Source organism: Silene latifolia, chromosome Y, assembly GCF_048544455.1.
Source record: "Silene latifolia isolate original U9 population chromosome Y, ASM4854445v1, whole genome shotgun sequence".
In the NCBI taxonomy this organism is placed as follows: Eukaryota; Viridiplantae; Streptophyta; class Magnoliopsida; order Caryophyllales; family Caryophyllaceae; genus Silene; species Silene latifolia.
This window is the reverse complement of record NC_133538.1, coordinates 65,303,054-65,364,982: the sequence shown is the minus strand read 5'-3', so window position 1 is coordinate 65,364,982 and position 61,929 is coordinate 65,303,054. Positions and strand designations below refer to the sequence as shown.

The 61,929-nt window shown below is 38.9% G+C and overlaps 1 long non-coding RNA gene and 2 other non-coding genes across 3 annotated transcripts; 2 read left to right on the top strand and 1 right to left on the bottom strand.

Moving 5' to 3' along the window:
• The first annotated feature begins 12,275 nt into the window (after positions 1 to 12,275).
• Positions 12,276 to 12,381, top strand: LOC141635231 (small nucleolar RNA R71). The gene has a single exon (XR_012539931.1). It is a non-coding gene; the product is annotated as a small nucleolar RNA R71 (small nucleolar RNA).
• Positions 12,382 to 31,978: 19,597 nt separating this feature from the next.
• Positions 31,979 to 32,085, top strand: LOC141635257 (small nucleolar RNA R71). The gene has a single exon (XR_012539956.1). It is a non-coding gene; the product is annotated as a small nucleolar RNA R71 (small nucleolar RNA).
• Positions 32,086 to 37,464: 5,379 nt separating this feature from the next.
• On the bottom strand, positions 37,465 to 40,444 carry LOC141627048 (uncharacterized). Its single transcript, XR_012536613.1, has 3 exons — positions 40,356 to 40,444; positions 40,190 to 40,262; positions 37,465 to 37,535 (listed from the first exon to the last, which is right to left on the bottom strand). It is a non-coding gene; the product is annotated as an uncharacterized LOC141627048 (long non-coding RNA).
• Between the last annotated feature and the right edge of the window lie 21,485 nt (positions 40,445 to 61,929).

Sequence of the window (61,929 nt, the reverse complement as noted above, 5' to 3'; positions counted from 1 at the left end):
ACGAAGGCTTGAACTTCTCATGCAATTGTCACAATCTTCTTTGTTGCTCGTAATAGGTTAGTTCTAAAATACTCAACAAACGATTACACGCAACAAGTATATAGAATGTAAAACACCTTGACATCATCAAAACATAAACATATAAATTATATGGTTCAACACAAACAAGATTTTCACCACGCTCACTAACGAGTTCTCAAAAGCACCAAGAATCGTTACTTATGAGCATACCTGTCGCTTCTTTGATGCGAAACTCCAGAAGGGCCAACCGGTTAGCCCACACATTCTTAACATGATTGAGAATGTCGAGAAATTGGAGGCACTTGATTGAAAATCAGTGAGAGCATAGTCATTGACCGTATGCTTCATTCACTTCATGATGGTTTTGCCCTTTTCAGGGCAAATTACTACATGAATGACATGAAGAAAAGTCCTCATGAGCTACACTCACTTCTCGTACAGACCGAGAAGGATATGAAATTGAGTGGGAGCATGAAGCAAGATGTTGGCAAGTCTCCTAAAATTCCCCCTTTTTGATGATGGCAAGTCTCCTAAAATTGTGACTAAGTAAAAAGTTCCCCCTCAATATAATACCATTATCTTGATAATAAAGATTAACGCAAGATCATTAAAATTTTTCAAAAACCGAAACTTTAAGGACTTTAAGAGACAATTGGTCTTGACAAGGAGCAAGCTTAGGTAGATGCTTACTTTAGACGTTCTTTCCCCCTATTGACATCATCGAAAAGCTAAGAACAAATCAAAAATGACTAGAATAATATAAGACGAGACAAGAGATAAAACGTCATAGGAAATAGTAATAACACGCAAAAACTATAAGCATCCAAAAGATAATTAGCATACAAACTAAGAATTAAACATGTTTAAAGCCAAAATGGGCCGAATGAACACATGTCTAATGAAACACTTGGGCCATAACCACAAGCGCATTGCCAAAATGGGCCGAATAAGAAGTTTGTTTAACACACCATTAAAAGAAATAAAAAGAAAGTTAATTAAGGTAAGGGCTAATGATGGTAAGGCAGGGAGATCAAATATTTCGGGTACGGTACGGGTTCACGTAGTCGGGCCTAGTACGATGCTCTAAGGCATCAAGACGGTCAAATGAGCTCCGAACCAGCTGCGAAAGAGTGCCAATGCTCCTCTCAAAGTTAAGCACTTTCAAGGAAAGAGCTTTCGTGGCCTCCAACGTGAGAGCTTGATCACCCGCCATGGCTTTCCCGTGCATCACCAGAGCTCCACCCTGACTCGTAAGGAAGGTGAGACGATCACCGTGTGGGATCACTTCCCCACGAATTGCCTTCAACTCCCTCTCAAAACCCGCTAACCTTTTGTCCACTTCCTCCATCCAAGAATACACCCGAGTAGTATCCAAGCCCGAGTCTAAGGACTAAGAGGGTCCAACCCGTGACAACACCGTAGCCAAATTAGTCGAATGCTCCTCGAATTTCTCCATTAAACCACTCATAAACCCCTCCAACTTTGACTCCATAGCTCCCAAACCCGAATCCACCGGGGTTTTCTCAACATCTTTAGCAAGAAGCAACTCGGGTACATCAACACCAAGACCCATTAGCTTGATCAACTTGTCACACATATAGTCCCGCGCACTAACACCGTAACTATCAGGCCCCACCACTCGTTTTATTTCCAACAATCGAGATATCCACATACCATATGGCAAATCGATTGTGGTGCTCAACTTCTCCTTAGTCACCGTAAGACTCGTCTGAATTATACGGTGCAAGACAACACTACCCAAATTTACCTTATGACCTTCCAACCAAGAATAAACTATTATAGCTTCATAACTCGACACCTTATCACGGTCGCCTCTCCTCGGCACCACAGTGTTCCACAAAAAGTTCAAGAGGAACTTGATTTTTGCCGAGAGAGGACGAACCACGATATTACCTCCCTCCGTCATCTCCTCAAAATACTTCTTCACTAACAACTCCTTTTCACTCACAACATTAGACCATTCAAGACTCGGATTTAATTCAATTCCTTCATCGGGAACCGAAAAAGCAGAGCAAAAATCCGAAACAGAGACCGTCACATCCACGCCATTAACAACCGCATGCAAGACTCCTTTCTTAATTGAGACACTTGCAAAGAATTGAACCACCTCAACTGGGTAAACAGGACCCGAAAACTGACTAAGGTGACTCCACCCTTGAAAATCAAGAAAATTAACAAAGAAAGCAAGAGCGGGAACACTAACCAACCAAGATTTCGGATAGTACCTACCACCATGAATGGAATACCTCAAAACTCGATTAACTAGGATGCTTTCATCATGAGTAAGCCGAACACGATTTAACCCTTCCTTGGTCGTGGCTTTTAAAGCATCCCTAAGCAAGGTACGAGCAACACCATTCCGAACTATTACCTCGGGTTCCTCCACAGCTGCACTATTATCTACAACCACCTTATTTTTTCCTTTGAAAAGACGGCGTCTTTTGCCTTCGGACACCGACTCGTCCCGACTACGAAACAGGGGTGAATTTTGGTTTGGTTGTGGTGAAAGACAATTAATGGAATGAGGATCATGTGGTGGTAGAGGTGAGGTTTGGTTATGAAAGGGGCGGTTTTGGTGGTTGATACCGTCGTTTTGTATCAAAATTAAATTTATAATTTCAAACTAAAACTATAGCTAGTGATAGTAAGGGTCGAACCACAGAGAGACAAGGTTGATTTTGTTTGCTATTTGTCAGTCTATAAAAGTAACAAGTAATTGGGGGGTTTTGAGATTGGTTGACTAAATTGACTAGATGCTAAAATGAAATTTCTCAACAACATAAAAAGGGGATCGGGAAATTCGGTTCACCATGGCAATGGTCAGGACAATAAGGTAACAGAAATCCTATAATACGGTCTCAGGGGTATAAGCAAGCCTTTCGATCTATGCTCAAATTAACCTTGCGGTCTTCTAATTCCCCAAAATTTCTCAAAGCTTTCACTCAAGAGAAATTCCAATCTAATGATAGTTCTAATTACTAATCTTTCAATCTAGCAAAAAGGCATATCAACAGACGACAAAATCTAAATAGTAGAATTCATGCTAACAAACAATCCTAATTTATGCCATGGTTCACCTCACTCCCAATCAAAACAATTAGCTACGCATGACTAAAACTAAAACAATTTCTAAATTGATAACAAAGAACAAGATTGACATGATTGAATTTAAATAAAAGACAAAGGACAAGAGATGAATTTCTGGAATTAAATTGATAAAACAAGAATTGAAATAACAAGAATTAAAAGAAGAGAGGAATTGCATAAAAACTTACTAATTGAATTCAAGAACAAAGTATCGAAATCGAGGGTTTCCGTCCCCAAAGCTAGATCTAAAACTGAGTTCTTCAATAATGAAAAGCATAACCTAAAAGTTGCTGCGTTCTCGATAAAAAGATGCCAAAAATTAATTACAAGTTGGGCTTTTAAAAGTCTAACATGAAGAAAATAATTTTCAGCTCGAAGACTGGTCGATCGACTCGTCAACATGGTCGATCGACGGTAAATGCAAAACGATGAGCGTCGATGAGCTTCAGTGGTCGATCGACTTTACAGCATAGTCGATCGATTGATGGTGCTGTGCAGAAACACTTCTTTTCTTCAAAAATAGCTCCTCACTCCAATGCACGCATCCCGAGGTGAGTGAGTACGAATCTCCTTCTTCTGGGCTTCCTTGAAGTTGCCTCCGGAGGACGAATTAGGCTTGATTTAGCTTACTTCCATTCATTCCTACAATAAATCATAGAAATTGCAAAGTAAACCATTTCGGGAGAAATAGTAGCCTTAAGCTAACAATTATGCATGGAAGTACGTGCCAAAACCACAGATAAAGTGTATAGAATATGCACGTATCAAATCTCCCCAAACCAAACCTTGCTTGTCCCCAAGCAAGCACTATGACCCGTATAAAAACTAAATGGAGAGGAGTATATCTCAGAGCTAACTATAAGTCAATGCCAAATCGTTTAATGCACATTATCAACCACTGCAAAGCTCAAATCAGGTGAACAAACTTATGCATATCATGGAATCAAATCGGGCATTCGACCTTGCAAGACTTATACGTTCGGACTCTCCCGGGTCACTCTTCTCTTAGCAAAGCAAATGGTAAGATTATATGTAAAATAGAGGAAAGAAAAATACAATCTCTCACCTAGACTGCGACCGACAAAACATGTATGCCTGACTAGCATGAATAATGATTCTAGCTACCGTACATACGCATAACCACCGTCAAAGACTATTACATGCCGAACTATTGCAAGATTTGGATATGTGAGACTAAGTGGGAAAAAAGAAGGGCAAAACAATTATGGAAAAAGTGAAGGTAAGAGCCAAGCTAGTACCTATACAACCATCAGAAACCGTATCCCTTCCTCCAACTCAACATATAAACCATGCCTTTAAGAGACTAGGCATCACAAAATCCCAAGACAAATGCCTCCAATTCATGAAATAAGCATATAAGGCGCGTTCTTATTCAACCAAAACCTTATTATTTTCAAAACTCCTCTTTTTTTTTCTTTCTGTCTGTTTCTTTTTCTTTTCTTTCATTTTCATTTTTTTTTGTTTTTCATCTTCTGAACTGGTGGTTGATCGACCAGTGATGGCAGTCGATCGACCACCCTATCACAACCAGAGCTCTCTGCCCAGGTAAGTCCTTTTTTTTTTCTTTTTTTTCTGAATTTTTTTTCTTTCTTTCCAGCTGAAACATTAACATCCCCTTCACGTCTCATCAATACTCACTCCATCAGTACAAAACGAACCAAAACCGCTTCTAATCCGACAAAAATTCCTCTACTACTTCCTAGCTTGGCACAATGGTAGGCTATGTATGGGATGTAGTTGAGGGCAACTGGCAGTTATAGCTTATAGTGGAGTTAATAGGGTAAAATGAGAAAGGGGAGGATGCAAACGTTCTCAAAACATGCAATACCGACCACAAACCAATGCGTATAGGCAATAAGCAATCAAAACTCATACACGTGCAAAACATGAAATGAAGGGAGTACTACTCTCAATCCTAAATTATAGGCTCTATATCTCAGAAAGTATAAGTAGTTTGCAAAAAGTAATGAGTCAAGTCTAATTACCCGAAATGAATTCCATAACAAAATTTGAGAAATCACTTATAATTCTCGCTAAACAGCTGTGAAAAGGGCATGGAATGGCATATTTGACTAATAGTGCAAAATCATCATTAATAACCCCAATCCGACTCAACTATATGCAAAAGTAAACGTGATATTTTTTGATTTTTTTGAATTTTCAAATTTTTCTTTGTTTACTATCTTTTTTTTTTGAATGAATGAAAAAAACAAAAAAAAAAAAAACAAATGCAAACAGAAATGCACTAAACATGTGACTGAAATGCAATAAAAACAAATGCAGATGCAAAACAAAAGGCATATGCAAATACCCTCCCCAAACCAAAACGCACAATGCCCTCATTGTGCTCAGCAGCAAATCACCAGCAGAAAAATGGGAGAATAAAAGCATAATAAAATAAAAGGAAGCTAATAAAGAAAGGAAGGAACTCACAAAATACGACCTCCCCAAACCAGCCAAAAACGGGGAGATCACCAGCATCTAATCTACACCATCGTAATCAGAATCTCTGTCCTCGTCGGACCCCGAGCTGCCCCTTGAACAGTGGTAAGGGGCAGGACAGGAGGGTAGCCAGTGACAGGGATGCGGTCACAGATGAAAGAATCTATCTTCCACCGCATCTGTCTATCGACCCAATAAACAGCCCTCACGTAAGGAAGGTCCATGAAACGTAGGTCAGGGTCGATGGGGTCCTCCTGTCGAGGGAAAAGTAAAACAAGACGGTTGGCGAGACGCGTCACCAACCCACCACAAGCAATAGTGGTCAAAGTGCCCTCACTTACAGTCTGAAAGTGAGCGGCGGTCAAGTAGGCAATGTTATAAATACGGGCTATCCGACTTTCAACGTTCAGATAGCCCGCCAAGATAGAAAGCTCAATATTATTCACATTATTAGACTCTTTACGGCCAAAAATGGTATTACCCATTAGCCGTAGAAAATAACGAAGAGGGGCAAATGGACGGAAGTGCCCGTCCTTTTAGGCCCGTGAAAGTCACTGATGCAAGACCCAGAAAACCGGCAAAATCAGCTAATGTCAGAGAGTAGTTGAAATTGAAAAGCCGAAAGGAAATGCAAGGGTTAGTCTTATTTTCCTTAAAAGCAGCGGAATTAAAAGCATAAGACGAAAAGAATTCAAGGGTCAGAATGTATTATGTGAACTCAGCCATGTCCACAAGACCCATCATACCTGTCCCATTTAGCAGGGACACAACCGACTCATAACAGCCTAATTTCTCCAAAGTATCTTTATGGAGAAACCGGGTAGCTGTGACTTTCATTCTAGAAACAAAAAGAGAAAATTTAGCGCGCTGAGTAGAATTAGCAAAGATAACCTGCGGATAGTCAGGTAGACTATCCGTGGTAGCCTCTATCATCAGTCGCGGTCCTCGTGGCCGCTTGGGAGCTCCTTGGCTCGATTGTCCCTCGTACATGTGCTCCTTTCCTTTCGTCATCTTTGTTACCTGCAAACAACGCATTAGCAACGAGAATCCCCTAACAAAGTCAATTTACGGAAACCCGAACAAAATCAGAATTTGAAAATCGATTTAGGGTTTCAAAATTTGGGGAAAGACAGCATTATCACCTCCTAGGTGCTAGATCATCTCGAAAATCAAGAGGGAAAGGGTAATACAAGCAATTAAAGCGTAAAAACAACAAGAAATGAACCCCTAAATCAATCATCCCAAATCGATTTTTCCGTCTCAAGGGGACAATGCTCGAAAATTGGGCAAGATACTTCAGTAGAAGTCGATAATAGAGGATGGAAATGAGATTAGAGCATACCTTTTGACGAGAATTTGCAGGATTAAGCAAGAGAAATCAAGATTGAGAGGGGATTGCAGATGAAATCGCGGAAAAGGGGAAAGGCTAGGGTTTACTTAGGATTTTTGAAGTTATGAATATGAAAGAATGAATGAGAAAAGAAAGAAAACTCCCTTATTAAAATGCAATCCGGACTCGCGCTGTGGTCGATCGACCACCTGACCCGGTCGATCGACCAGTCTTCACTTGCAGCAGCTTCTGGACTTTTCTCATCAGTCGATCGACTATGTTGCCCAGTCGATCGACTAAGCTCCGTATACAGTAGCCTCTGCCCTGTTCCTTTTCAGTCGATCGACCACATTGCCCAGTCGATCGACTGAAAACACTGGCAATTTAGCTTAAATTCGTCAAAAATTGTTTGCCAACTTAAATCGCCTTTTCCTCTGAGTTTACGCACTTTGCATAAAATATATTCCTGCAAAAATTATCAAAGGCGTACATTTTTTTTTGTTTTCAACCCAAGAAAGTGCTAAATAAAATAAAATAAAATAAATAAAGCTCAAAATACAAATTAAATGAAATAACAAAATAAAATTCCTAAATTACAAATAATTACAACCTGGGTTGCCTCCCAGTTAGCGCTGGTTTAAGAGGTCCCGCACGACCTTTTTACCTCACTCTGCATCATCCGATAACGGGTCGAAGTACAATACCTCGACTTTCCCAACATATGCATCTGATCCATGATAATGCTTCACATATTGGCCATTAACCTTGAACCTTTATCCAGCAGAGGTCTCCAATTCAACTGATCCGAACTTTGTGATCATGTGACCGTGACTAAGGGCTACCCACCTCGGATTTCACTTACCAGAAATAAACGGATACGAGCGTTAAAAAGAAGTACCTTATCGCCAATATGGAACTCGCGCTTGATGATTCTCTTGTCGTGCCGCCGCTTTGTTTTCTCCTTGTAGATCCTTGCATTGTCATAGGCCGCCACCTAAATTCCTTTAGCTCATTCAGCTGTGTCATGCGTTTCTCACGAGAGAGGTTAGGATCCAAATTCAAATCACAAATAGCCCACCAAGACTTACGCTCTAACTCAACAGGTAAATGACATGTCTTACCATAAATCAGTCGGTATGGTGACATCCCGATTGGCGTCTTAAACGCAGTTCTATAAGCCTACAAGACATCATCTAACTTTAGACTCCAATCTTTCCGTGATTTAGAAACAACTTTAGCTAAGACTTCTTTTAATTCTCTGTTAGAAACCTCAACCTGACCACTAGTTTGGGGATGATACCCCAAACCTCTTCGATGTTGGACACCGAATTTAGTCAATAAAGCACTAAGTTGTTTCTCTTTAAAATGCATTCCCCCATCGCTAATGACAACCCGAGGGACACCAAAACGAGGGAAAATAATCTTTTTAAACAGTTTAATCACGGCCTATGCATCGCAATGGGGAGTAGCAATAGCTTCCACCCATTTGGATACATAATCTCCAGCTACGAGGATATATTTATTACCTTGATCGCTTTAAAAGGTCCTTGATAATCAATGCCCCAGACATCGAAAATCTCAACCTCAAGAATGCCTACCTGTGGCATCTCATGTCTCTTGGAAATATTCCCCGATCTTTGACAAGCATCGTACTCAGCAACAAAATTGCGACAATCTGCATGCAAAGTTGGCCAATAGAAACCAGATTGGAATATCTTAGCTACAGTCCTGGATGGACCGTGATGACCACCATAAGCAGAAGACTGGCAAGCCTCTAGGATATCCTTCACCTCCCATTGAGGTACGCATCTCCGGATGAGACCGTCTGCGTATTCCTTGAAAACATAAGGATCATCCCAAAAATATTGTCTAGCATCATAAGCAAACCGCTTCTTCTACTGCCATGAAAGCTCGGGTGGTATCTTACCTGTCACAGCAAAGTTAGCAAAATCAACAAACTACGGAGGTGGATAAGACCCTGTAGTAGTAATAGCTAACAGACTCTCATCAGGAAAAGAATCATTAATAGGTAACGAATCCTCCCTTTCTGTCAGCTGCAGATGAGATAGGTGGTCAGCCACCACATTCTCAGCTCCTTTCTTGTCTTTGATCTCCAAATCAAACTCCTGCAAAAGGAGTATCCACCTCAAAAGCCTCGGCTTCGCATCTTTCTTAATAAAGAGAGTCTTCAACGCTGCATGGTCAGTATAAACAATAACCTTAGAACCTAACAAATAAGACCGAAATTTGTCTATGGCAAAAACTACAGCTAGAAACTCCTTCTCAGTGGTAAAATAATTAATTTGAGCCTCATCTAGAGTTCGGCTCGTATGATATATGGCATTCAGAGCTTTATTCTTCTGCTGTCCCAAAACTGCACCGACCGCATAATCGCTGGCATCACACATGATCTTAAATGGGAGGTCCCAATCGAGGTCAATGATTGGCGCGAAACTAGGGCCTCCTTTAACCTCGTTAAAAGCGGTAAGGCACTCATCAAGAAATTCAAAGACAAAGATCCTTAAGGAGCAAATGTGTAAGTGGTTTAGCAATTTTTGAAAAATCCTTAATGAAACGCCGGTAAAAACCAGCGTGACCAAGGAAACTCCTCACTCCTTTAACATTCACGGGAGGGGGTAATTGCTCAATCACCTGCACCTTTGCCTTATCAACATGTATACCTTTATCAGAAATCAAATTCCCTAACACAACTCCCTCATTGACCATAAACTGACACTTTTCCCAGTTTACAACAAGATTAACATCTATACAACGCTGCATGACTTTATCAAGGTTAGCTAAACAACGATCAAAGTCACTACCATAAACTGAGAAATCATCCATGAATACTTCCATAATATTCTCTATATAATCAGAAAAAATCCCCATCATGCACCTCTGAAAGGTAGCAGGGGCGTTACACAATCCGAAAGGCATTCTACGATATGCAAAAACACCCCAGTGGACAGTAAAAGTGGTCTTACACGATCGTCCGATGAATAGGGATCCAAAGAACCCCGAATATCCGTCTAGAAAACAGAAAAATTTGTTAGAAGCAAGTCTTTCAGTCATTTGGTCAACAAAAGTGAGGGGAAAGTGATCTTTCTTGGTGGCGGCATTCAACTGTCTATAATCAATGCACATCCGCCACCCTGTCACTACTCGAGTTGGTATTAATTCGTTTTTATCATTTTTAACCACGGTAGTCCCTCCTTTCTTCGGGACTACCTGAACTGGGCTAACCCACTTGGAGTTGCCAACTGTATAAATAATACCTGCATCGAGTAGTTTCATCACCTCAGCCATAACAACTTCCTGCATCTTTGGGTTCAACTTGCGTTGACCCTGTCTGTAAGGCTTGTGGCCTTCCTCCAGCTCTATCCTGTGCATAAAAACATCAGAGCTGGTGCCCTTAATGTCATCCAAAGAGTAACCCAAAGCCTTCCTGTTTTTCTTAAGCACACACATCAAAGCAGACAGCTGGTCATCTTTAAGCTTAGAGCTAACAATAGCTGGGTACTGCTCCGTATCATCTAGAAAAACATACTTAAGATTAGGAGGAAGTGGCTTACGCTCCGGCACCTTTACCTCTACAGTATAGACAGAATTAGCTTCAATGGTGTAGCAAGTGTTGACCAAGTTCTCGTTGGCCAAGCTCAAAGGCACCTCATCTTCTTCCTCATTGAGCTCGTAGGTCTCCATTGAGGCTACCAAAGCATCTGGCTCCTCAGAATTCTCCACTGTATTACCTTCACACTCACCTAAACGGGTTAGATCAGCTAAGGGATCCTTGGATAAGGATTCCCTCCAATTACAAGTAACAGCCCTGTCAATAATATCACTGGAATAACACGTATCCTCATCAGCAGGTTCAGTCGCCTTGTGAGCAAGACTGAACTCAATGGTGTCATCCCCTACCTCTAAGGTGATGGTTCCGCGTTTGACATCTATTACAGCCCCAGCTGTATGTAAAAACGGTCTGCCTAAAATAATAGGTATCTGACTGTCCTCTGCAATGTCCAAAACAACGAAATCGACAGGAATAAAAAACTTACCAACTCGAACGGGTACATCCTCTAGAACCCCTATAGGTCTATGAATCGATCTATTTGCCATTTGAACGGTAATATCGGTCACCTTAAGTCTACCAATATTTAACCTTTCGCAAACAGAATAGGGCATGACACTGACACTGGCCCCTAAGTCACAAAGGGCCTTTCCAATTACGTGGTTACCTATAGTGCAAGGAATTGAAAAACTACCCGGGTCCTTTAATTTAGGTGGCATATTAATTTGCGAAACAGCATTACACTCTTCCACAAAAGCAACATTAACATCATCACGAAAATTTCTCTTACGATTTAAAATATCTTTCATGAATTTAGCGTAAGAGGGTACCTGGGTAATTAGATCAGTGAAAGGAATCGTTACCTCGAGATTCTGGACCATCTCCAGAAACTTACCAAACTTACGCTCCAGCTTAGTAGCCTTCAAACGCTCCGGATACGGGACTGCAACACTGGCCGTAGGATCAGTAACCTTCGGCTTCCGTAAGTTTAAAACCCCCGTCAAATCATCAATGAGTAAAGAATCATGCAAACTAATTGACGGATTTGTATCCTGCTCTGGAGTTCCAGTCGATCGATTGATATGAGTGGTCGATCGACGAACTTGGCTGGGCGTGAACAGTTCCTGTTCAGAATTGATTTCGTCAGGTGATCCAGTCGATCGACTGACAATGTTGGTCGATCGACCAGAAGTACTGGCAATTGTGCTCGTTTTTGCACCAGAATTTAAACGAGCTTCTTCATCATTTCCCGAGTCTTCCGTTGGCTTGTCGGGACTTTCATAAGAGAGGCCACTTCTGAGATTAATGGCATTAATGGTTTCAATCGGCCCTTCAAATTTGCTTGAAGAATTAGCAACTTGCTTAGCCTCTATATTCTCCAATTGCTTCACAAAATTCCTTGAGGACTCAATCCCGGCTACTTCCATATTCGCCACTTGAACCAAAAGGAGTTGGACCATTTCTCTCAACTTCTCGGTCTCATCTGAGTTTTGAACAGTTACTTCAACTTTCTCCTTGGAAGCTTCAGAGATCTCGAGCTTCTCGAGACGGGCAGTAATAGAAGTTATAAGTGTCACAACGACACTCATTTCATCACTTTGCTTTTGTGACTTTCCACGTGAACTTCCAAACTCAGCTCTATGAACTGCCATCTCCTCAATAGTGTTCCAACCTTTACTTTGACCGGTATTGTTTTGGAACCTACCATTAGCAGCTGCATCCAGGATGACCTTGTAGTCATCATATAGAGCATTATAAAATAGGTTGCAAAGATACCATTGCCGGAAACCATGGTGAGGGACAAATGGACCAAACTTTTGAAACGTCCCCATGCTTCACAAAAACCTTCATCAGCTCCTTGCTGGAAACTTGTGATTTTACTTCTCAAGGCGTCGGTCTTTGAAAGTGGGAAGTACTTCTTGTAGAAGGCTAATTCTAGAGATGTCCAGTCCGTGACTCCAGTTGCTACTCTATCAAGGTAGCGGTACCAATCTCGCGCCGAATCCTTCAAGGAGTATAAGAACATCAACCCCTTTACTTCATCCCGAGTCACCCCAGCTGGTATAGGTATGGAACAAGAGTAGTCCTCTGTGAAAATCTCCATATGCTTCAAGGGGTCCTCATCTCGGTAGACTAAAAAATGATTTCGCTCCACTAAATCGATATAAGAGGAACGAAATTCGAAGTTACCCGTAGTAGGGGTAGGTAATTGATGCCCCTTTGGAAGATGGTGTTCCTTTGGCTGTAGATTATCATATATTGTAGCCATAATTGCCAAAATGAGAGTACTCAAGTCTTCCTCTCAAAAACCTGTCTTCTAACTGTGCAAAAGCAAAACTAGAAGCAAAGGTAAGCAACGGTCTCAAGGAACAAAAGTTCCTTGAGGCAAGAAAAATAAACTAAAATAAAGCAAACAGAATTACACCGTCTCCCCGGCAACGGCGCAAAAATTTGATACCGTCGTTTTGTATCAAAATTAAATTTATAATTCCAAACTAAAACTATAGCTAGTGATAGTAAGGGTCGAACCACAGAGAGACAAGGTTGATTTTGTTTGCTATTTTTCAGTCTATAAAAGTAACAATTAATTGGGGGGTTTTGAGATTGGTTGACTAAATTGACTAAATGCTAAAATGAAATTTCTCAACAAGATAAAAAGGGGATCGGGAAATTCGGTTCACCATGGCAATGGTCAGGACAATAAGGTAACAAAAATCCTATAATACGGTCTCAGGGGTATAAGCAAGCCTTTCGATCTATGCTCAAATTAAACTTGCGGTCTTCTAATTCCCCGAAATTTCTCAAAGCTTTCACTCAAGAGAAATTCCAATCTAATGATAGTTCTAATTACTAATCTTTCAATCTAGCAAAAAGGCATATCAAAAGACGACAAAATCTAAATAGTAGAATTCATGCTAACAAACAATCCTAATTTATGCCATGGTTCACCTCATTCCCAATCAAAACAATTAGCTACGCATGACTAAAACTAAAACAATTTCTAAATTGATAACAAAGAACAAGATTGACATGATTGACTTTAAATAAAAGACAAAGGACAAGAGATGAATTTCTGGAATTAAATTGATAAAACAAGAATTGAAATAACAAGAATTAAAAGAAGAGAGGAATTGCATAAAAACTTACTAATTGAATTCAAGAACAAAGTATCGAAATCGAGGGTTTCCGTCTGCAAAGCTAGATCTAAAAACTGAGTTCTTCAATAATGAAAAGCATAACCTAAAAGTTGCTGCGTTCTACTGATAAAAAGATGCCAAAAATTAATTACAAGTTGGGCTTTTAAAAGTCTAACATGAAGAAAATAATTCTCAGCTCGAAGACTGGTCGATCGACCGGTCAGCATGGTCGATCGACTGGTAAATGCAGAACAGTAGCGTCTGATGAGCTTCAGTGGTCGATCGACTTTACAGCATAGTCGATCGACTGATGGTGCTGTGCAGAAACACTTCTTTTCTTCAAAAACAGCTCCTCACTCCAATGCACGCATCCCGAGGTGAGTGAGTACGAATCTCCTTCTTCTGGGCTTCCTTGAAGTTGCCTCCGGAGGACGAATTAGGCTTGATTTAGCTTACTTCCATTCATTCCTACAATAAATCATAGAAATTGCAAAGTAAACCGTTTCGGGAGAAATAGTAGCCTTAAGCTATTAATTATGCATGGAAATACGTGCCAAAACCACAGATAAAGTGTATAGATAATGCACGTATCAAATCTCCCCAAACCAAACCTTGCTTGTCCCCAAGCAAGCACTATGACCCGTATAAAAACTAAATGGAGAGGAGTATATCTCAGAGCTAACTATAAGTCAATGCCAAATCGTTTAATGCACATTATCAACCACTGCGAAGCTCAAATCAGGTGAACAAACTTATGCATATCATGGAATCAAATCGGGCGTTCGACCTTGCAAGACTTATACGTTCGGACTCTCCCGGGTCACTCTTCTCTCAGCAAAGCAAATGGTAAGATTATATGTAAAAGAGAGGAAAGAAAAATACAGTCTCTCACCTAGATCACACCGACAAAACATGTATGCCTGACTAGCATGAATAATGATTCTAGCTACCGTACATACGCATAACCACCGTCAAAGACTATTACATGCCGAACTATTGCAAGATTTGGATATGTGAGACTAAGTGGGAAAAAAGAAGGGCAAAACAATTATGGAAAAAGTGAAGGTAAGAGCTAAGCTAGTTCCTATACAACCATCAGAAACCGTATCCCTTCCTCCAACTCAACATATAAACCATGCCTTTAAGAGACTAGGCATCACAAAATCCCAAGACAAATGCCTCCAATTCATGAAATAAGCATATAAGGCGCGTTCTTATTCAACCAAAACCTTATTATTTTCAAAACTCCTCTTTTTTTTTTCTTTCTGTCTGTTTCTTTTTCTTTTCTTTCATTTTCATTTTTTTTTTGTTTTTCATCTTCTGAACTGGTGGTCGATCGACCAGTGATGGCAGGCGATCGACCACCCTATCACAACCAGAGCTCTCTGCCCAGGTAAGTCCTTTTTTTTTCTTTTTTTTTCTGAATTTGTTTTCTTTCTTTCCAGCTGAAACATTAACATCCCCTTCACTTCTCATCAATACTCACTCCATCAGTACAAAACGAACCAAAACCGCTTCTAATCCGACAAAAATTCCTCTACTACTTCCTAGCTTGGCACAATGGTAGGCTAAGTATGGGATGTAGTTGAGGGCAACTGGCAGTTATAGCTTATAGTGGAGTTAATGGGGTAAAACGAGAAAGGGGAGGATGCAAACGTTCTCAAAACATGCAATACCGACCACAAACCAATGCGTATAGGCAATAAGCAATCAAAACTCATACACGTGCAAAACATGAAATTAAGGGAGTACTACTCTCAATCCTAAATTAACCGGTCATGAATGTCACCAGTTATAGGCTCTATATCTCAGAAAGTATAAGTAGTTTGCCAAAAGTAATGAGTCAAGTCTAATTACACGAAATGAATTCCATAACAAAATTTGAGAAATCACTTATAATTCTAGCTAAACAGCTGTGAAAAGGGCATGGAATGGCATATTTGACTAATAGTGCAAAATCATCATTAATAACTCCAATCCGACTCAACTATATGCAAAAGTAAACGTGATATTTTTTGATTTTTTTGAATTTTCAAATTTTTCTTTGTTTATTATCTTTTTTTTTTAATGAATGAAAAAAACAAAAAAAAAAAACAAATGCAAACAGAAATGCACTAAACATGTGACTGAAATGCAATAAAAACAAATGCAGATGCAAAACAAAAGGCATATGCAAATACCCTCCCCAAACCAAAACGCACAATGACCTCATTGTGCTTAGCAGCAAATCACCAGCAGAAAAATGGGAGAATAAAAGCATAATAAAATAAAAGGAAGCTAATAAAGAAAGGAAGGAACTCACAAAATACGACCTCCCAAACCAAACCAAAAACGGGAGGTCACCAAAGATCTAATCTCCACCATCGTAATCGAATCTCTATCCTCGTCGGACCCCGAGTCGCTCTCCTCCTCCTCCGCCTCAGCAGCAGCGGCAGTGACTCTCCTGGAAGTGGAGGCACCAGCAGTAGTAGTGGGAGGGGGTCTCCTGGTAGGCTGAGGGTTGCCGCCCACAGGGGGAACAAAGTAGGAAGGGTGAGTCCAAGCACCCTGTGGGAGCATCCCTCCTCGGGCTAACTCCTCGTAAACTGGGTAGAGGGCTAGAGCCGTGTCTAGCCTGTGCTGGTCAAAGCTCCTGCACAAGTCACCCAACACACGTGACATTGCCCTCTGGTCCATGACCGGAGGGACAACCAAAGGAGTAGGAGGTCGAAAAGTGTCCGGGTAGCCAGTGGGAGCAGGAGTGGAGGAAGAGAGTTCCTGTGAAGTAGAGGAAGGAGCTCTCCTCGAAGTGCTAGCAGTAGCAGTGGCCGCCACCAGAGGAAGCCTGTAACTAGGCAAGGGCGGCCGAGCTGCCCCCTGAACAGTGGTAAGGGGCAGGACAGGAGGGTAGCCAGTGACAGGGATGCGGTCACAGATGAAAGAATCTATCTTCCACCGCATCTGTCTATCTACCCAATAAACAGCCCTCTCGTAAGGAAGGTCCATGAAACGTAGGTCAGGGTTGATGGGGTCCTCCTGTCGAGGGAAAAGTAAAACAAGACGGTTGGCGAGACGCGTCACCAACCCACCACAAGCAATAGTGGTCAAAGTGCCCTCACTTACAGTCTGAAAGTGAGCGGCGGTCAAGTAGGCAATGTTGTAAATACGGGCTATCCGACTTTCAACGTTCAGATAGCCCGCCAAGATAGAAAGCTCAATATTATTCACATTATTAGACTCTTTACGGCCAAAAATGGTATTAACCATTAGCCGTAGAAAATAACGAAGAGGGGACAAATGGACGGAAGTGCCCGTCCTTTTAGGCCCGTGAAAGTCACTGATGCAAGACCCAGAAAACCGGCAAAATCAGCTAATGTCAGAGAGTAGTTGACATTGAAAAGCCGAAAGGAAATGCAAGGGTTAGTCTTATTTTCCTTAAAAGCAGCGGAATTAAAAGCATAAGACGAAAAAATTCAAGAGTCAGAATGTATTATGTGAACTCAGCCATGTCCACAAGACCCATCATACCTGTCCCATTTAGCAGGGACACAACCGACTCATAACAGCCTAATTTCTCCAAAGTATCTTTATGGAGAAACCGGGTAGCAGTGACTTTCATTCTAGAAACAAAAAGAGAAAATTTAGCGCGCTGAGTAGAATTAGCAAAGATAACCTGCGGATAGTCAGGTAGACTATCCGTGGTAGCCTCTATCATCAGTCGCGGTCCTCGTGGCCGCTTGGGAGCTCCTTGGCTCGATTGTCCCTTCGTACATGTTCTCCTTTCCTTTCGTCATCTTTGTTACCTGCAAACAACTCATTAGCAACGAGAATCCCCTAACAAAGTCAATTTACGGAAACCCGAACAAAATCAGAATTTGAAAATCTCTTTAGGGTTTCAAAATTTAGGGAAAGACGACATTATCACCTCCTAGGTGCTAGATCATCTCGAAAATCAAGGGGGAAAGGGTAATACAAGCAATTAAAGCGTAAAAACAACAAGAAATCAACCCCTAAATCAATCATCCCAAATCGATTTTTCCGTCTCAAGGGGACAATGCTCGAAAATTGGGCAAGATACTTCAGTAGAAGTTGAAAATAGAGGATGGAAATGAGATTAGAGCATACCTTTTGACGAGAAATTGCAGGATTAAGCAAGAGAAATCAAGATTGAGAGGGGATTGCAGATGAAATCGCGGAAAAGGGGAAAGGCTAGGGTTTACTTAGGATTTTCGAAGTTATGAATATGAAAGAATGAATGAGAAAAGAAAGAAAACTCCCTTATTAAAATGCAATCTGGACTCGCGCTGTGGTCGATCGACCACCTGACCCGGTCGATCGACCAGTCTTCACTTGCAGCAGCTTCTGGACTTTTCTCATCAGTCGATTGACTATGTTGCCCAGTCGATCGACTAAGCTCCATATACAGTAGCCTCTGACCTGTTCCTTTTCAGTCGATCGACCACATTGCCCAGTCGATCGACTGAAAACACTGGCAATTTAGCTTAAATTCGTCAAAAATTGTTTGCCAACTTAAATCGCCTTTTCCTCTGAGTTTACGCACTTTCCATAAAATATATTCCTGCAAAAATTATCAAAGGCGTACATTTTTTTTGTTTTCAACCCAAGAAAGTGCTAAATAAAATAAAATAAAATAAATAAAGCTCAAAATACAAATTAAATGAAATAACAAAATAAAATTCCTAAATTACAAATAATTACAACCTGGGTTGCCTCCCAGTTAGCGCTAGTTTAAGAGGTCCCGTACGACCTTTTTACCTCACTCTGCATCATCCGATAACGGGTCGAAGTACAATACCTCGACTTTCCCAACATATGCATCTGATCCATGATAATGCTTCACATATTGGCCATTAACCTTGAACCTTTCTCCAGCAGAGGTTTCCAATTCAACTGATCCGAACTTTGTGACTGTTGTGACCGTGTAAGGGCCAGTCCACCTGGATTTCAGCTTACCAGGAAATAAACGGATACGAGCGTTAAAAAGAAGTACCTTATCGCCAATATGGAACTCGCGCTTGATGATTCTCTTGTCGTGCCAGCGCTTTGTTTTCTCCTTGTAGATCCTTGCATTGTCATAGGCCAAAGAACCTAAATTCCTCTAGCTCATTCAATTTGTGTCATGCGTTTCTCACGAGAGAGGTTAGGATCCAAATTCAAATCACAAATAGCCCACCAAGACTTACGCTCTAACTCAACAGGTAAATGACATGTCTTACCATAAATCAATCGGTATGGTGACATCCCGATTGGCGTCTTAAACGCAGTTCTATAAGCCCACAAGAAATCATCTAACTTTAGACTCCAATCTTTCGGTGATTTAGAAACAACTTTAGCTAAGACTTCTTTTAATTCTCTGTTAGAAACCTCAACCTGACCACTAGTTTGGGGATGATACCCCAAACCTCTTCGATGTTGGACACCGAATTTAGTCAATAAAGCACTAAGTTGTTTCTCTTTAAAATGCATTCCCCCATCGCTAATGACAACCCGAGGGACACCAAAACGAGGGAAAATAATCTTTTTAAACAGTTTAATCACGGCATTTGCATCGCAATGGGGAGTAGCAATAGCTTCCACCCATTTGGATACATAATCTCCAGCTACGAGGATATATTTATTACCTTGACTGCTCGGAAAAGGTCCTTGATAATCAATGCCCCAGACATCGAAAATCTCAACCTCAAGAATGCCTACCTGTGGCATCTCATGTCTCTTGGAAATATTCCCCGATCTTTGACAAGCATCGCACTCAGCAACAAAATTGCGACAATCTGCATGCAAAGTTGGCCAATAGAAACCAGATTGGAATACCTTAGCTACAGTCCTGGATGGACCGTGATGACCACCATAAGCAGAAGACTGGCAAGCCTCTAGGATATCCTTCACCTCCCATTTAGGTACGCATCTCCGGATGAGACCGTCTGCGCATTCCTTGAAAACATAAGGATCATCCTAAAAATATTGTCTAACATCATATGCAAACCGCTTCTTCTACTGCCATGAAAGCTCGGGTGGTATCGTACCTGTCACAGCAAAGTTAGCAAAATCAGCAAACCACGGAGGTGGATAAGACCCTGTAGTAGTAATAGCTAATAGACTCTCATCAGGAAAAGAATCATTAATAGGTAACGAATCCTCCCTTTCGTCACCGCAGACGAGATAGGTGGTCACCACCACATTCTCAAATCCTTTCTTGTCTTTGATCTCCAAATCAAACTCCCGCAAAAGGAGTATCCACCTCAAAAGCCTCGCTTCGCATCTTTCTTAATAAAGAGAGTCTTCAACGCTGCATGGTCAGTATAAACAATAACCTTAGAACCTAACAAATAAGACCGAAATTTGTCTAAGGCAAAAGCTACAGCTAGAAACTCCTTCTCAGTGGTAAAATAATTAATTTGAACCTCATCCAGAGTTCGGCTCGTATAATATATGGCATTCAGAGCTTTATTCTTCCGCTGTCCTAAAACTGCACCGACCGCATAATCGCTGGCATCACACATGATCTTAAATGGGAGGTCCCAATCAGGCGGCTGAATGATTGGCGCAGAAACTAGGGCCTCCTTTAACCTGTTAAAAGCGGTAAGGCACTCATCGAGAAATTCAAAGACAAAGATCCTTAAGGAGCAAATGTGTAAGTGGTTTAGCAATTTTTGAAAAATCCTTAATGAAACGCCGGTAAAAACCAGCGTGACCAAGGAAACTCCTCACTCCTTTAACATTCACGGGAGGGGGTAATTGCTCAATCACCTGCACCTTTGCCTTATCAACATGTATACCTTTATCAGAAATCAAATTCCCTAACACAACTCCCTCATTGACCATAAACTGACACTTTTCCCAGTTTAGAACAAGATTAACATCTATACAACGTTGCATGACTTTATCAAGGTTAGCTAAACAACGATCAAAGTCACTACCATAAACTGAGAAATCATCCATGAATACTTCCATAATATTCTCTATATAATCAGAAAAAATCCCCATCATGCACCTCTGAAAGGTAGCAGGGGCGTTATGAAGGAAATGTAGATTCATATACATGTTAACATACTCAAATATGTCAAAACTAATTTGTCATAAAATTAAAACGGATCTTATGCATGCAAACAATAATATAAATAGAGGAGAAATCATGTCCTTACATTGTAAATTTCGGCTATTAGGGCACAAGAGAGATCACCTTTCTCTTCTTGTTCTTGAGCTTTTCCAATGGAAGAATAAAGATCTAAGTGTAAGATCTCTCCCTATGTATTATACCCAAGGCTCCTCTTAATATAATTAATATTACAAATACTAGTTATAATATTAATCAAAGGTAGAAAATTGAACCAAAACTTTTATAAAACACTTATTTGTTTCGGTTTTTAAGAGAGAAGAAGAGAGGATTTTATCTCACTAGAAATCTCTATATTTGATGATGGAATAGAATGAATAATGATATACAACATTTTGTATATTATTAGGTAAAAATAAAACAAAAGCCATGATGGCTTTTGCCTTCTCAAAACCGGGTAAGAGGAGGGGTTTTTTGGGAGCCAATGCATGAACACCTTTGTCTTCACAAGAATATTAGGGTTGCATGGCTAGGAATGTAGGTAATCATTGTGTTCTTATAATAATTAAACAAACACAATATTAGCTTCCACTAACCTTTTATTTCGTCACAATGGATAATATAGAGTCCATATTATTTTTGTCAATTGTCTATATGTTACATGTCACATGTCACATATATTTGTTATGTAATTTTTATCATATCAAAAATCAACGTATTAATAAAAATACGTCACATACAAAAATTGACTTAGTAATTTCATAATTACTTATGCCAAAAATTTTACCAATTTATAAATCACAACTGATTGTATTTATAATAATTCATTCAATTTAATTGTTACATTAAACAATTATTTCATCCGAGTAATGATACAATTCAATTACTCAGACCGTATCTTATTTAATCACATTTCAATATGATACGTAAATTTTACTTCCAAAATCGTCCGTCAATTTTCAAGTAATTTAATTAACTCGTAACATTATACGATTAATTAAATAATCAATTAAGAGTGTTGCCCTTTAGGTATGACCTAGGGGGTCAACTGATCACCACCGTCACACGACAAGAATGTCAAACTCTAGTCGACCAATCATTACCGATATATGTTGACCAGCTTGATTGTGAGAACAAAATTACTTCCCAATTGTATTCATTTTAATGAGACTTAAACATGTGATCATCATGATCAACAGTCGTGATCGCATTATTGTCGGAGGACACATATTCCAACAATCTCCCACTTGTCCTCGACAAGTGTGCGTCACCAATTCTCTTGTCCTATTACTATCTCCCACTCAATGCAAGGTGTCTTTCGGTCGTACTTGCAAGTGATCATATCAAGAGTGGTTTCCTCGATCCGGAGAATAACCGATTGACCGGATTTATCCACTCGGATGCCATCCGAGCGTGGCCACGCATTTCGATTCATTACTCCTCGAGTGGCCCTGAGATATTGTTATAACCCTGACTAGGGGTGGACAATTCCTATCGCACTCATTCCCTTCGGCTAGCCACAGCCATCATAACCCAAAATATGCCCATTTGACCCCATTTACGAAGGTCGTAGTAACACAAATCAAAGTTAATCAAATCTGTGCCATCTTAGGAGAATAGTCTTTAGTCAAAAGAATCGACTCATTTGAATACTATAGTAGCTCTCGCCACGACCAGGCTATATAAATTTGCCAGAACTCTATAAGCGGTCATTAGGCCCGACAAAATGTTCCTAACAATCTGCCTATGTGATCGACTAGTCATCTCACATGACGGTATGGCACTTGAACTTGCCATCAATCGCCTCACACTCTAGTCACTTCGAGACGTCACCTCATATAAGTAACTATGGGCAAAAACAATGTTAATCCATGTTCACTTTAACGGGGTTCAATTGTCTCTACAACCCGTTTGGATATAACAATGTTCAAAGTGAGTTAATAATAACTCAAACGACAAGTGTCGACATCACACTCGGGTAGTCAATATCATATTACAACCTTGTGATGTTTATCATAAGTATAAACACTTATTGATTGCAATAGAAGTTTAACATCCCATGTGTCCATGTGTTCAAACTTCTTACACTTGCATTTTCCTTTACATTCATGTTTTCTCTCATAGCATGAATCTTACCAAGTACACATCAAGGTTCTCGACCTTGGTTTTGGTTCTTTAACTTGAAAGAACTTTCTTATCGCTCATCTCATAACGAACGAATTTGCGATGAATAATACAACTTGTACTGATCAAGTGTTCCATCCACACACAATGCACTAGGTATATGTTTTGTAGAATCTTGTAACAATTTACAAGATTATTCAAACAGCACTTCTCACAAGTCCTAGCTTTACTAGGAAAGATTGTTTTTGAATAACTTCTTATTCAACCAAGCATCTTTCCAAAGCTTCTCATTTCTCTTTCTAGCTCGAAAGTTTTAGGATTCTCATAAATCCTTACCTGTGTTCGGATTTCATATATATGTGCAACCTATTGTCACATAATCGAGTATTCCGTCAAACACCGAAATCGCTCATCGGATTCTACTCGAGAATTCATGACGTTTCTTTATGGCTCACCAACCAATCATCATGCTCTTATGCATATGATTCAAAATTGGACACGTACATGATCATTCTAATGGCGGAAACATTAGTTACTAATAATCATGAGATCAACCGTTCTCGGGTTCAATGAACTACCATGATTGCTAATGGTAATCCCATTTTCATTCATATGAATAACCTATGTATATGTTGATATGATGTGTATCTCTTAATACTAATCCAACATTCCCGATGCAATTGGATTCATCATTGTCCATTTTCATCCGTAATTGAAAACTCAAACGCTTCTTTATGAAAGAAGGCATTAGCTCGTCATTCTTTAATGAGTAATGAGTTTTATACATTCAAGGATGATAGCTCCCACTAAATTCCATGTCTTCACATGAGAATTTCCTAACTCCCACTCAATTCAACATATTTCAAAATTGACTTCTCAATCGAAATTTGTCAAAGATATAAATATAAATTGCTTTGCCAAGTTACTAGGATAAAACCATATATGTTCCCATCATATCCTTTCAAAAGCCTATTTTGAAGTGGTCTCATCTCAACCTTACGGAAAGAGATTTTTAAATCTCTAACACACTCATGTCATAATGATGTGTAGTAATGTCATTATTCAAATATAAACAATATCTAGAATACGTCCCTCGCAAATACCCTTTTGGAAGGAGATTTAACCATTTCATAGCGAGGTTAAGCAATGACATTTGCGTGGTTAAAACGTTGGCTATTGAAGATATCGGAATATCAATCTTTGCAACTTAATCTTGATCATAACTAGTATGTTACTTTGATTCATTTAGGCTCTTAAGTAAAACTCATGATTGAAACTATTTGGTCAAAATTTATCATATAGAACTTAGTCAAAACTTGTTAAGACTTTACATTAGTCATTTTTATCCAAAACTTCTTTTGGTCTCCTCGTGTAGTTATTTTGAGAATTTACTCTTATGATTACTACACTTGGTCTCATTAGTTATATAGAACTAACTTGAGACCATAGATCTCATCTATTTGGTATACTATGTAAATAGATATACCTTTATTCAAATCATTTTCTCTTGTGTAGATCTACATTTACACAAGTACACAATTTTATCTTGCCTTGTGTGTTGTGTCCTCATTTTTCTCCCACTCTATCTTTAGAATAAATACACTATATATTCAAAGATAGCATATGAGACCCTAATCAATGATGTTGAAGTATAAGGAGAACTATCTCATAGACAGACTAATAGTAATTGATTTCATGTGTGTACTTGGTGATTGACATACCTTTAAGAGAGTTCATAGACTCAAAATCACTTCATAAATGATCATACACAAGCCTTAAGCATGTGGACATATAATGAAACCCGTCATTATAATTGTCTATTAGATCACCTTTAAGTGAATGATCTTATGTTTCAAAACGCAAGCATTTAAAGATGAATTTTAGAACATTAAAAGGATAAATGATAAAACGGGTGACTTGGGTTGCAAACCAAGTCACTATCATCCAAAATACAACTCATTATCCAAAATACTTTTCCATGTCGAACACGGAAACTCAAAGTTCTAGAATCCAAAACATAACTTAAAATAAGACAATGAAAAACAAAGCTCCATAAAAGCTATTCTTAGCTTCTCCATGGTTTCTCATGCTTGTTTTTCTTTTCCTTGTCTTTGCTTGGTGGAGGCCCTATTTACAATAAAAAGGGAGATACATTATCAGAACTTTGCATCATAATACCATAGTTGAATTTAGAAACATAAAAGAAGGTTAGTCATTTACCTACTGGAGTGATCTTTCCAGCTTTGATATCACCAAGGTATTTGGAACAATTCCTTTTCCAATGACCCATGCCGTTACAATAATGGCATTTGTCAAGAGGACCCTTCTTGACTTTGGATGTGCTAGCTTCACAAGACTTAGCTTTGGTGAATGTGGGAGCTTGCTTCTTGCCCTTTCTCCCATTCTTCTTGAACTTCCCCTTACTCTTTGTGCTTATGTTAAGCACATCCTTGGGAGGGTTCACATTTAACCCCATGTCCCTCTCGGCTTGCACAAGTAACTTGTGCAACTCCTCAAGAGACACATCCTTGTCTTGCATGTTGAAATTCACCCGGAATTGCACATATGCCTTGACTTTAGACAAGGAGTGTAGAATCCTATCTACGATGAGTTCTTTGGGGATTTCAACCTTTTGAATTTTCAAGGTCTCGACAAGCTCCATGAGTTTGAGCACATGAGGGCTAACCTTTTGGCCCTATTTGAAGTCGAGATCAAAGAATGCCGCGGCCGCCTCATATTGGACAATCCGCGGAGTTTGTGAAAACATGGTCACAAGTTTGGAGTAAATCTCATTAGCATTGCCCATTTTGAAGGCTCTCCTTTGGAGTTCCGCCTCCATTGCAAATATCAATACATTTTTCATTGCGGCGGACTCCTTTTGGTAAGCCTCATAGGCTTCCCTAGTGGCCGCGGTGGACCTAGCAGAGGGTTCGGGTGGAGAGGCCTCGGTAAGGTAACGAAGCTTGTCGTCACCCTCGGCTAATTTGAGTTGGGCATCCCACTCGGAGAAATTTGACCCATTCTTTTCAAGTTTACATCGATCCATAAAGGATCGGAGCCAAGATGAAGTAGCGAGTGGTGTAGCATTAGGGGTTGGTGTTGCCATTTGTTATGAATAAGAAGTGGTCTACAAAACAAAATATAAGGAGTAAAACATATGTCGTTTTAATTATACTCGTAAAAATGAATGATTTAAACAAGTTTTATGCATTTTTCTAGTGACCTCTACCCAACTAGAATAAATGATTCCAAGACCCAAATTCATATCGACTTAGGCACGGGGTAGCCGATGAAACCCTCATCAATATAACTCGGTGGATTAACCTTTTAATCGATTCTACTTTTAGAACTCTTGGTCGATAAAATTACTCTAATATTTATCTATAGCCCAAAACACATCAATAAGGGCATGGGGTAGCCGATGAAACCCTTATCAATTACTTTTGTTGAGTTCAATCCAAATTTCGAATAAATGTGTCCATTATCCAAACCCACATTAACTTAGGCACGGGGTAGCCGATGAAACCCTCATCAACATGAATTCGGTGGATTAGACATTTATCACCCACTTCCCCTACGTAACAAGGTTTGTACCCCGGGGTAGCCGAGTTCACTCCCTCACGAAATAGGTTTTCATGGTTTCTACTATTTGGTAAGGCTATGTCTCAATTGATAGTTTTAGCGAGAGGTCATGTCAATTTATTATCTATCACGTTTTAAGTGAACTTAAGCGGTGAACTACGATAATTCTAATTGACACGGTCGATAAACTCGATAAAAAGACAATGCATGTTTAGTTATGGCGATTTAGCGATGCATGTGACATAAAATAAAATGCAAGCATAAAATAAATAAATCCTAGTATGGCCTTCCTAAAAAGAAAAACTATTAATCTATTACACATTCGGAAACCAACTCCATTGGTCCCTTGAACTTCGGTTGTGGCACGCATCTCGAGGTAACACCGTCTTTATGTATCGCCATTCTTGAAGTAATCCGTCTTTTGGAACCCCGGAATGAATAAAATTACATAATGAATTACATAATTTCCTATTATACATTTGTAACTAAAATAAAATAAATCTATTAAATTACAAAACGGTGATACGAGATCACAATAAAAATTACAACCGAATCGATATTCCCATACATTTCGGAAAATACCAATTAAAATCTAAGGCCATACTAAGTAAAATTACATAATTCAAAATTACATAAATTAAAATTATGACAATCATAAAGAAAAATGCAGCATTATAATATGTATAAACATGCGCAATTTTTATGCTAAATCGCCTTTTAATTAGCCAATATCGTATATTACTCGGTTTTTACGGATTTGCGTGATTTCAACATTTTATAATCACAAAAATGCATAAACTCATATTTATGCATAAGTTAATTACCCTAACCTCTTAGGACTCAAAATATAGTCTTCACTAATAATTTGACCATAATTAACCTTTATTTACAAAATTGTTCATAAATGGACCAAAAAATTTCAAAAATAAGCCATTAAACTTCAAATAAATCGAAAAATTTCAAATAAATTTGAAATTTGAAATTTAAATTCATGAACGTTCTGGAAAAATTCCATGACACTCATAATGTTCATAATCTTAGGTTAAAAATTTCGAAAATTTTCCGGAAAAACAATGTTGCGGTTTATCGATATTTAATAAAATAATCATAAAAACATGGAAAAATTATTTTCATTAACCTTTCAATTTTAGATCTGAAAAAAATATAATAAAATGCAACATTAGACGTTTTTCCTAAGTCATAGATTATATTTTATTAATTTTCACTAATAATGTCACTATTTATGCCATTTTTCTTCAGAAATTCATAAATCATGCTAAAAGACTTCTTTATAGCCAATTATTTTACACACATCTTGTAAAATTTCATGTGACAACATATAAATTTTCTATGACCAGATTCGAAATTTAACTCATATTAACCTATTTTTCGCTTAAATCCGAATTTAATGATGAAAAATTCATTTTTCGAGCATAACAAGTCCAAAAATTATGAAAATTTACAGGTTATCTCAAAATAATATATGTAACAACATATCCAAAAACCAAGTGAAAATTCGAAGTATAGCTATTTTTAGACCAAAAATGACATTTTTACTCATAAAATCACATTTAAATGCCATTATTGTAAATTATGAACAATAAAAATCCGAAAAATTAACCAAAATATCCTAAAACACTTTAGGACCAGAAATATTAACATGCATGTAATAATTTCGTGATATATCATAATAACACAAATTTTACAAGTTTTATTTTGTTATTCATATAACTCGGAAAAACTTTTAACCAATTTGCATGCAAACAACCGTGGCTCATGATACCGATTGAAGGAAATGTAGATTCATATACATGTTAACATACTCAAATATGTCAAAACTAATTTGTCATAAAATTAAAACGGATCTTATGCATGCAAACAATAATATAAATAGAGGAGAAATCATGTCCTTACATTGTAAATTTCGGCTATTAGGGCACAAGAGAGATCACCTTTCTCTTCTTGTTCTTGAGCTTTTCCAATGGAAGAATAAAGATCTAAGTGTAAGATATCTCCCTATGTATTATACCCAAGGCTCCTCTTAATATAATTAATATTACAAATACTAGTTATAATATTAATCAAAGGTAGAAAATTGAACCAAAACTTTTATAAAACACTTATTTGTTTCGGTTTTTAAGAGAGAAGAAGAGAGGATTTTATCTCACTAGAAATCTCTATATTTGATGATGGAATAGAATGAATAATGATATACAACATTTTGTATATTATTAGGTAAAAATAAAACAAAAGCCATGATGGCTTTTGCCTTCTCAAAACCGGGTAAGAGTAGGGGTTTTTGGGGAGCCAATGCATGAACACCTTTGTCTTCACAAGAATATTAGGGTTGCATGGCTAGGAATGTAGGTAATCATTGTGTTCTTATAATAATTAAACAAACACAATATTAGCTTCCACTAACCTTTTATTTCGGCACAATGGATAATATAGAGTCCATATTATTTTTGTCAATTGTCTATATGTTACATGTCACATGTCACATATATTTGTTATGTAATTTTTATCATATCAAAAATCAACGTATTAATAAAAATACGTCACATACAAAAATTGACTTAGTAATTTCATAATTACTTATGCCAAAAATTTTACCAATTTATAAATCACAACTGATTGTATTTATAATAATTCATTCAATTTAATTGTTACATTAAACAATTATTTCATCCGAGTAATGATACAATTCAATTACTCAGACCGTATCTTATTTAATCACATTTCAATATGATACGTAAATTTTACTTCCAAAATCGTCCGTCAATTTTCAAGTAATTTAATTAACTCGTAACATTATACGATTAATTAAATAATCAATTAAGAGTGTTGCCCTTTAGGTATGACCTAGGGGGTCAACTGATCACCACCGTCACACGACAGTAATGTCAAACTCTAGTCAGCCAATCATTACCGATATATGTTGACCAGTTGACAGTAACAAAATTACTTCCCAATTGTATTCATTTTAATGAGACTTAAACATGTGATCATCATGATCAACAGTCGTGATCGCATTATTGTCGGAGGACACATATTCCAACACGTTACACAATCCGAAAGGCATTCTACGATATGCAAAAACACCCTGTGGACAGGTAAAAGTGGTCTTACTCTGATCGTCGGGATGAATAGGGATCTGAAAGAACCCTGAATATCCGTCTAGAAAATAGAAAAATTTGTTAGAAGTAAGTCTTTCAGTCATTTGGTCAACAAAAGGGAGGGGAAAGTGATTTTTCTTGGTGGCGGCATTCAACTGTCTATAATCAATGCACATCCGCCACCCTGTCACTACTCGAGTTGGTATTAATTCGTTTTTATCATTTTTAACCACGGTAGTCCCTTCTTTCTTCGGGACTACCTTAACTGGGCTAACCCACTTGGAGTTGCCAACTGTATAAATAATACCTGCATCGAGTAGTTTCATCACCTCAGCCATAACAACTTCCTGCATCTTCGGGTTCAACTTGCGTTGACCCTGTCTGTAAGGCTTGTGGCCTTCCTCCAGCTCTATCTTGTGCATACAAACATCAGAGCTGATGCCCTTAATGTCATCCAAAGAGTAACCCAAAGCCTTCCTGTTTTTCTTAAGCACACACATCAAAGCAGACAGCTGGTCATCATTAAGCTTAGAGCTAACAATAGCTGGGTACTGCTCCGTATCATCTAGAAAAACATACTTAAGATTAGGAGGAAGTGGCTTACGCTCCGGCACCTTTACCTCTACAGCATAGACAGAATTAACTTCAATGGTGTAGCAAGTGTTGACCAAGTTCTCGTTGGCCAAGCTCGAGAGCACCTCATCTTCTTCCTCATTGAGCTCGTAGGTCTCCATTGAGGCTACCAAAGCATCTGGCTCCTCAAAGATTCTCCACCAGTATTACACGCACACTCACCTAAACGGGTTAGATCATCTAAGGGATCCTTTGATAAGGATTCCCTCCAATTACAAGTAACAGCCCGGTCAATAATATCAATGAAATAACACGTATCCTCATCAAAGAGTTCAGATCGCCTTGTGAGCAAGATCAACTCAATGGTGTCATCCCCTACCTCTAAGGTGATGGTTCCGCGTTTGACATCTATTACGACCCAAATTTGTATGTAAAAACGGTCTGCCTAAAATAATAGGTATCTGACTGTCCTCTGCAATGTCCAAAACAACGAAATCGACAGGAATAAAAAACTTACCCACTCGAACCGGTACATCCTCTAGAACACCTATAGGTCTATGAGTCGATCTATTTGCCATTTGAACGGTAATATCGGTCACCTTAAGTCTACCAATATTTAACCTTTCGCAAACAGAATAGGGCATGATACTGACACTGGCCCCTAAGTCACAAAAGGCCTTTCCAATTACGTGGTTACCTATAGTGCAAGGAATTGAAAAACTACCCGGGTCCTTTAATTTAGGTGGCACATTAATTTGCGAAAGAGCATTACACTCTTCCACAAAAGCAACATTACCATCATCACGAAAATTTCTCTTACGATTTAAAATATCTTTCATGAATTTAGCGTGAGAGGGTACCTGGGTAATTAGATCAGTGAAAGGAACCGTTACCTCGAGATTCTGGACCATCTCCAGAAACTTACCAAACTTACGCTCCAGCTTAGTAGCCTTCAAACGCTCCGGATACGGGACTGCAACACTGGCCGTAGGATCAGTAACCTTCGGCTTCCGTAAGTTTTAAACCCCCGTCAAATCATCAATGAGTAAAGAATCATGCAAACTAGTTGACGGATTTGCATCCTGCTCTGGAGTTCCAGTCGATCGACTGAAATGAGTGGTCGATCGACCAACTTGGCTGGGCGTGAACAGTTCCTGTTGAGATTTGATTTCGTCAGGTGATCCAGTCGATCGACTGACAATGTTGGTCGATCGACTGACTGTGCTGGGTGTGAATAGTTTCTGATCAGAAACTATTTTATCTGACGCTTCAGTCGATCGACTGACAATGTTGGTCGATCGACCAGAAGTACTGGCAATTGTGCTCGTTTTTGCACCAGAATTTAAACGAGCTTCTTCATCATTTCCCGAGTCTTCTGTTGGCTTGTCGGGACTTTCATAAGAGAGGCCACTTCTGAGATTAATGGCATTAATGGTTTCAATCGGCCCTTCACATTTGCTTGAAGAATTAGCAACTTGCTTAGCCTCTATATTCTCCAATTACTTCACAAAATTCCTTGAGGACTCAATCCCGGCTGCTTCCATATTCGCCACTTGAACCAAAAGGAGTTGAACCATTTCTCTCAACTTCTCCGTCTCATCTGAGTTTTGAACAGTTATTTCAACTTTCTCCTTGGAAGCTTCAGAGATCTCGAGCTTCTCGAGACGGGCAGTAATAGAAGTTATAAGTGTCACAACGACACTCATTTCATCAATTTGCTTTTGTGACTTTCCACGTGAACTTCCAAACTCAGCTCTATGGACTGCCATCTCCTCAATAGTGTTCCAACCTTTACTTTGACCGGTATTGTTTTGGAACCTACCATTAGCAGCTGTATCCAGGATGACCTTGTAATCATCATATAGAGCATTATAAAATAGGTTGCAAAGATACCATTGCTGGAAACCATGGTGAGGGACAGCTCGGACCAAACTTTTGAAACGTCCCCATGCTTCACAAAAACCTTCATCAGCTCCTTGCTGGAAACTTGTGATTTTACTTCTCAAGGCGTCAGTCTTTGAAAGTGGGAAGTAATTCTTGTAGAAGGCTAATGCTAGAGATGTCCAGTCCGTGACTCCAGTTGCTACTCTATCAAGGTAGCGGTACCAATCTCGCGCCGAATCCTTTAAGGAGTATAAGAACATCAACCCCTTTACTTCATCCTGAGTCACCCCAGCTGGTATAGGTATGGAACAGCAGTAGTCTATGAAAATCTCCATATGCTTCAAGAGGTCCTCATCTGGTAGACCAGAGAACTGATTTCGCTCCACTAAATCGATATAAGAGGAACGAAATTCGAAGTTACCCGTAGTAGGGATAGGTAACTGATGCCCCTTTGGAAGATGGTGTTCCTTTGGCTGTAGATTATCATATATTGTAGCCATAATTGCCAAAATGAGAGTACTCAAGTCTTCCTCTCAAAAACCTGTCTTCTAACTGTGCAAAAGCAAAACTAGATGCAAAGGTAAGCAACGGTCTCCCCGGCAACGGCGCCAAAATTTGATACCGTCGTTTTGTATCAAAATTAAATTTATAATTCCAAACTAAAACTATAGCTAGTGATAGTAAGGGTCGAACCACAGAGAGACAAGGTTGATTTTGTTTGCTATTTTTCAGTCCATAAAAGTAACAATTAATTGGGGGGTTTTGAGGTTGGTTGACTAAATTGACTAAATGCTAAAATGAAATTTCTCAACAAGATAAAAAGGGGATCGGGAAATTCGGTTCACCATGGCAATGGTCAGGACAATAAGGTAACAGAAATCCTATAATACGGTCTCAGGGGTATAAGAAAGCCTTTCGATCTATGCTCAAATTAACCTTGCGGTCTTCTAATTCCCCGAAATTTCTCAAAGCTTTCACTCAAGAGAAATTCCAATCTAATGATAGTTCTAATTACTAATCTTTCAATCTAGCAAAAAGGCATATCAACAGACGACAAAATCTAAATAGTAGAATTCATGCTAACAAACAATCCTAATTTATGCCATGGTTCACCTCATTCCCAATCAAAACAATTAGCTACGCATGACTAAAACTAAAACAATTTCTAAATTGATAACAAAGAACAAGATTGACATGATTGAATTTAAATAAAAGACAAAGGACAAGAGATGAATTCCTGGAATTAAATTGATATAACAAGAATTGAAATAACAAGAATTAAAAGAAGAGAGGAATTGCATAAAAACTTACTAATTGAATTCAAGAACAAAGTATCGAAATCGAGGGTTTCCGTCTGCAAAGCTAGATCTAAAAACTGAGTTCTTCAATAATGAAAAGCATAACCTAAAAGTTGCTGCGTTCTACTGATAAAAAGATGCCAAAAATTAATTACAAGTTGGGCTTTTAAAAGTCTAACATGAAGAAAATAATTCTCAGCTCGAAGACTGGTCGATCGACCGGTCAGCATGGTCGATCGACTGGTAAATGCAGAACAGTAGCGCTGATGAGCTTCAGTGGTCGATCGACTTTACAGCATAGTCGATCGACTGATGGTGCTGTGCAGAAACACTTCTTTTCTTCAAAAACAGCTCCTCACTCCAATGCACGCATCCCGAGGTGAGTGAGTATGAATCTCCTTCTTCTGGGCTTCCTTGAAGTTGCCTCCGGAGGACGAATTAGGCTTGATTTAGCTTACTTCCATTAATTCCTACAACAAATCATAGAAATTGCAAAGTAAACCATTTCGGGAGAAATAGTAGCCTTAAGCTAACAATTATGCATGGAAATACGTGCCAAAACCACAGATAAAGTGTATAGAATATGCACGTATCAGTGGTGACGAGTTGAGGATCGGGTATTTTTTGCATGAGATGGATTCATGATGATGGTGATTGTTGAAAAAGGAGGTGATGGTGATGGTTTGAGTAAAGAAGATGAATTGTGATGATGGTAAAAATATGAGAGAAAGAAAAGTATGCAAGTGGGGTTGGGTGGACGGTTAACACGCAAGGGTGTAGATATAGGTGTAGGCTAGGGTTAACAAGTAGAGATTAAATTGTCGGATTTATCTGTATGCATCCCTTTAAATATAAGGACTATAACGAATTAATCATGATGAAAGCATGTCATAAAATAAATTGCATAAACAAAAAGGTTAAAGAGATGACGAAATAACGTTCGGTCCTAGCTAATTCGGCCTATGAACAATATCGCAATGATATTCTCCTATCAGTTGCACCCAAGATGCTCCGAGAAAAGCCCTTTTTTTGCTAGAATCGATTCCTAAATTTTCTGAAAAATTTTAGGTTATTTTTGTGTTTTTTCTGATGAGAGGAGGCAAGAAGCAGTGAAAAATTAGGTTAGGATTATTAGGGTAGAACAATGAGCTCCCTCTTCCTCTTATTCTAACCGAAAAAGAGGAGTGAATGGGGAGATATTTTTACCCTCCTAATTTTCGGCCCAATGCTAACCGAAATAAGAGAGATCCATTTCTCTTTTTTCGGTTTTTCCAAAAATGTATAAAATGTGTTAAATTGTCATCTAGTGAGGATCGAATCCATGACTTCTTGGTTTGAGTACCCTCACTATTACCACTATGACACATTCATCTTGTTGATATTAAATTTAACCGATTACATTTAATTACGAATTAACAGATTAATTCGTCCAAGCTAACATTATATACATTTAATTAAATATAACTTATTATATTCAATTTACGAATTGGCAGTTAATTCGGCTCAACTAATATTATTTAATCTTCATTAAATAATTGTCTCGTCAACACATTGACTAACTGTTTAGTCATATAAGGCATCAATGTGATTATATTTCTATAACCACATCTCTCAAACACATCCTATAGGTGTGACCTTTAGGGACCAGTTGATCACCGCCATCTGTATGATAATAACGTCAAACTTTCTAGCAAGCCAACCGTTATAAGGTAATTGTTAATCAACTGATTAAAATACGAAGTATACCCTTGTGAACCTTTAAGATATTTATTAATGTCATCACACTAATTTGTGGAGGACACAAGCTCCAACATAAATATGGTAAGTATATAATGAGGAGTATGAATTATGGTAGGTGTAGGAAATTTAAGGGATAGATTTGATAGGCAAAGGATAAGTATAAGGAATTTGTGTTTGTATAGGAAATTTATTGTTTGAGCCGTGTATAAGAATTTTCAAAAAGGAAAGATTCTTTGTGATTTTAGAGAAATAAAAGAATTGGTGTGTTATATTTATTGTAATAAAGAATTAGTTTGTATAACAATTAAATTCTAAATAACAAATAGAATCTTATGATAAAAATATTCCTACAACGAAATTATTCATGCAACGCAATAAACGGACACAGTCATACAATCTTAACTTAACTAGTCAGTCATAAAAAGATCGAACAGATATAGAAGCTTTGGTACCACTGATTAAACCAATTTCCAACCGTAAAGTCTCAAATCGTTCTCTAGCTAATGATTTTGTCAAAATGTCTGCCCATTGTTTTTCAGTACTACAAAATTTAAGTTTTATATTCCCCTTCTCAACATGGTCTCGTATAAAATGGTGTCTAATTTCAATATGTTTGGTACGTGAATGTTGTGCGGGTTTTTTAGAAATTATTATCGCACTAGTATTATCACATAAAATAGGAATATATCCTACGTCAACACCATAATCACGTAATTGTTGCTTAAGCCATAAAAGTTGAGTACATACCAGTCCTGCGGCAATATATTCGGCTTCAGCAGTTGAGAGAGCAACCGAATTTTGTTTCTTCGAACCCCACGTGATGATACACGGTCCGACAAACGTGGCGACACCCGATGTGCTTTTTCTGTCTAGAGAACATCCTGCGTAGTCGGCATCGGAATAACTGACTAGATCAAAATTGCACTCCATTGGATACCATAGGTATAAGTTGGTTGTTCCAATCAAGTAACGTAAAATTCGTTTTACGGCCGTCATACGCGATTCTTTGGGAGACGATTGATATCTCGCACAAACGCATACGCTAAACATAATATCGGGTCTACTTGCGGTCAAATATAACAGTGACCCAATCATCCCACGGTAAGTAGTTTCATCAACTAATTTACCGTTTTCATCCATTGTCAATTTCTTGTTCTCGACCATTGGAGTAGGCATAGCGTGTGAATTTTCCATTCCAAATTTCCGAATCAATTCTTTGATATATTTCTGTTGATGGATCTTAATGCCTTCATCTGTTTGTTGTATTTGCAGACCTAGGAAGAATTTCAATTCTCCCATCATACTCATTTCAAACTCGGAAGTCATCAACTCAGAAAAATATTTGCACAGGCTTCGGTTGGTCGATCCAAAGATAAGGTCATCGACGTAGATTTGAACAACCAAAAGGTCAGAACCCTCAGTTTTTAGAAAAAGGGTTTTGTCGACAGATCCTCTACTGAATCCACTGTCAAGTAGAAACTTAGATAATCGATCGTGCCAAGCCCTAGGTGCTTGTTTTAATCCATATAGGGCTTTATCCAATTTGAACACGTGATCCTCAAATTTGATATTCTTAAAACCAGGGGGTTGTTCAACGAAGACTTCCTCTTGTAAATAACCATTCAAGAATGCTGTCTTGACGTCCATCTAGAAGAGCTTCATTCCCTTGTGTGCGGCGAATGCTATCAGAAGTCTAATAGCTTCAAGACGAGCAACAGGTGCGAAGGTCTCGTCATAATCTATTCCTTCTTGTTGATTATACCCTTGGACCACCAATCTTGCTTTGTTCCTAACGATGACTCCGACATCATCTAATTTGTTCCTGAAGACCCACCTAGTTCCAATGACTGAACGATCTTTAGGTCTAGAAACTAAATGCCAAACCTTGTTTCTTTCGAACTGTTGAAGCTCTTCTTGCATAGCTATAATACAATCTGATTCAGCGAGAGCTTCATTGATATTCTTTGGTTCGATCATGGATAGAAAGGAGTAAAAAGAGCAGAAGTTGTTTAAGGAACGTCTTGTTTGAACACCCTTCTTAATGTTCCCAAGAATATTATCCATGGGGTGTGAGTTCTTGTATTTCCACTTCGTTGAAGTGCTTGGTTCTTCATCATTATTTGAGCTTGTTACGACTTCATTTGGTTCGGAATTAGGGGAAGTTCCCCCTGAATCCAATCCAGGTGTTGTATTTGAGCCGATTATAACTTCGGACTCTACACCTTGATTTGGATTCAATGTTACAGTAATGTGACACCCCGCGATAAAGCGGAAAATATAACTATTAAATTAAAGCGGAAATTTGTAAGATTTTAAAAACTTTTTGTTATAAGATAAAGATTTAAAACGCGGGTGCCAAAAACGAAATGAAACAAAAACAATAATAGACAAATTTAGGTTATTACAACCCAAAACTAGAAAGCGGGGAAAAGATATCCCACGAATGAACAAATAAGAGGTTTCTAACTAGAAACTAAGGTCCAAGGGTTTAGTTCTCTCTTGCCCACACGTCTTCCCCACGTAAGCATCTTCACCACCTGTCATTCATGTAAACATGAACGCCACAGTCAGTGGGGAGTAACTCAAGGTTCTCCCAGCCACAATATGTCGAAATGCAAGTAACAAACACTTAATTAAACATATTAATCATGCATTATATATGAACAATAAAGAACAAGGAGATATAATGAATAATCAAGATGAGATAGACATAGTACTTTCTTAATGGAATAGGCATGGTAGGTTAGAATGAATATGCAATCAAGGGCATAGAACAACCAAGTCAACCAACTCATATTGACACGACTCGCAAGTGTAAGACCAACAAAAAGTGTAGACGGAGTATCCGACTCAGAGGCTACCTTTAAAGCATGTCCGAGATACCACACACAAGACTACATCCTAGACTCCAACCTCCTGGTAGGACGACGATCATAATACGGTCCTAGTCTAAACCTGGATCCAGACTCTCGGGATGGACGTCACCCGATTCGACATACGATATACCAATCGTATCCAAGACTCGAAACATGGCACACACTCGTAACCAAAGGTCGAGTAACCTCTAATCGGAAACATGGCATACACCCGTAACCAAAGGTCCGAAGAAAGGCGGAAGGATATCCTAATCCGGAAACATGGCACACACCCGTAACCAAAGGTCCGAAATAGGAAAGATAACCCAATCCGGAAACATGGCACACACTCGTAACCAAAGGTCCGAAAGAGGAAAGATAACCCAATCCGGAAACATGGCACACACTCGTAACCGAAGGTCCGAAAGGGGTAAATAGGAATGTCAAGTCGTCACACAATGTCAAACGTCACACTTGAGTCACAATAAGAGTAAGAATGATCATGCAAACATCATATGACACGGGACCATTAATGTCACATTCATACTCATGGCTTGCATCTCACCATGAGTACGGATAGGAACATCAATCCCGACGATCATATCGCAACTAGAGGGCTTATATCTCACCCCTAGTATCCGATAGGACCAAGACTCTCACAACAGAACAATACAAGGCATTATCAAGAATGTGACTCTTACAAGTACTTATAATAAATATCTCATACTTGTCTTATGCAGATAAATATTTCATTTTATAATTTATCATGCCGGTTAAATAAAATATAATGAGTGATAATGAATAATTTACGTTATATGAAATATACGGGATAAAATATGACCAAGTCCAAGTGACTCATTTATGAGCCCAATAAACAAATTATGAGGAGTCCAACAATTAAATCACATTAAGCCCAACAAACAAGATATGTTAGACCCAACTTAATACTCATGTAAAGACAAACATATAATCATGTGAAATCCAACAATTTGATCATGTGAGAGAAATATATATAGAGAGAACAATGTTTAACGGATTACGTTATATAAAGCACGAGACGAGAATTAATAATATTTTACATAAAACAAATTAGGGCCGAATGCACTCATAACACGAGTGTGGTCCAAAAACTACAAGTCAGGCCCAACAACTAAACATGTTGAGCCCAAAACAACCAAGAAATTGAGCCCAACAGAAAGAAGGGTTTGAGTCCAACCTTTAAGCAAGAGTAAGCCTAACCACCAAACAAATATGAGCCCCAAAACATGTTATTCATAAAATACTACTAAGCCACAAAAGCAAGGAGAGACTAAGGGAGGAGTACGCACTCCCAGCCGAGACCACAACACGACAAGTCAATCATGTGAAGTTCAACAAACCAATTATATGAAGTCCAACAAATATAAAACAACAAGCTCAATTATACGTTTATGCATACACTCGACATCAGTGTAACAAGTCCCACGTAATTCAACCACAAGATCATTTCAATCACAGTGATATTTAGATATCACTTAATTCGATTCCAGGACTAATAATCGACTCCACACAAAACGATTTCAAACAATGGCAAACTTGACCCTATAATAGTCGACACTCAGGCATGCTACATAATATAACAAGCAAGACATATAAAAATATAAACCATTCAACGACGCGGAGGAATTATTATACTCGGCCTCTATACACAGCCATACCCGGCCCTAATCAGTCCCGATTATTACCCAAAACAGCCACCATAAACCCGCCAACAACCGCCCACGCAACCACCGTTTCAGCCACCCAAAAACACGGTCCAAAACAGTCCTTCCACGGCTCCAAAACAGAGCCCAAATCAGTCCAATGAATGCATACAAAACGTCCCAAAACTCAGCATGTAATCGTCTCAAAATTCGTCTCAAAACCTGCATTTTTAAGCACCAAGACAGTTCCCAAAAAGGCACTATTTACACGACTAAACACAGTCCCGAATGCCGTACAAAAACGCCTCGAGGACAACCCAAAAACAGTCCCATTCTCAGCTCAGAAAACCCGTCCCGAAAAAAAGTATTTTACCGTCCAAAAATCAGCACCAAAACAGTCCCAATCTCAAAGATGAAACCGTCTATCACACTCCTAAAAATGACACTCAACAATGCTGAGACCACCCCCATTCCGATCGTCCAAATCGAGAGGACAACGCCGTCCCAAAAACATCCATTTCAGACATTAACATAAGATGAAAACTTACCAAGCACATGAGACAAGCAAAGGACCAAACTTTATCAGAGAAAGGACATATAAACGACACAACAAGATGGATTTTCGACATTTGTCGAGTAACCTATCCCCGTTACCTTTTTGCCCTTCAAAACTCCGAGAAAACGTCTAAAAAGTATGAGCTTCTCACCGGTTCTTCAGTTTCTTAAACTAGAGGAAAGAAAACGAGATAAAAGAGCTAAAAATCAGAACTTTCATGAGACGGGTCAAACTGAAATCACCACAAAAACAATACTTTCTTACCTCAAAAGATGAAGAATGAACAGGGGAAGCTAATGGTGTAAGAATTAGGGGATTTGGTTGAGGAATAAGGGAGAAATATGAGATTTAAGGGGGCGAAAATGGTGTGTATCTTGCTCGCTGCTGCTGCGTTGTTGTTGCTGTTTAAAGGAAGAAGACAAAAGAAAGAGGAAATGCAGGGGTGGGGTTTGCGGGTGTTTCATAATAACCACACAACAACATTTTGTGTATATATAACAACAATAATAATATAATATATAATAATAGTATATACTAATAATAATATATAAAAAAAGATATATAAAGGTGGGTGTAAGAGAGTGTGTTGTCGTAATCGGGTTGGTCCGAATTGAAATAGTTTTATAAGAGAAATGCGACGATCTTTGCTAGAAGGAAATGTGACGGTCTAAGCTAGTCGGAATAATGTTTTGAGTCTATATTAACTTAAGACGGAAACTAATATTATTATTGTCACTATTATTATTGTCTGACTAAAATACGTATTTTTATATAAATTAAGTTTTAGAATATTCTTTTTATAAAATTCATGCTTAAAATGAATTATTAAATTAAATAATTTTAAAATATAAAATAAATTAATTAAACGGTTAAATAAATTTTATATCTCAAAATGGGAAATTCGCGGGTGTTACAATCACCCCATCTTTTAAAAAGTTTCGTTCTCGAAACTTGAAAGCAGAAATGAAAGGCTATATAAAATGAAACTGGAATTGGAATCGATAACCAAAACATTTAAAAGGTTACTTATCGTAAGGATTAAAATTCTTTCAAAAGTTCCAAATAAAATTTTCCGACAGAACCAGATCGAAAGGCAAATCATTTGTATAAATCGAAATCAACACACTTTCAAAAACATTAACGGAGAGTTTTCAAAAGTATAAGTCTCATTCATGGAACAAAATTGCTCTTGTCGTGCACACAAGAACGCTAGCTTTCCAAGTCAAAGACAATTTAAAACAAAAATCACTCGCTGACAAGCGTAAAACAAGTTATCAAACGTCTCCAATAACGAGTTCTAACATCCGGTCAACGTCAAAATCAAAAGAAAATGGTAGTTCACTCGAATTTTCTTTTGCAAAGGTCAAAATAAAAATGAAGGTTTCACTTTTAGACTCAAAATGGAGTCAAATTTCCGAAAATGTAATATCAAATTTCGACAAAGAAATCATAAATTGATCAAAGTTAACATAAATTGGTTAAAATTTTAAAGAAATATCAGGTTTAGCAATTAAAATCATGATAGAGAAGTTTATACTCAAGGGACAAATATGGAATTAAATCAAATTTTCATTTTCAAACCTTTAAAATAGGTAAGGTTTTGTAAAAGTAACATAAACTTTTAACAACGAAACAAAATGGTAGCTTGAAATATTTAGAAATTGTATAAAATGAAAAGCAATTTAGACAACATAAATACAAAGTACGCTAAGAGGGTCCAGACTTAAACAACAAAAAGAGCTACGATGAATTTCATAGGGTAAGAATTGAAGTAAGGTCAACAAGGATGTCAAAGATAGAGTTTTTATAGGTCACTAGCATCAAACTTAAGGGAGGAGCAAGATGAAGCGAGGAAAGGAGGTATGAACGGTAACGCTTATGGTTAAAGAAGAAGGGAGATTAGACAACAAGAAAACGCCAGGCACTCAATCCTGAAACAACAACATCACCCTAAACGGTTCTGAAAACTTCTTAACAACAAAACCTATAATCACAACACTCCCAAAGATTTCCTCAAAACACTCATGTCACTTCATCCTAATCTGTTCCCTGAAACAGGTTACTCCACTATAAGTGTGATCTCACCACTCCAAATCCTCAAACATCTACAAACAACCTCCACAAGATCAAGGTCAAGGTTTCCAACAAAGCTATACTCATAACTCAAGTAGTAAACAAGATCACTCACTTAGATCAACTAATAATCCCACAATTAGCATTTATCACGTGGTAACATATACATTAAACCCTCATATCCAAAGCAACTACAAAAGCCAATCACAAACTCGACTTACTTAGTCAATCCTACATCCTCAAATCCACCATTCAATTCCATCCATTTAAAGTCAAACACTAAGCACTAGTATCCCAAACATAAACAACAAAGCCAAGTTCTATAACCTTAGTAACCAATGCAACTCACACTTAACACATAGAATCCACCAATCAAATATACTCACTTAATCAAGGATCTAGGTATGAGAACCATCAAGTATGTCTCATCATACTACCTAAGTCTTTGTAACATCACAACCTCTCAAAACCAGGGTTAAGGGCCAGATACAAACAATCTCCTCAAAAGTCAAATTTCCAACCAAGGTCAACATTCCTCAAAAGAGGGAGTACTATAAAAAGGCGTTAAGGAAGGATAAGCAAGGAACAAAGGACAAGTTAGGAAATACAAGAGTGACTTACAAGGAGTGAGAAAAGAGGATTTAGAAGAAGGAATAAGCATTAAGAAGTAAAGAACAAGGCAAAGTACGCAAAGAATGAGAAACATCTTCGAGGAAGTATAAGCATTTTTCAAAGGTTGAACCAATCTTCAATTCTCAGCAATAGGCAGCAAATCTTGATCACCACTTTGTAAGTTCACGGTCATGATCCAAAGGAACAACAGATATTAAATGACAATCAACAAACATGTTAGTACCTAACAAAGAGCAAACACACTACAGACTACCACCTTAGGCCCTTAAGTCTACCCATCTCTCATTCATTATTCACGGTCAAGTTCAAGTTTAAATTCGGGGTACACGTGTGTGCGTCGGGAGCAACATAGGCTCTGATACCAACTGTGACACCCCGCGATAAAGCGGAAAATATAACTATTAAATTAAAGCGGAAATTTGTAAGATTTTAAAAACTTTTTGTTATAAGATAAAGATTTAAAACGCGGGTGCCAAAAACGAAATGAAACAAAAACAATAATAGACAAATTTAGGTTATTACAACCCAAAACTAGAAAGCGGGGAAAAGATATCCCACGAATGAACAAATAAGAGGTTTCTAACTAGAAACTAAGGTCCAAGGGTTTAGTTCTCTCTAGCCCACACGTCTTCCCCACGTAAGCATCTTCACCACCTGTCATTCATGTAAACATGAACGCCACAGTCAGTGGGGAGTAACTCAAGGTTCTCCCAGCCACAATATGTCGAAATGCAAGTAACAAACACTTAATTAAACATATTAATCATGCATTATATATGAACAATAAAGAACAAGGAGATATAATGAATAATCAAGATGAGATAAACATAGTACTTTCTTAATGGAATAGGCATGGTAGGTTAGAATGAATATGCAATCAAGGGCATAGAACAACCAAGTCAACCAACTCATATTGACACGACTCGCAAGTGTAAGACCAACACAAAGTTTAGACGGAGTATCCGACTCAGAGGCTACCTTTAAAGCATGTCCGAGATACCACACACAAGACTACATCCTAGACTCCAACCTCCTGGTAGGACGACGATCATAATACGGTCCTAGTCTAAACCTGGATCCAGACTCTCGGGATGGAGGTCACCCGATTCGACATACGATATACCAATCGTATCCAAGACTCGAAACATGGCACACACTCGTAACCAAAGGTCGAGTAACCTCTAATCGGAAACATGGCACACACCCGTAACCAAAGGTCCGAAGAAAGGCGGAAGGATATCCTAATCCGGAAATATGGCAGACACCCGTAACCAAAGGTCCGAAAGAGGAAAGATAACCCAATCCGGAAACATGGCACACACTCGTAACCAAAGGTCCGAAAGAGCAAAGATAACCCAATCCGGAAACATGGCACACACTCGTAACCAAAGGTCCGAAAGGGGTAAAAAGGAATGTCAAGTCGTCACACAATATCAAACGTCACACTTGAGTCACAATAAGAGTAAGAATGATCATGCAAACATCATATGACACGGGACCATTAATGTCACATTCATACTCATGGCTTGCATCTCACCATGAGTACGAATAGGAACATCAATCCCGACGATCATATCGCAACTAGAGGGCTTATATCTCACCCCTAGTATCCGATAAGACCAAGACTCTCACAACAGAACAATACAAGGCATTATCAAGAATGTGACTCTTACAAGTACTTATAATAAATATCTCATACTTGTCTTATGCAGATAAATATTTCATTTTATAGTTTATCATGCCGGTTAAATAAAATATAATGAATGATAATGAATAATTTACGTTATATGAAATATACGGGATAAAATGTCACCAACTCCAAGTGACTCATTTATGAGCCCAATAAACAAATTATGAGGAGTCCAACAATTAAATCACATTAAGCCCAACAAACAAGATATGTTAGACCCAACTTAATACTCATGTAAAGACAAACATATAATCATGTGAAATCCAACAATTTGATCATGTGAGAGAAATATATATATAGAGAACAATGTTTAACGGATTACGTTATATAAAGCACGAGACGAGAATTAATAATATTTTACATAAACCAAATTAGCGCCGAATGCACTCATAACACGAGTGTGGTCCAAAAACTACAAGTCAGGCTCAACAACTAAACATGTTGAGCCCAAAACAACCAAGAAATTGAGCCCAACAGAAAGAAGGGTTTGAGTCCAACCTTTAAGCAAGAGTAAGCCTAACCACCAAACAAATATGAGCCCCAAAACATGTTATTCATAAAATACTACTAAGCCACAAAAGCAAGGAGAGACTAAGGGAGGAGTATGCACTCCCAGCCGAGACCACAACTCGACAAGTCAATCATGTGAAGTCCAACAAACCAATTATATGAAGTCCAACAAATATAAAACAACAAGCTCAATTATACGTTTATGCATACACTCGACATCAGTGTAACAAGTCCCACGTAATTCAACCACAAGATCATTTCAATCACAGTGATATTTAGATATCACTTAATTCGATTCCAGGACTAATAATCGACTCTACACAAAACGATTTCAAACAATGGCAAACTTGACCCTATAATTATCGACACTCAGGCATGCTACATAATATAACAAGCAAGACATATAAAAATATAAACCATTCAACGACGCGGAAAAGTATTATACTCGGCCTCTATACACAGCCATACCCGGCCCTAATCAGTCCCGGTTATTACCCAAAACAGCCACCATAAACCCGCCAACAACCGCCCACGCAACCACCGTTTCAGCCTCCCAAAAACACAGTCCAAAACAGTCCTTCCATGGCTCCAAAACAGAGCCCAAATCAGTCCAATGAATGCATACAAAACGTCCCAAAACTCAGCATGTAATCGTCTCAAAACCTGCATTTTTAAGCACCAAGACAGTTCCCAACAAGGCACTATAACACGACTAAACACAGTCCCGAATGCCCTACAAAAACGCCTCGAGGACAACCCAAAAACAGTCCCATTCTCAGCTCAGAAAACCCGTCCCGAAAAAAAGTATTTTACCGTCCAAAAATCAGCACCAAAACAGTCCCAATCTCAGCATGAAACCGTCTATCACAGCTCCCAAAAATGACACTCAACAGTGCAGACCACCCCCCATTCCGAACTTTCATGAGACGGGTCAAACTGAAATCACCACAAAAACAATACTTTCTTACCTCAAAAGATGAAGAATGAACAGGGGAAGCTAATGGTGTAAGAATTAGGGGATTTGGTTGAGGAATAAGGGAGAAATTTGGGATTTAAGGGGGCGAAAATGGTATGTATGTTGCTCGCTGCTGCTGCGTTGTTGTTGCTGTTTAAAGGAAGAAGACGAAAGAAAGAGGAAATGCAGGGGTGGGGTTTGCGGGTGATTCATAATAACCACACAACAACATTTTGTGTATATATAACAACAATAATAATATAATATATAATAATAGTATATACTAATAATAATATATAAAAAAAGATATATAAAGGTGGGTGTAAGAGAGTGTGTTGTCGTAATCGGGTTGGTCCGAATTGAAATAGTTTTATAAGAGAAATGCGGCGATCTTTGCTAGAAGGAAATGTGACGGTCTAAGCTAGTCGGAATAATGTTTTGAGTCTATATTAACTTAAGACGGAAACTAATATTATTATTGTCACTATTATTATTGTCTGACTAAAATACGTATTTTTATATAAATTAAGTTTTAGAATATTCTTTTTATAAAATTCATGCTTAAAATGAATTATTAAATTAAATAATTTTAAAATATAAAATAAATTAATTAAACGGTTAAATAAATTTATATCTCAAAATGGGAAATTCGCGGGTGTTACAAGTAACATCATCTATAACATTGGTTTGTGAGTTCTTATCTTGAGTCAATGTTATAGTATCATCAACTATAACTTTGTTTTTCTCCTTTTTATCTTCTGAGGAACGATCAAGTTCATCGTTTATTCCCTCAATCTCATTATCCTCTAACTCCAAATCCGGAGGATCGTCTCTTGAGAGACGAAAGTCGAGTTCATCCAAGTCTTCTTCCTCATCCTGTAATGGCTTATCAAACACGTTATCTTCATCAAAAATAACATGGACACTTTCTTCAATACAAATAGTTCTCTTATTGAAGACCTTGTAAGCCTTGCTATGATCTGAATATCCTATAAAAATCGGCTCATCACTCCTAGGGTCGAATTTACTTAAACGGTTTTTACCGTTATTGTGTACAAAACATTTACTCCCAAAACAGCGAAGATGGGAGATATTAGGTTTTCGACCTCTAAGGAGTTCGTAGGGGGTTTTCTTAAGGATAGGTAGGATCATAGCACGATTATGGATGTAGCAAGAAGTACTAATGGCTTCAGCCCAAAAGTTACGAGGTAAACCACTACACAAGAGCATTGTACGTGCCATAGCTTCTAAAGTTCTATTCATACGTTCAACGACACCGTTTTGTTGAGGAGCTCTTGGTGCAGAAAAGTTATGCCCTACACCATTAACTCTACAATATTCTATAAAAGTTTGGTTGTCAAATTCGGTGCCATGATCCGTACGAATAGATACAAGATTAGTCTTATATTTATTTTGCACACGTTTCATAAGACAATCAAATTCATCAAAAGTTTCGTCTTTTGAATGAAGAAAGATAGGCCATACATACCTTGAGTAGTCATCTACAAGAACGAAGACGTACCTGGATCCTCCTCTACTCCTTACCTTCATTGGTCCACATAAATCCGTGTGTACTAATTCCAAGGCTTGATTTGTGCTTACTACTCTTTTTGGTTTAAAAGATGATCTTACTTGTTTACACCATGCACATGTATCACACATCTTTTCTTGGTCGAACGTGATCTTAGGTAACCCTTCAACCAAGGCCCACTTCTTGAGTTTATTCAAGGTTAGTGAGCTAATGTGACCAAAACGTTTATGCCATAGACAAGGATCATCAAGTGTAACTTTCATGCACGAAAAAGAGTTAGTAGGCACAGCATTTAAATCTACCATATAAACATTCCTTTTTCTGTGGCCTTCAAGAATAACATTGCTAGTTCCTTCAATAATAATGCGACAACTATCAGTATGAAAAACTACTTTGTTACCTTTGTCGCATAGTTGAGATATGCTTAGCAAATTATGTTTTAGACCATCCACGAGGTAAACGTCACTGATTGCGTGAGACTTAGAGATTCCGATTCTGCCAACGCCAATAACTTTTCCCTTTTTATTGCCCCGAACGTTAATTTTCCTCCATTGAAGGGCTTAAGTGAAAGAAACAGATTCTTATCTCCGGTCATGTGTCTTGAGCATCCACTGTCAAGATACCATTGATTGTTTTCTTTCACTTCTTCCTGCATAAAGGATTAGATACAGTTTTTAGGTACCCAAGCTAAGTTGGGTCCCTTATGATTAGTTACTCTAAATACTAAATCCTTTCGAAGCCAAACACGTCTAATGACCGTTTTTCTAACCTTAGGTTTGTTTGGTTTGGGAGGAGTTCTAGGGTTAGGGTTTTCTCTAGGTCTAGGAATTTCTCTAGGTCTTTCACGACTATTTCCCTTGTAAGTAGTTTTACTAGGTTGAGATCGACAAGGGTTTTGTGAGGTGCTAGGTTTCTTAGCGTAGTCATAGGCCATTGATACGTGCCTAATGTATAGTCTTTTTAGCCTATTTTAGCACGTATTTCTATGCTTTTTATGTAGCATCTGGCTACAAATGCCCCCGAATATTCAACTTTGGTCCGTTTATTGTAAATTGCAGGAATTGACCGAAGAGGAGCTAAATCGAGCCTTAACTGTCCCAATTGCACGCATTTATGGAAAGAAGGAGCTGGAGCTTGGAAATCTAACAATTGGAAGACGTATGAGCTGAGTTTGGAAAGCAATTCAAGTCCTAACATGCCTATATAGCTCGATCGAGTAGTTTACTGCTCGATCGAATGCTCTACACACTCAAGACTGGTCGATCGACCAGTTTAAGGAGTCGATCGAGGACGTTCTACAAGCAGTGCTCGATCGAGTGATTTGAGTTCGATCGAGTAAGCTCTCTGCTCGATCGAGAGGCTGTTCTAGCTCGATCGAGTGATTTGAGTTCGATCGAGTAAGCTCTCTACTCGATCGAGAGGTCCTCGTGTGCTTTTAGTCTTTTTCCGCCTAATCTTTTATGGGCTTTTGAAATTAGTCCATAGATTAGGTTTAAGACGATTTTCTAGTATAAGACCGAGGAGAGTAACGACGTTACTCATCTCTCTTCATTACGTACATTTTGGACTGCTACTTTGGTCACTGTTCTTTGGATTTTTATCTTCTACATTTGCCACTCGGATTCGGTATTATCAATCTATTTTTATTTCTCAATCATATTCACTGCTTTTAAATCCTTTTCTCCTTGCCTTAGAATTGTTCAATCAGTTCCCCCACAGTATTATCACCATGTTTAGGTTTAATTGCTTGGTTATTGTGATTGTTAACCCGACGGTCATGAGTAGCTAAATCCCCTATGCTAAGACTATAGGGGATCCATAATATGATGGGAGGGTAATCGATCTACTAGGTTAATGCCAGTATCGTCTTTGTTGTTTAAATGCTACAATTAATTGTAATTGCCTAATCGAGTCGACGCGGTTAGACCCTTATTCTTAGTGGACCTTGACCTGGACCGAAAGGTTGGAAGAGGCAGACTAGTAGCGAACGATAGAGTATTGCAGCGAGGGCGAAAGTTAAACTGTTTACACTTTAGGGTGAATTAAGGACCGAAAGGTGACATTCGCTACCCCTTAGACCGTACTGCATTGACCTGGGACCTAGATTACTCGACCAGATAATTATGGTGAACCATTTGTCTTAGCTATTCTCCTTTATCTGTTAAACCCTTTCTTTTTATTTCTCTTTTCCTTGTCCTTTAGTTTAGAAATCACATTTTATAAACCCCCAAATTGGTTACCTTGACGAACCTAGTTTTAGCGGACAATTTCCTACCTCTCTGTGGATTCGACCCGACTTCCCTAGCTATATTAGTTAGAGCCAGTTGGTTATTTTTGACAGTGCGACGACGTGTCAAATTTTGGCGCCGTTGCTTGGGAGGTGGCGCATTTTTGTTGCTTAAATTAAGTTTGTCTCTCGTCTCAAGGAATTCATTCCTTGAGGCTGATCTCATTTTTTGCGAAGCTTTGATTAGTTTTGCAGGTTAGTAGCCTATTTGCCAAGATGCCTACGATTACAGAGCATACAGAGCCATGCGGTAGATGTGGCGAGGAAGGGCATGACCTTTATGAATGTGTAGCAAGTATAGAGCGTGCCCTTGCTTACAAGAAGTACAAGCAAGGGGTTCCTTTTTCTCAACTATATGAAGAGATAAAGAGCGTCTCTACCCCTTCTACGCCAGTACCACAACCGGTCTCTCCCTCTGCAAGAGAAGAAATTGCCGAGTTGAAATCCATTATGATGAGTATGTCACAGAAGTCTGATACGGTTATATCGGAATTGAAAGAGCAAGTCGCGCAGTTGACACACGCGACGGATCAAGCCAAGTTTCTTCCAATATGCGATCCACCCGGTCGATGAATTTTCAAAATGACCTTATTCATGAAGAAGGCCAGGTTTTGACAGCTGATGAAGACTCAGATGACGGTCTAGACGAGTTCTTGCAGGAAATACTTGCTGCATGTGCAGTAACCACTCGATCGAGTGACTTTTCTACTCGATCGAGGGGTTCTAATCGTCCAGTAACTCGATCGAGTGACAATGGTGCTCGATCGAGAGGTGCAGAACTCCAAGACGGTCGATCGAGTGACACTATTACTCGATCGAACAACCTTGCTGAAGATATCACTCGATCGAGTGAAGAACAAGGTCGATCGAGCAACAAAGGTACTCGATCGAGTACTTCAAGTGGCGGAAATTCTAATCTTCTATCTAACACCACCACCGTGTCATCTTCCCCTGCTGTGGAGACGTCACGCATTGATAAGGGTAAAGAAAAGGCTGCAGGACCGCTCATCGCTACCAGGGTACCCTTCCCAAGTCGTCTGAAAGACGCAAAGATCGAGCAACAGTACGGTAAGTTCGTGGACATCGTGAAGAACCTCCAGGTAACTGTACCTTTTTCCGAACTTGTTACTCAGGTACCCACTTACGCCAAGTTTATGAAAGATATTGTGACGCGTAAGAGAAATTTGAGTGAATTTGAGACGATCTCATTTATGGAAGAGTCGAGTAACTTGCTGTTAAATAAGGCCCCTCCAAAAATGAAAGACCCGGGCAGCTTTTCTATTACTTATGTCATAGGTAATATGGTTATTGATAAGGCCCTTTGCAATTTAGGTGCCAGTGTCAGTGTCATGCCCCTTCTTGTCTGCAAGAAACTGAAGATGAGTCACTTCAAATTGACTAACATTACCCTACAGATGGCTGATAGATCTGTTATGAGGCCCTTAGGTGTCTTAGAGGACGTGCCCGTGAAAATAGGCAAGCTTTACATCCCAGTGGATTTCATTGTTTTGGATATAGCTGAGGACACTAGGACCCAAATTATCTTAGGAATGCCATTCCTTTGTACGGTCTGGGTCATTATTGATGTCGACAAGGGCGTCGACTCTTGCGAGTGGGGGATGATGCTATCACATTCGGTTTGCCCGATTTTTAGCTCACCCAATGATAGAGGACACATGCTATTCGGTCGATATCATTGACGAGTCTATTTATGACTTCTGGTCGGGTTCTTTTACGAAGGACCCGCTGGAAGCTCTTATGCTTTTTGATGAGTGTACAGATAGCCCGCAGGCACGACGACGAGTTGGATTTGCTTGTTGATGATTTAGATGAGCATGAAGGAGAGCAGGTGGAACAAATGATCAGCACTCTTTGCTCCATTGAGGTAAAGGTACTGGAACGTAAGCCTCTCCCTTCTCATCTTAAATATGCTTTCCTAGACGATACGGAAGATATCCGGTCATTGTCGGTGCCAAGCTTAGTGATGACCAAATGACCTCCTTGTTAGTCGTGCTTAAGAAAAACAGAAGGCAATGGGCTATTCATTGGATGATATCACGGGTATTAGTCCCGATATTTGTATGCACAGGATAGAGTCGGGAGGAGGATCACAAACCTTGCAGGCGGGGGTCGGCGCCTGAACCGAAGATGCGGGATGTTGTGATGGCTGAGGTAATGAAGTCTGCTGGATGCGGTATTATTTATTCTGTAGGTAATTCTAGATGGGTAAGCCCAAGATGGGTAGTCCCGAAGAAAGGAGGGACAACTGTAGTTAAGAATGAGAAGAATGAATTAATACCTACCCGAGTAGTGACTGGTTGGCGGATGTGTATAGATTACAGACAGATGAATGCCGCCACCAAGAAATATCACTTTCCCCTTCCTTTTATTGATCAAATGGTAGAAAGGTTAGCTTCTCATAAATTTTTCTCGCTATTTAGATGGGTATTCAGGGTTCTTTCGATTCCCATCCACCCGCACGATCGTGCTAAGACCACATTTACCTATCCTAAGGGCGTTTTTGCGTATCGCACGCCTTTTGGTTTGTGCAATGCCCCCGCCACCTTCCAAAGGTGTATGATGGGGATATTTTCAGAGTATATTGAGTCTATCATGGAAGTTTTTATGGACGATTTCAGTGTATATGGAAGTGATTTTTCCGATTGTCTGCCTAACCTCGAGAAAGTGTTGCACAGTATTGAGGTTAACCTTGTGTTTGAATCGGGAGAAGTGCCACTTTATGGTCAACGAGGGAGTTGTCTTAGGGCACTTAGTTTCTGATAGGGGAATAGAAGTTGACAAAGCAAAGGTGGAAGTAATTCAGCAATTACCACCTCCTGTTAATGTTAAGGGGGTGAGGAGCTTCCTTGGTCACGCCGGTTTCTATCGCCGCTTTATCAAGGATTTCTCCAAAATTGCTAAACCACTTACACAGCTGTTGCTTAAGGATGCCCCTTTTGTGTTTATCGATGCTTGTCTTTCTCGCTTTAACAAAGTTAAAGCGGCCTTAGTCTCCGCGCCGATCATACAACCTCCCAACTGGGACTTGCCGTTTGAGTTCATGTGTGACGCGAGTGACTATGCACTAGGAGCGGTGCTTGGCCAGAGGAAAGACAAAGCCTTGAATGCTATTTACTATGCGAGCCGAACTCTGGATGAGGCTCAAGTGAAGTACACTACCACCGAGAAGGAGCTGTTAGCTGTAGTTTATGCCTTAGAGAAGTTTCGTACTTATTTAGTTGGGTCAGAAGTCACTGTTTTTACTGACCATGCAGCTTTGAGGCACCTCCTTGCTAAGAAGGAGTCTAAACCACGGCTACTGAGATGGATACTCCTCCTTCAGGAGTTTGATTTGCAGATTAAGGATAAGAAAGGAGCTGAGAACGTTGTAGCTGATCACTTGTCACGGCTGATGCGACAAGAAGGGGAAGATTCTCTACCCATTGATGATTCTTTCCCTGACGATACTTTAATTGCTGTTATATCGTCTATTGTTAACCAAGAACCTTGGTATGCAGATATAGCTAACTTCGTTGTCGGTGGCCAGCTGCCGACCTTTCTCATCAAAGCAAAGAAGCGTTTTACGTATAACGCTAAAGCGTGATTCCTGGATGATCCTTACTTGTTTAAGGAATGTGCAGACGGTCTCTACAGACGGTGTATTCCGCAGTGGGAGACCAAAATAGTCCTGGAGGGCTGTCACTCCTCTTCATATGGTGGCCACCACGGTCCATCGCGCACCGTGGCTAAGGTACTTCAGTCTGGTTTTTACCGGCCTTCTTTGTTTGGCCGACGCTAAGTCTTTTGTTTCAGCCTGCGATGCATGCCAACGATCAGGGAATATTTCGAAGAGACATGAGATGCCACAAAACGGCATCCTAGAGGTTGAGGTTTTCGATGTCTGGGGCATCGATTTCCAAGGACCGTTCCCGTCCAGTAAAGGTAATAGGTACATCTTAGTAGCTGTAGACTATGTGTCAAAATGGGTTGAGGCAATTGCTTCACCTCATTGTGATGGTAAGACCGTGATAAAAATGTTCAAAAAGATCATATTCCCCCGTTTTGGTGTCCCTAGGGTCGTCATTAGTGATGGGGGGATGCATTTTAAGGAAAAGAAACTCACTTCCATACTGTCTAGAGTTGGTGTCCAACACCGGCGTGGTTTGGGGTATCATCCCCAAACTAGTGGTCAGGTAGAGGTCTCTAATCGCGAGTTGAAAGAGATCTTCTCTAAGGTAGTTTCTAAATCACGGAAAGACTGGAGTCTTAAGCTAGATGACACATTATGGGCTTATAGAACTGCCTTTAAGACACCAATTGGTGCATCACCTTATCGGTTAGTTTATGGTAAATCGTGTCACTTACCTGTTGAGCTGGAATGTAAGGCCTGGTGGGCAATCCGCGAGCTTAATTATGATCCTAAATTGTGTTGTCAGAATCGTCTTTTGCAGCTAGATGAATTGGAAGAGTTCAGGCTTAATGCCTATGACAGCTCGCGCATTTACAAGGAAAAGACGAAGAGATGGCATGACAAGAGAATCCTACCTCGGGAGTTTCATGTGGGGCAGAAGGTGTTGCTGTTTAATGCCCGGTTGAGACTATTTCCTGGCAAGCTGAAGTCCAGGTGGAGCGGTCCATACACGGTGACATCTGTTACCAAATTTGGATCCGTGGAGCTTGAAAATTCCGAGGGTCATAGATTCAAGGTGAATGGCCAATATGTGAAGCATTACCATGAGGCGAGTGAAGCGGACAACCGCGTTGAAGTCTTGCGCTTCGACGAACTCGACGCGCCAGTAAATTGATTCCAGAAAGGTCGTGCGGGACCTCCTAAACCAGCGCTCTCCGGGAGGCAGCCCGGACAGTTTTATTTGTACTTTTGTTGAATTATTTGTTTTTCTTTAGCTTTACGTTGAACTTTAGACGCTGTTTATAAACCCCCAAATTGGTTACCTTGACGAACCTAGTTTTAGCGGACAATTTCCTACCTCTCTGTGGATTCGACCCGACTTCCCTAGCTATATTAGTTAGAGCCAGTTGGTTATTTTTGACAGGTACGCGACAGACGTGTCAGCCATGTCATAGAACCAACGAAATTTATTATTCCTTGCTTTGTTAGGTTCGTTAGTGGGGGTTTCCTTATCCTCGTCAACTGTGTCAGCAGTTTTGGCATGGTCGGCATTTTTTCGTAAATCATGAGCCTTTTTGACACAATTGATTTGGATGTGACCCGTATGACCACAGTAATTGCAAATCAAGTATTCAGGAAGATCAGCATACTTCCTTTTTCTGAAATCAAAATCCGAAGGTGTTGATTTGCATTTAGAGTGATCTCTACGGCTGTAGCACTCATGTCCTAACCCCATCTTCATATTATTATCAGATTGTTCGGTTAGGAAGTTTAGGACTTTTGCGCTACCTTCCCACTTGTCATGGACCTTTCTAGCATGTAGAAGAAGGTCTTTTAGGGTTTTAATTTACTTTTGACATTTCGTGTGATCTACATCATTGTCCTTTTTAAAGTTATCACGAAAGTCTTGGAATCATTTGTTAAGAATAAACACAACATCAGTGTGTTGTTTCTTAACATTGATAATATCAGTCTTAGATTCCTTCAATTGTTTTAAAAGAGAATCTATCTCTTTCTTCTGGTCTAAGATCACTTCTTCATTAGATGTGACCTTAGTTTCCAGAAGTTCCTTGACTTTTCTAAGTTCTAAGGTTATAGGTTCATTAGCTATAACTTTGGCTTGAAGGTGCTTGATGTTAAGCTTTAGGTCGGAAGTTATAGCTTCATTAGCTATAGCTTTGGACCCTAATTCCTTCTTTCCAGCCATAGTAGAATCTAATGTTGTAGCTTTCTCAGCTATAACTTTAGATTTCAACTTCTTAGCTTTAGTCTTGAGAATATGATTCTTTTCCGCGATTTCGAGAATCTGTTCCTTTAGATCTTTCAATTCCAAATCCTGTTCGTGACACTTATCAAGAGATTGTTGAAAGAATTCAATTAAAGCACTTTTAGACAATTTCCTAACACGTTTTTTAAGCTCAAGATAACTTACCTCTTCATCGTCGTCTTCGTCTGATTCTCCAAGAAAGCAATAGTTTGAATGAGAATTTGTGCCCTCATCATCACTGTCGGAGATTAGGTCAAGAATAACACTGCTGAGACAAAGGTTTGCTACTTCGTCATCTTCAGATTCCTCGTCATCTTCCGAGTCAAGGTCTCCCCAACACGAAGCCATCATAACTTGTTTGAATTCTCTCTTTGTCTTCTCACGTTTCGTCATGTCCTTTATCTTCTCCAATGTTGGACAATCCTTGATCATATGACCAGATTCTCCACACTTGAAGCAACCTCTATTTGCGAAAGACGACTTTGAGTTATTAACCTTTTTGTTGAATGACTTGTTGTTATTGTTGTTATAGGATGATTTTTTTTGTTTATTTCGAAATATCTTATTTTTAAAGCGTCGTGCAAACAAGACAGTTTCATCCTCTAGTTCAGAGTCAACTTCTTCGCTCTTTAATGCCATACTCTTATTGCGACTTAGTTCAGCAACATCTTTGTTAAGAGTAATTTCATGGGCCATGAGAGCACCAATGAGTTCTTGATAAGATAGGGTTTCAAGATCTCGTGATTCCTCCATTGCGGTGACCTTAGCACGCCACTTCTTAGTAAGGCTTCTAAGAACCTTTCTAGCAATGTCCTCGGTACAGAATTTCCTACCTAGGTTTTTTAATTCATTTATTATACTTGAAAACCTTGCGGACATACTATCTAAGGACTCATTAGGCTCAATGATGAATAGCTCATATTTTTGCATAAGCAAATCAATTCGGTGCTTCCTAACAATGGAAGTACCTTCATAAGCTAATTCGAGCCCATCCCATATCTCCTTGGCCGTGGAACATGAAGAGAACCGATCAAACTCGGTAGAAGTCATTCCGTTTTGCAGAAGACTTATTGCTTTGGAGTTCTTTTCGGCCTTCTTGTAGTCGGCCTCGACATAGTCCTCTTCTTTCTTTTCATAGGCAGTGCCTTCCTCGGATGCCACAAGAATTTTGTGTGGTCCGTTTTGAATAATCCTCCAGCACTCCCAATCGTGTCCTTTCACATAGTGAGACATCATGTTTTTCCACAATCCGTAATTCTTCCCATCAAAGACGGGACACTTGAGATATTTGGAATCCATTTATCACGTGATAGGCAGCGGAAAATAAAACGATAAGATAAATGAAAAACAAGATAGATCAGCCTCTTTGCGGTTAGGCAATCAAGAGCAGGAGGCTCTGATACCAATTGAAGAGTCTATTGATCCAAAATACTCAAGAGGGGGGTGAATTGAGGATTTAAAACTTTTTGAAAGCTTTTTCGATAATGTATATGTAACTGATTATTTAAAGTTTATTGATTAAACTTTAACTAATCAACTAATGAAGATAAACGTAATAAGCAAAACAAACGAAAGAACGAAGAGACACACGGTTTTTGAAGTGGTTTAGTTTCACAAGTCGAAACCTACATCCACTATTCTCGATTAATAAATTTAGTACCTTTCTACGGATTACAAATTTACTAACCCAACTCGTACAACTAACTCTAGCTGTAACTCAATGAGTACCGTAAAATACTCGAGTGACTAACTTACGCTAATAAGAAAGCACTAATGATTCTAACAACGGTTCACGTTAATGAACGAGTTAAGAAATCAATTAAGCACTATTATCTTATAACGATAAATGAAGAACGAATATGCGAGTTTTATGACACACGACCTTTCAAAATAGCAAATCGGTTTTTCTGCTTAAAACACACGGTTTGCTTTGTAAAATTAAAATCAATTTTTATGCTTAAAGTCTCTAATTTAGATGTTGTAAATAGCAAAGTATTTATAGGAGAAGAAAGATTAGGCTACACGGTTTTGTCAAACCCTAATAGCCGAAATAATAAGATATAGAAACAAATCATATCTTCTTATTATCTCTTCCCTAAAAGCCCTCAAAAGATAATAAAGAATATTCAAAGAGATAGAATATAATCTTTCCAAATACTATCTTTACTATAAATTCTAAGATTATGATAAGATTTCCTAAAACAAGAATATCTTTAACCATAAATAAATATATTAAGTAAGATATATAAAATATGTAAAGATATTATTATGGAATAAAATTTTTACCTAATATCCCCTAGGCAACACGAGATATCATGGCCCATAAGCCTCGTGAATCGTGCAAACCCTAGTCTTAACATATAATTAGAATTTAGGTTTTAAGAGAGGCTATATAGAAACCCTAATTAGTAGCAAAGTCCAACTCATAAGCTGATCCATCATGACTACCAATTAACGTTTACTATAAAACCGAATTCCTCACTAAACCGTGCTTTAATATATAAATACTTTCATTAAAACATTTAAAACAAACTTTAAACAATTATAAAATAATTTTCGAAACAATTATAAGTCGTGTATAAAAACTCAGCATTTCAATGTTATAGTAGAAGAGCTATAACATTGAGCTCTTTTACTAGTAATGTTATAGCTGCAAAGCTATAACTTTACTAATTCAAGAAACTCATTCTTGATTACCATTACGAGATAATCACCTATACTATTCTAATCTTCAAGAAGATCTTCGAGTATAAGCTACGTCATCATCCATGCTTGATTAATCTTTAGACGAACTTCATCTTCACATAGTTCTTGAATGAATCTTGAATTGTTTGATCTTGAACGAAGGCTTGAACTTCTCACGCAATTGTCACAATCTTCTTTGTTGCTCGTAATAGGTTAGTTCTAAAATACTCAACAAACGATTGCACGCAACAAGTATATAGAATGTAAAACACCTTGACATCATCAAAACATAAACATATAAATTATATGGTTCAACACAAACAAGATTTTCACCACGCTCACTAACGAGTTCTCAAAAGCACCGAGATTCGTTACTTATGAGCATACATGTCGCTTATTTGATGCGAAAATCCAGAAGAGCCAACCGGTTAGCCCACACATTCTTAACATGATTGAGAATGTCGAGAAATTGGAGGCACTTGATTGCAAAATCAGTTAGAGCATAGTCATTGACCGTATGCTTCATTCACTTCATGATGGTTTTGCCCTTTTTAGGGCAAATTACTACATGAATGACATGAAGAAAAGTCCTCATGAGCTACACTCACTTCTCGTACAGACCGAGAAGGATATGAAATTGAGTGGGAGCATGAAGCAAGATGTTCTCATGATTTCCAACAAGAATAAGGGTAAGGGCAAAGCTCCCGGCGACCTAACTGTAGGTAAGCCAAAGTTTAAGATGCCAGGAAACGGTAAGAGTGGGCCTGGTGAGATTAGTGGCTCACAAGGCAAGGCAAAGAGTAAGGGCGGTGACATTAAGTGCCACCATTGTCACAAGACTGGACATTGGAGGAGGAACTGTCCCGTTTACCGTGAGGACATAAAAGCACGCCGCGTCACTCTTGTTGGTATGTCATCTTATATTCATATGATTAAGATTAACCATGCAATTTTCGGAACTTGGGTACTTGATACTAGTTATGGTTCTCATCTGTGTAATCATTTGCAGGGCCTAAAAAACATCACACCTCTCGGAAAGGGTGATGTGGACCTACGAGTCGGGAATGGTGCTAGAGTTTCTGCAGTCTCGAAGGGAACATACGTAATCCAACTCCCTAGTGGTTTTGAGTTATTTTTATATAACTGTTACTATGTACCCAGTTTGTCTAAGAACATTATTTCTGTTTCCGTACTTGATAAAGACGGTTTTTCATTTTCAATAAAGGATAATAGCTGTATTTTCTCTTTCAATGAAATGATTTATGGCAAAGCAGTTTCCATGAATGGAATTTACATCTTAGATCAAACTACAGATATATTACACGTGAATAATAAGAAATTAAAGGTTGGTGAGAAAGATCAAACCTATCTATGGCATTGTCGAATGGGACACATAAATGAAAAACGTGTAAAGAAACTCGTCGAGAATAGGACTATTCCCGTATTCGATTTTTCTACATTTGGCACGTGTGAATCATATCTCATTGGCAAAATGACTCGAATTTCCTTCAAAGGTGTTGGAATGCGCGCTAGTGACCTATTAGAACTCATACATACTGATGTATGTGGACCTATATCAATTACCGCTAGAGATGGCTAGAGATATTTTATCACTTTCACGGACGATTTGAGTAGATACGGATATGTCTACTTAATGAAGCATAAAAGTATATCCTTTGAGAAATTCAAGGAATACCAGAATAAGGTTGAGAACCAGCTGGGTAGAAAGGTTAAAGCACTCCATTCAGATTGGGGTGGCGAATATCTTTCAAATGAGTTTGATCAATACCTTAAAGACTGTGGAATCGTTTTACAGTTAACTCAACCTGGAACACCTCAATTAAATGGTGTATCCGAATGGAGAAATTGAACATTACTTGATATGGTTCGATCCATGATGAGTCACACGGTAGTACCTGATTCATTATGGGGTTTTGCTCTTTTGTCAGCTGCTCTTATACTTAACCGAAGTCCGACTAAAGCTATTGACAAGACTCCATATGAAATGTGGAGGGGAACGGTCCCCAACTTGTCCTTTATTCGGGTTTGGGGCTGCTATGCTTATGTCAAGTGGAGACACGAGGATAAGCTCGGCCCTCGATCGGTCAAGACATACTTTATTGTTTATTCAAAAGAAATGTTTGGTCATTACTTCTATTCGCCTACCGAACATCGAGTTTTTGTTGCGGCTAGTGCGACGTTCTTAGAGAAAGAATTTCTCGTGAACAAGACAAGTAATAGAACCTTTGAGCTGTCGGAGATTCCAGAACCAACAACCGAGGAACAGATGGAGGAAGTTGTTCCTCCAACTGATGATACGGTTAATATTCCTCAGGAACCTAAGAGGTCGGGTAGAGTCTTTAATCCTCCGGACATATACATTGGTATGGTCGAGGAGAATGACGTTATACTCCTAGAGAGTAATGAACCCACTACCTATAAAGGTGCCATGACCTGTTCCGACTCAAAGCTATGGCTTGAAGCCATGCAATCCGAGATGGACTCCATGTATGAGAATGACGTATGGGATCTTGTTGATTTACCTAATAAGGTAAAACCTCTACAGTGCAAATGGCTTTACAAAATAAAGCATTCTGTAGACGCGCAACCAGATACCTGTAAGGCATGACTAGTGGCAAAAGGTTTCACTCAAGTGCACGGATTGCATTATGATGAAAATTTTGCAACCGTAGTTATGTTGCGTTCCATTCGGATTATCTTAGCGATTGCCGCTTTTCATGATTATGAAATTTGGCAAATGAATGTGAAAATCGCCTTCTTAAACGGTTATTTGGAGGAGGAGTTGTACATGGTGCAACCCGAAGGTTTCATAGATCCTGAAAATCCTAAGAAAGTGTACAAGCTTAAGCGTCCCATTTATGGACTTAAGCAAGCTTCTCGGAGTTGGAATCATTGTTTCGACCAGGTGATAAAAGAGTATGGTTTCACTCGATCGGTCGAGGAACCATGCTTATATATCAAGTCGAGTGGGAGCAAGATTGTTTTCTTGATATTGTATGTCGATGACATACTCTTGATTGGGAATGACATTCCTCTCTTATCTTTGGTTAAACGATGGTTGAAAAACCATTTCCAGATGAAAGATCTGGGTGAGGCACAACGCATATTGGGAATCCGTATCTACCGAGATAGATCATGACGGACGTTATGATTGAGTCAGGAGTCTTATTTGGATAAGATTCCTGAAAGGTTCAACATGACCAACTCCAAGAAGGGGAACCTTCCAATGACGTCTGGGATGCAGTTGAGCAAGTCTCAGTCACCCACGACGCTTGAAGAGATTGAGCGCATGAGTCGTGTTCCTTATGCATCTGCAATAGGATCAATCATGTATGACATGATATGCACACGTCCAGACGTGGCATATGCATTGAGTATGACGAGTTGGTACTAAAAGAATCCAGGTGAAACACACTGGATAGCTGTTAAAAACATCCTTAAGTACCTACGGAGGACTAAGGATAGGGTATTGACTTATGGAGGAGACACTAAGCTATGCGGAATCGGTTACGCAGATACTAGCTTCCAAACGGATCGAGATGATTCAAAATCTCAG